This window comes from Eucalyptus grandis, chromosome 2, assembly GCF_016545825.1.
Source record: "Eucalyptus grandis isolate ANBG69807.140 chromosome 2, ASM1654582v1, whole genome shotgun sequence".
NCBI lineage: Eukaryota > Viridiplantae > Streptophyta > Magnoliopsida > Myrtales > Myrtaceae > Eucalyptus > Eucalyptus grandis.
The window spans coordinates 9,448,100-9,520,188 of record NC_052613.1 but is presented as its reverse complement, the minus strand read 5'-3'; the positions used below and the strand labels follow the sequence as shown (position 1 = coordinate 9,520,188).

Genomic DNA, 72,089 nt, shown 5'->3' with positions numbered 1-72,089 from the left:
CTTCTTCCTTGTTGTGGCCACTATCGGCTGCTTGCCAACCGTCGGCCACCTCTTGCTGCCCGCGGCCACCGTTGACAATCGATCGCCGGCGACGGTTGCCTCCGCTCATAGCCCACCAGTCGACGACCGCCACCGTTTGTCGGCAGCTTGCCGTCGCCAACCGCCGCACGACCGCCACTTGTCGCCGCATGACTGCTGACTATCGCCGCTGATCGCCACCGTAGGATCGCCACCCACAGCTCACCAGCCACCGCCCCCTCCTACGGCCGGTGGGCTGTGGTCGGAAATCCTGCGACGGCGGTCGGCAGTCATGTGGCAATCGTGTGGCGGTTGTGCAACGGTCGTGCGGCCATCGTGTGGCCGTCATGTGGCGGCAGGCAACAATTGGTGATCCGTGAGTAAGAAGAAAAAAACAAATCAATACAAAATTTTTTAAATCTTTACTAAACGCATTTATATTCTTTTTATATTCGAAGAATAGAAATTTTGTATAATTACCAAACACTTTATTTTACTTAGAAATTGTTCCCAAAGTAGAAATAGAAAAAAAAAACTATTTCTAAAAAAAAATAGTTCCCCGGAATAGAAACGTTGCCATGCGCACCCTTAGTCTATCAAGCTATATCTGAAGATGCGCAGTACGAGGCCTGCACACCTCGGAACTGCAGATATGGCTCGGATGTCAACTACCCTTTGACAAGATTCTCCTCATTCTTATAGCTGTAATGATGGTAAAGGCCTGGGGGATTCAGTTTTCTGCTTTTGCTTCTTAACTGAGATTTCATATCTACTGCTTTGCTTGATCTTTCATTTCTATATGTGGAGAGAAGGTGTAAATTAGAACTTCACCTCAAACTTCTCTGCCTTGATTGTTTGATCTTGTGGTTGCCATCTAGGTCCCACAAGATCCAATTGTTTTAATGTATTGAGTGAAGATGTGGCAAATTCACGGTAACATTTGGATATGTCAGATTAAAGTGACTTAACTTTCTTTGCGGAATTTTGTTGTGCTCACAACCAAACAGAAAAAAGCTTCCGCCTCCATTAGTGATGCCAAAATCTGACCATGCGTGCAGTTGAAAAAAATAACATTGATAGATTTGAACTCAGCATATAAAACAGTTATTTTAGGGTGGATCCAAGCATGAGCACATGCTTCCATTCAAGATATACGCATGATCTATTGCACTATAGGAAGCACTCTTTTACTAGTTTCATCGCAACTTCATTCAGGGTTTATTTGATAAGCATTTGTGTCCTAGCATGGAACCGTGGCATTTAAGGGACAAAAGCCTTAATAGGTAATCCATTAATTTGTGTTTTTTGTTGTCTATTTTCTATAAAGATTTGCAACTTAGAAGCCTCAATAAAGTGATGAAGTGAGATTGCTGTTATGAAATGTTCCATGTTCTTTCAAGAATAGCAGCATCAGGAGCTGGAATTGGCATCACCCTTATTTTAATGCTTTTCTTAAAGAAGAAACCATTGATTAGAAGAATTATGGCTTTGATCAAGCAAAGGAGTGAACATTTCGATGGCGAAATGAAAATCGAGAGATTGGTCTCTTTGAGTAGATACCCCTACAACGACATTAAGAGGATGACCATCTCTTTTGAAGAAAATTTCGGCCAGGGAGGCTATGGTTATGTGTACAGAGGCAAGCTTGAAAATGGTCAGCTTGTGGCAGTCAAGCTTCTAAAGAAGCTTAAAGGCAATGCCGAAGAATTTTTCAATGAAGTTGTGAGCATAAGCAGGATTTCTCATGTCAATGTCGTCAACCTCTTGGGATTCCATTTCGAAGGAAGCAAAAGAGCTTTGGTTTATGAGTTCATGCCCAATGGATCCCTCAAAAAGCCTATATTTAACAGGAGTAACACACTTGAGTTAGATCAACTATTCAACAGGGACACATTGTACTTGATTTCCCTTCGCATAGCTCACAGGCTAGAGTACTTGCATAGAGGTTGCAACACGAGGATCTTGCACTTTGACATAAAGCCTCACAATATTCTTCTTGACACAAACTATTGTCTTAGGATTTCCAACTTTGGTCTTCCTAAGAAATGACTAAGACAAGAGAGCATTGTGTCAATGTTAGGTGCTCGAGGTACCCCTAGACACATTGCTTCGGAGCTATTTATGAGGAATATTAGAGGGGTTTCACACAAATTGGATGTCTATAGCTACAAGAGGAAAAAAAGTTGAAGTCACAGTAGATCCTACAAGCAAAACACACTTCCCTCATTGGGTCCACCAACGACTGCGACGACGGTCGGCGGTCGTGCGGCATTTGTCTGGCAGTCGTGCGGCAGTCGTGCAGCAATCGTGCAACGGTTATGTGACGGTTGTGCGGCCGTCGTGTGGCGGCGGGCAGCGATTGGTGGTCCGTGAGTAAAAAGAAAAAAAAATAAAAACAATTTTTTTTAATTTTTACCAAACGCTTTTCTATTCTTTTTATATTCCAAGAATAGAAATTTTGTATAATTACCAAACACCTTATTTTAATTAGAAATTGTTCCCAGTAGTAGAAATAGACAAAAACTCTTTTTGAAAAGAAATAGTTCTCCGGAGTAGAAACGTTGTCATGCGCACCCTTAGTCTATCAAGCTATATTTGAAGATGCACAGTACGAGGCCTGCGCACCTCAGAACTACGGATATGGCCCGGAAATCAGCTACCCTTTCGGGATTTCGGGCAAGTAGGACTCCTATTGTGGCTATTCGAATTTCAAGATCACCTGCGTAGGGATATTCCCAGTCCTGAATTTCTCGGTCAGTGAGTTCATCATCAAGGAAATCTTCTACACGAACCATTCTATCCTCCTGGTTGATGCCCTCGTGTACCATGACACTTGTGGTGCTCCACCGCGTAATATTAGCCTCGAAAGCATGCCTTTCATTCCCAGTTCCATTAATCCGATTTCTTCTTCTACTATAACTACACCTCACCGCCGCCAGATTTTACATATCTAGTAGACTGTGCTAGCAACTCCACCCACCACTCTTTTCCTTATTTTCCCGAGGAAGTATCGCAGGAAATATATTTGTATTCTGCTGTCAGCACCAGCGACTCTGTAGTTAGTGTACCTATTTATGTTAATGCAAATATCGATAGCTTGGCGACTATGAATTACAGTGAGATTATGGAGATGGGGTTGCTTTTGAAATAGACCGCATTTAATTACAGCAACTGCGACGGAAGTGAGGGATGGTGTGGATTCGAGAACGATGATTTGTTTGCTTTTGCCAAGATGGTCCTCATCCTCAAAGCTGCAATGATGGTAAGTGGATGCGGGAGTTTTTTCTGTTTTTGCTTCTTGACTAAGTCTTCATATCTACTGTTTTGCTTGATCTTCATTTCGACATGTGGAGGTTAGTATCTGCGTACCACAAGATCCAATGGTTAAAAAGTATTGAGTGAAGTTGCAGCTACACCAAATTCACAGTAAAAATTTCAACCTCAACCTTCTCTGCCTTGATTGTTTGATCTTGAGGTGGTCATCTACGTCCCACAAGATCCGATTGTTTTAATGTATTGAGTGAAGATGCAGCAAATTCACAATAAAATTTGGATATGTCAGATTAAAGAGACTTGACTTTCTTTGCGGAATTTTGTTGTGCTCGCAACCAAACAGAAAAAAGCTTCCGCCTCCATTAGTGATGCCAAAATCTGACCATTCGTGCAGTTGAAAAAAATAACATTGATAGATTTGAACTTTGCATATAAAACAATTTTTTCAGGGTGGATCCAAGCATGAGCACATGCTTCCATTCAAGATATACGCATGATCTATCGCACTATAGGAAGCACTCTTTTACTAGTTTCATCGCAACTTCATTCAGGGTTTATTTGATAAGCATTTGTGTCTTGGCATGGAAACATGGCATTTAAGGGACAAAAGCCTTAATAGGTAATCCGTTAAATTGTGTTTTTCGTTGTCTATTTTCTATAAAGATTCGCAACTTAGAAGCCTTAGTAAAGTGATGAAGTGAGATTGCTATTCTAAAAGGTTCCATGTTTTTTTCAGGAATAGCAGCATCTGGAGCTGGAGTTGGGATCACCCTTATTTTAATGCTTTTCTTAAAGAAGAAACCATTGATAAGAAGAATTATGGCTTTGATCAAGCGAAGCAGTGAACATTTCGATGGTGAAATGAAAATTGAGGGACTTGTCTCTTTGAGACGATATACCTACAACGACATTAAGAGGATGACCATCTCTTTTGAAGAAAATTTAGGCCAGGGAGGCTATGGTTATGTGTACAGAGGCAAGCTTGAAAATGGTTAGCTTGTGGCAGTCAAGCTTCTAAAGAAGCTTAAAGGCAATGCTGAAGATTTTTTCAATGAAGTTGTGAGCATAAGTAGGATTTCTCATGTCAATGTCGTCAACCTCCTGGGATTCCATTTCGAAGGAAGCAAAAGAGCTTTGGTTTATGAGTTCATGCCCAATGGATCCCTCAAAAAGTCTATATTTAGCAAGAGTAACACACTAGAGTTAGATCAACTATTCAACTGGGACACATTGTACCTGATTTCCCTTCGCATAGCTCACGGGCTAGAGTACTTGCATAGTGGTTGCAACACGAGGATCTTGCACTTTGACATAAAGCCTCACAATATTCATCTTGACGCGAACTATTGTCCTAATATTTCCAACTTTGGTCTTGCTAAAATATGCCCAAGACAAGAGAGCATTGTGTCAATGTTAGGAGCTCAAGGTACCCCCGAACACATTGCTCTGGAGCTGTTCATGAGGAATATCGGAACGGTTTCTCACAAATTTGATGTCTATAGCTACAGGAGGAAAAAAATTGAAGTTACAGTAGACCATACAAGCAAAACGTACTTCCCTCATTGGGTCCACCAAAGCCTGGAGCTTCGAAAAGAGCTTGGGCTACACAAGATCACAAATGAAGAGGATGAAGTAATCGCCAAGAAGATGATTGTAATTGGTTTATGGTGTATTCAGATTGATCCAAAAGCTCAACCATGTATGACCCAAGTTGTGGAGATGCTAAAAGGAAGTGATGATGCCTTGCAAATTCCTCCCAAACCATCCTTGTCAGTACTCTCAAGATCACTCGCAGCTTATCCATGTGAAAGTTTGTCTCTACAAGAGAGTAATGACTCAAGTTGGGGTTATTCAATATCAATTATATGAGACCTACATAGTTTGTAACAGACTATTTGAAAAGAAACAAGAACTACAAAACTAATGATTATTGAGCTGCTCATAAATTTGTGATCAAATGTCTAGGTTAAATTTCTACAAGTATGAAGCAAAAAAAAAAAAAAAAAAAAAAAAAGGAAAAGAAGTGAAAAGTGCATTGTTGAAACATAAATTTTTAAATATGGGTCTCCATTGCATTTGATCAAAATTAGGGATCTAATTTATCACATAAGTTGACCCCCTAACTCAAGAAATTTTGACCCCGTAAAATTTAGTATTCACATTGCTTGGTACATCTCATCGTGATTAGGCACATTATGATTTCAGAATTTTCACTATGGTGTGGATAATCCATTTCACAGATAACAACTAAAAAAAAAAAATTGAAAGATAAATATAATAATTTAAAATAAATATAACAAATAAGAAAAAATTAATAATAAAAAAAGGAGACAAGGCTCGCGGATCATTTTATACTTCACAAACACATTAAATGTGTCATACCAATTAACCATGAAGAACGGCTCTCATTTTGAAGCCCATCTAGTGCCCAGCCCATGAGAGAGACCCTTAATTTCGGCCCACGAGAGAGTTTTGGTGGCCGCCCACACACTCTAAAATGGAGGAGCATGCATTGGCCCCTCTTCCTCCAATGTATATGAGGTGTTCCATGGTCACATGTGGCTGTCCATGAGGTCTTGTTTGGTCCTGTTTACCTCAAAAAATGATCTGACTTTATTTATTAGTGACATGTGATAGACTTAGTAGTTGACAACAGGTTTTAGTCATTTATAAGCAAAATTATTGACAACTTAAAAAATCGATAACTTGAAGAATGAACAACTTGAAGAATTGACAAATTGAAGGAATTGACAAAAACTTGAGTCAACAATCTCGGATGCGACCATCAATGTAGTAGAATAAAACAACTGTCAAGATAGCATAGTAAAAAAATCATTAGATCGTTTAGATTGTGTTGTCAATGTAATTGATCGATAACTATTTATAATCTCTACTTGTAACCTCCGTTGGTAACAATTGATAGTAAGTTTTAAATAGCCACACCCTACTCTTCGAAGACCCTCACCCTACACCCAAACAAATAAACATGTTATCTTTCCATTGCTACATTGTAGTTATAGTTTTTAGATTCACATCTTTAATTATATTCCATCGTGTTTCTTAGCTGTAGATTCCAAATTCACATTGTCGATTAAATTTTGACGTTTATCTTTGTTGTTGTCTTTGGGTGCCTCGTCATCAATTAAATCTTGGCATTGAATCTTTATGTTCTTAGGCTTTGTCATCTATTAAATTCTAGCAAAGTTTGCATACTCTTGGTTTAGTTTGAATCAAAGTTATTAGTTTTATTGTGTACCTATGAATATTTCCTATTTGGAATCGCCACAAAACCTATCTTCTTAATAATAATAAAAAAACCAAAGAACAACTTATGGTGAAATGTATCTTGTCACATAGTCATATTTCGATATAACATTTGTTTGGCACGTCCTATGGGACAACTTGTGGTTTGCTTTAGGGAAATTCAATGCCAAGAACAATGAATCATCGGGAGCTTGACAATGTCGTAGGTAACAATCCCATTGGTAGTGATAGGCTTTGCATCTCAAATCTTCAGCCGTTAGCTGAGAGGCAAAAGAAGGCCAACACAAGGTGGCAAATCTTTCTCGACGTCTCACTAAAGAACAATTAAAAAAAGTTGCGCCAAATCATCATATGTTGGCCACCATGAAGAGATTGTTCGAAGAGTAGGGAAACAATATAGCCAATTATATTGTGAGTCACATATAAGATGGGATCAAGCCAATCATCATCAATGACGTGAATGGTATTTTCTTGAGGCTAGGATTGTTCAATCAACTACCATTATCTAATCCGATGGTAGCAAGGTACTTTCACAGTCTGTCATTATTTATTGATGCCAACAATGTTAGTCAGAGTAGTCAATCCCTATAAGAATCATGTAAAGGCCTGAATCTTCTAATCAAGGTTACAATGATGAGAATAATCAGGCTGATGTTGGTCGAAATAATCGAATTAATGACAATAATTTGGTAAATCAAACTGGTCAACAGACTAGTCATTTGCCAAATATTGAAGATGTAAGGCTAGTTCCACCCAATATAAATATTACTATTAGGTATTAACGTTTACAATCTAGCAAGACCAACGTTAACGCCTAGGAGGCAAAACGGCCATCTATATCCAAAGTTGAACATAACACTGTTTGTCGGAGAAGTTTGATGACAATTGGGATTAGACAGGGGTGTTATCATACCTATTTTCAAGAAACCACATTTCTGAATGAATCAATAACCAGCATTTTCCTAGAGGTTTGAAATCTCTAAATTTTCCATGTTTAATAACAAAGATGACCAACCAATCATTGAACGCATTAGTTGATTTATAGGCTAGTGCATAGAAGGAGGGACAAATGAGTTCTTAAGACTTAGAGATTATTTCCTTTATCTTTGTCAAAAAATGCTTTTATCTGGTATACTGATTTACCACCTAATTAATGTGTAATTGGATAGAGATGAAGGGACAATTCTATTATCAATTTTATAAAACAATATTTGATATGTTGATTGTTGACTTGGCCACCCTTTATCAATATAATAACGAGTCAACTGATTAATTTGTCGCTTGATCTAATAAAATTTGAATAGACGTCTTATTTAACTCTCAGAGAAATGATTCGCAAAAGAATGCGAATTAGTCATTTACTAATCCGAAACAGCGTGGTTCCGCCTTGCCCCAAATCGTTTGTTTGCCCTAATCATTTTTGAACCCTCAACTGTTGGCCCAATCATTTCTTTGCCGTGAATCAAAGGTTTATGCCCTAAATCATAGACTTGGAGTTCTCTTTTTCGTTGATTGCAAGTCAGTGCCCTTCCTCTTCTCTTCACATGTCGGTCTTCTTGTGTTGGGGGAGGAGACGATCCAAAACAGCATCAGATCCCTTCTCAATTCATGCAACTCGTCTCGTGGGAGCCTTCGCAGCATTGAGCAATATTGATGGTGTTAGGATTTGGCACACAAACACAAAAACATAGAGAGTAAAAATGAGAAAGAGCAATTCGAAATACAAGGTTTTTACCATGATTCATCCTTAAACTAGGGTTACATCCAGCAAAGGATTTAACAAGCGGGACTCATGTGCCTTCCTGTCGGTAGAGAGTATAAATTATGCTCCAACAGATGGTGGAGAGGACGATAGAGACAATCTCGAAGCCACTCGCCTCCTCATAGTTATCACATCTCTGCACCTGTGCCGATGTTTGCGCCTTTCTTTTTAATTCAACCTAGGGCGTTGATTTGGTATAACGTTCAAGTCCTTTTCTGCGGATTGCTGTAATTTGTATTCTTCCTTCTAGTCCTCTTCTTCGTTTGAAGGAAAAAGACTTTCCAATCCAGATTGCCATCGACGGAGCTTGTAGGCATCGTGGGGTATATACAATTTTCGTTTTCTTTATGTCAGGTTAATCGTTAGTCATTTTTGTGTAATTTTCGGGGAGTTTCGTGATGATCTTTTGTGGCCCGAATGGAACCCTTTAGGGGCATTATGTGTCCGGTCATGTTTCCTTCACTTTTCCGTAAGTTGGTGGCCAATTTAGTTCAATTTCCAACATTGTGTTCAGTTTTAGGGGCATCACATGTAGTCTCGATTTATATTTAACTCATTGTTATTATGTGGGAAAAATCAACAATAAAAGAAAATTAGAGTTGCATTTAGTTAAGAATCACATTTTTAGGACTTGGTTAATTCATGCTTACCCTAGTTTTTATTTGGTTCATCTAGTCTAGGAAATCGAATTCAATAGCTAGGTCAATGGCATGTTTATTTTTATGCATTACTCACGGGGTCCTTCCCTAGGCTTAATAATAAGGTCATAAATTCCTAATACAGCTCGTGTTTATCCTTTATCGTACTTTATCTTACGTAGACGTTATTATGTTTTGTTTGACTTTGTTTTGTTTAAATTTGATTGTATAAACACCCTTTGCTTGATTATATAGAGTGGCACATTTCAATTTTTTAGGAAAATATAAAAGTAAAAGATAAAAAAGATTGCATGATACATTATTTTTAGCAAAAATTGAAGAGAGAGAGAGAGAGAGAGAGAGAGAGAGAGAGAGAGAGAGAGAGAGAGAGAGAGAGAGAGAGAGAGAGAGATACTAATTTAGGGTGTTCAATAAGTATTTGGTGTAATTAAGTCTACAACTTGAATCTTTGGTTGTAAAACAAACTCCCTCATATTACTAGATCTTTAATCTACACATAATAGATTACTAGAAACTTTGAAAAAAAAGCAATTTGCATAGTAAGCACCACCTCAAGAGGAACTATTTGTGCCCACTTGGTTACTTGACAAACCCCTCAAAAATTAAGCCCCTTTGGAATGTCACAACATGCATTATTTCATATTATCTGTAGAGTTTGTCATTTATCCATATAGGATTTAGATTGTGCAATGTTAATCATATGTTAAAACACAATTTACTCAATAATTTTCATTCACATGAGTCCAATTCACATGATCCCTTGAATTGGATTAGTCTATTAGCAAGAAAATTGGTAAGAAAGATGCAAAAATAATTCATCCAAAGAAAAAAGAACCAAGGAAGTTAAAAACTAAGGGCAAACTATTGTTGTACACACTACATCGATTTATAGGTGACACAAACATATGTTGAATGAATACAGCAAAACCCGGTTGTAGCATTGACACTACAACCCGGCAGCAACGTAAGCTTTCCCTATAAACTAGAGACGCGGAGTCTGCCCTCTTTTACATGATGCAACTTGATATTCATGCATCTAGATTTTAACCAGCATAAACTCAAGCCTTAGTTGAACATGTTAAAACATAACACACAAGTTTCCTTCTCGATAATGACAGCAACTTATTTAATGATGCTAATTTCCAAAAGTAAATGATCGTCATAATAGATATTAGATAGACACATATGGTCTATGGTCTTACGGTTTATAAACTTAGGGGTGATCAAGTCAAAGAGTGAGACCTGAGTAAAAGTCTTAAGTTTCATCACACGCGGTTTCTAAATCGTCAAACCAAGCTACATCTCAACAACCATTCTCTCAATTTGGACTTTCTTTTATTCTTTTGTTTTTTCTTTTTTTTTTATTAACTTCTTTTGTGTGTTATTTTCCTTCATAAAGCACCCAATTGTATCATCATCTCTCTCTCTCTTTTTCTTGATTTTTTTTATGAGAAGAATGTCGCGACTTTTACCAAATTCAATGAATCATGAAACTCTGTTTTGATATACATATATTTGCTTGTATGTTGATTTCCGCATGCATGGTAGTTAGTTTATATCCATAAAATCTTGTTTGGTCCCATTCACACCAAAAAAATGATCAACTTGTTTTATTAATTAATACCATGAAAAATATCAAACTGGTGCAGTAAACAAAATTACCCAATTAATTTTTTTGGGAGAATTACCAAAAAGTCCTAAACCTATTGCGATTGTGCCAATTTAGTCCTAAACTTTTTTTTTGGCCAACTTAGTCCTAAACATTTTACAATTGTGCCAGTTCAGTCCATCCGGCCAAAATTGGCTGGCCGGTCTTGCGACGTGGGCGCCGGCCGGCCAGCGAACGATTTTTTAATAAATTTTTTTTTATTTTTTTCGATTTTTAATTTTTTAAATTTTTTTCTTCTTTTTTTTTTTTCTTCCTATCTTCTTCTTCCTCTGGCCGCGCCGACCGCCGGCCGGAGGCGAGGGCCGGGCGGGTCGGCCTCGCCGCCACCGGCGAGGCTCGCCCCGCGCGGCCACCGGCGAAGGCAAGCCTCGCCCGGCGACGGCGAGGCCGCCGTCGCCCGGCCAAGGCGAGGCTCGGCCTCGCCCGGCCATGGCGAGGTCGAGCCTCGCCCGGATGGCGACGGCGGCCTCGCCGTCGGCGGGCGAGGCTCGCCTTCGCTAGTGGCCGGCGGGGCGAGCCTCGCCCGCAAAGAATCGGCAAGGCCGCCGTCGCCCGGCCAAGGCGAGGCTCGGCCTCGCCCGGCCCATGGCGAGTCGAGCCTCGCCGAGATCAGCGACGGCCGGCCTCGCCGGCCCGCGGCGAGGCCGACCCTCGCCTTGGTTGGGAGAGGTCAACCTCGCCAATGGCCGGCGAGGCCGCTCCTTGGGCGAGGCTCACCTCCGCCGGCCACACCGGGCGAAGGCGAGCCTCGCCCGGCGACGGTGAGGCCGCCGTCGCCGCCCGATCTCGGCGAGGCCGCCGTCGCCGGATCTGGCGAGGCCGCCGTCGCCGATCTGGGCGAGGCCATCGCCGCCGATCTCGGCGAGGCCGTCGTCGCCCGATCTAGCGAGGCTCGACCTCGCCATGGCTAGGCGAGACCGAGCCTCGCCTTGGCCGGGCGACGGCGGCCTCACCGTCGCCGGACGAGGCTCGCCTTCGCCGGTGGCCGGCGGGCGAGCCTCGCGGCCCTCACCTCCTGGCCGGCCGGCTGCCGCCCGAGGAAGAAGAAGATAGGAAAAAAAAAAGAAAAAAAAAATCGAAAAAAATCGAAAAAAATAAAAAAAAATTGTTCACGGCACAATTTTGGCCGGATGGACTGAATTGGCACAATTGTAAAAGGTTTAAGACTAAATTGGCCAAAAAAAGTTTAGGACTGAATTAGCACAATTGAAATAGGTTTAGGACTTTTTGGTAATTCTCCCAATTTTTTTTACTATCAAAAATCTCAAACCGGTACACATGTAATAAATTTACCACAAAAAATCCGCAACTGGTACATTTGTGATAAATTTACCTTTCATTACTTTTTGTTAAATTTAATAATATTACCAAAAACATAAATCTGGTACACATGTGACAAATATAGGGTAAAACCCAAAATCGGTACACTCGTAATCGTCACCTATCATTAAACTCAACAATTTGACGGTAAAATATAATGGAAACTAACAGAAGACAAATTTTCCACAAGTTTACTAGTTTGAGATTTTTTATGGTACTAACTAATTATTTATTATTTGTTGATACCTAAATTTTGGCAATCCGTTTAGTCATTTATCGCATTAAAAAATCAGGGATTAATTTTAACCCCTAAAAAAATAATAATTTAATTCCATAACATATGGTCATTAGAAGCATATTTCATTTAATTGCATATTTGTTAGGCCGGCGGTGAATGGATTTTGGTGAATGGCTTTGAATATTGAAGCCAACAAGAGCATTAAACTGTGGATAAGTCGATAATTCCTCCATGGTGATTGATATTACATGGGTGTCCTAAATTGTTAAAAGTCAATTAAGAAATTTCCAGCATATTGGCACCGACATATGTGTGCATTTAAGGGAACGAATGCAAAGGAAGGACAGCGTGTAAGCGGCCACCGATTCGAACATAGAGAAGCCCATCCACGTGAAGGAAAATTATGCGCTTTCCCATAATTCGGTCAATGTGGGGAGCAAGAAATTGACCAGCATTATTTTAAGAGGAAAGATACGAGCATATGCACAAAGGAAATTCGGAAGATCAGCATGAGAGGGGAATGTTGGGCACGTTCTGCATTGCGGGCATGGATTTGCAAAATATATATATATCGGCATTCGATCAATAAAGAGGAAAGGAAAGAAAATATATTTCAACGCATGCACAAAAGAAAACAGAATATGCTTTCTTTCCTCATTGGTTTACACCCTTTCAATATAAATTGACTCATTACAGGACAAAAGCTGGGGGATTCTTCATACGAGAGAGAAAACACGTGAGAATCGAGAGCGGAGAGGAGCTCCTCGAAGCTCTTCACGGCCGTGACTTTGCTGAGTTCGTGGCCGCACCTTGACACCGATCTTGCTGCCGATCGTCTGTTTGCATTGACAACGACCAGCTTTCAGTGATCCTCCCCGATGATAGAGCAACAGCGTTCACTTCCAGTCAAGCCTTGATCAACAACCACGAAGTTTTGGAGGCTACACAATGGAATACAAGGCCACGAAAGAGTGAGAGAGAAGGCTGCTTTCCTCGGTCAAAGACTTCGTTGGATCCAATTTGAATTATTTGCAAACACCTCAGTCCATTCAAGCCATCCCTGACGTTGAAGTTCCACGGCTGAAACAGCCAAATTCGGTCATCGCAAGTCCCTTGCACCAGGCGACTCCGCTGTTGTTGTGGCCTTGCCGCGCAACGGGGCTGCTTTTCTGGTCTTGTCGTGTGGACAACGAAGCTGCTGCTCCCCCATCTCGACGCGCCGCCCCTGCTTCATCCTACCATCGGTGGCGCTGCTGGGCTCGTGCCACATCAAAAGCCTCTTGCGCGCTCTTCGCATTAAATATTTTTTTGGCCTTTGCGGGTTAAGAGGAGAGCTTCAAACGGGGGTCAAAGGAACTGTATTCGGGTTACATTAAAATATAGAAAGGCTCCTAAGAGGAGACGATCGGCAAATAAGAAAGCCCACTTTTGGTTGTGTCCGATAATATTGACGCAACCCTTGCGAGCTGAGAGCCTTCTCCACCGTCGAGTGCCGCGGCGATTCCCAAAACGTTATCGTGAGCCAGCTACCGTGAAGGAAAGTTGATCGTGACTCCTACGATCTGATACCCGTCCAAACTAGGAAACAACAATCAAGGTAGGTAAAATTCTCATCTAAATTAATTATTGAATATTTCGTTTGCTCAATTGAGGTATTGCATTCTTGATTAAACCCCTGATGTTATCTTGTCCCATGTTTCCCGAATAGTCTTTCAAATTGGGAAATCTTCCTAATTTCGCAATGTACATATGATTGACGGTCCGATTTCACGCTCGAAATATGACCCGCAATCGTACGAAAAAATCACCAATCCGATCTCACGCTCAAGATACGATTCGTGATTTTATTTTAAAATTGGCCAATCCGATCTTATGCGTGTCACGACCCGCTCGAGATACGATTCGTGATTTTATTTTAAAATTGGCCAATCCGATCTCATGCGTGTCACGACCCGATCTCGCCGCTCCCTCGAAAAGGTATCCAAGGATGAGAAAGGTCGGATTTAGAGGTACTTGATCACGAAAGTTCCCTCACGGCTTGCATTCCAAAAGACGTCATCACCTCGCCTTTTGGATCAAGCCTCTCATGAGTTCCCTCTACGAGATCGCGAGCTCTCCCAAGCTCGTACCCCGCGTGACAGCGGAATGTCGCGATCCATACCCACATAAGTGACATACCTAAAAAAGGGAGTCGAATGTGGATATCGAATTTAAGGGTACTTTTACCATGGTAGCCCTCTCGATAGTACGCTTCACCCATTAGGATGGCATTACTTCATCCTTTGGGCTACTCTCACATCAAGTATGCTAAACCATAGTGAGTTTCATCGAAACTCATACCCCGCGTGACAACGGATTTATTTATACGATCTACTTATTTATGACAACCTAAAAATAGACGGGAGTCGCCACTAGCCTTAACTTTGGGGGTCGGCTAGAAACCCAATCAATGGTCGGGAGTGTTTCCTCGATTCCTACGCAACCAGATATCTAGATTCGGGGACTTGGGTTACGCTAATATTGCTATTAGCGCCCTTTCGGTACCTAAATAGTATGTTGTGTTTTTCCTAACATGTCCATGCGTTTCTTTTTACATTTTTCAGGATCATCAATTCCTAGACTAAGTGATCATGCGTGGTTGATCATTTTCATTCTATTCTATTCCTAAAAAAAATAAAAAGGAAAACAACCAATGAAATTGAAATTACAAAACATGAAGTAAACAATCAAGAAAAGCAGTTAAACCTATCAGGCAATCCTAAAAAAAAAAAAAACAATTAAAAAGGAAAGAAAGAAAACCCGCAACTCGTCGGTTTTATACAATGCAAGGAACCGACACATATGTCGGGAAAACAAATAGTACATGACAATGGTCGGAATGGACATCGACCTCCACCATCTTCACGCCTTACACCTTCTCCATTTTCGGGGTCCTAATCTAAACCTAGCTTAGAAAACTTCTAGCTAAATGCATACAATGGAAAGAGACGAGCAAACGCATCAAAACAATCAAAAGCAAGACATTTTTTATATTCAAAAAAGAGTGACTAAAGTCACAAGGTCTTTGGATCAAATTCTAGGTGATATCCCAAACAAATTTCATAGAGACACTATCTTCATATCAACACATGAATTTCTAAAAATCTAAAAAAAACAAGTCAATCCAGAATAGAGCATAGTAACATGTCATACCCTCATTCTACAACATAGTGAAAGCAATTGGACAAATCTACTATCTCATCTTAAGATTAACATCAACTAGCCACATAAAAGATAGTATTTCTATAATCAAATCAACTTCAAAAATCAAAGACAGCACTTCATTATATATTGTAACAAAAAAGCACGTGAATTTATAAAATCCTAGAAGAGATCAAGGTCAATCAAAAGTAGAATAGAGCAGCAAGGCAAACATACAACCATTTTTTATGCAGTTTTTATGTGAAGGACAACTTTCATGAAGGACCTAATCCCAAACTCCTCACACAAAAAATTCATACCAAATTCACAAGTATTTGAAGCTATAAAAACAAAGCATGTATTCTAAATCAAGACTATTTCCAAATTTCAATATCAGCAAATTCACACATGAACAGCAAATATCAATTGCAATTAGCCAAATGAGTGCATGACATTCACATCAAACGGGGTTCAAATATGATAATGACTCTCATGAAAGATTCAACTCCAGCAAAGCATCTTTACTAACTCAAATTTGAACACATGCATCAGGTCTCAAACAGGACAGATTCTGGACTGAACTTTGGACATGTGAAGACCATATCAAATGAGATTCAATCAAGGCATTCTACAGCTCATTGGAAAGATATTCGAACCATCTCCGACTTTCATGAAGACTTCGAACACAGAAAACACAATAATCAGCTCATATCAAATTATTTGCACAGAAGGTCAGATCAGCGAAAGAAACAGAACACATCAGCAGATTAGTGCTCTTTGCAAGAAGCATCAGGCAGGGAAAATGATGGCCAAATTGCACATATAATATGTCTATGGAAAGCTTGAGAAGTCTATTACAAATCTCTAGAAGACATTAAAAACTAATAACATCATCTACCAGTTCATTCCAAGGACCGAAGCATATCAGTCAAAACAGGCATACGAATTTCCACATCAGAGTAGAACATAACAATTTTCCAGAATTACTTCCTAACTTTTAAAGAAGATTTCACGTGGCTAATGATGTCGGATCAGGGTGTATTATAGCTCGTTGGAAAGCTAGTCGAACCATATTCAAATCTCATGAAGGCATCAAACACAGAAAACCACAGCAACCAGCTCGTATCGGGTCATTTGCAAAAAAGGTCATCTGAAACAGGGCACAAGTCAGAACGAATTTCCAGAAATTGGTGCTAAATGCCAATACACGCCAAGGAAAACTGACAGCCACATTACAATACAAAAAGCCAGGAAGGAAGGTTTTCATAAACCCACAAAGAATTTAGTACCAAAAAAAAATGAACTCAGCAAGAGTTAATTCAACGCTAGTCTATCAATAATTCGTACATTTCATTAATGGAAATGCAGTACACAACTCCAGCCACTATTCTTTTGCAAACAACGAATGAATGATTACTCTTATCTTTTGCGGACCATGGAAATTGCAGCAGCCACCAGAAACTGTGGTGAGAATTCATCTAATATGTGTTTGAGCCTTATTATCAAATCAAAGATGCCGTAGCATCGAATATGCATGACTGCCACTCTGAGGTACCAAAGAGGAGCATATGATGATGACAAGTCCAGAAACGGATATGGCTACCAAATTGAAAACACGAGCGTGAAAGATCTATTGGAAAGTGACATATAGGCCCGTCCATAGAACGAAATATGCAAAACGAAACATAAGGAACAACAAACAATTCAAAATGGTCACCAAGGAGGAAGAAAGCATTGATTGAGTGCAAACAAACAATCAGAAGATTTAGCCTATAATCTGCTAAGGTCAGAAAGGGATATAGAATAAGCCAAAATACAGCATCTGTAAACATCATCGCACCTGTACTCCTCCGTCAACTCTGTCACCGCCGCTACTGACTATACGAATATGAGCCTCGCAGCCGTGGGAGAGTTACCTGAGAAACGGAACGAAGAAAAGATCAGAAGTCGTTGCTGTTGATTCTCGGAAACCGAATCCCTGTCGAACTCCTCGTCAAGCCATTCCGTCTTTGATCGAGCGAGCGAGAACAATCCGCCGAACTAGAACAGAGAGGTATAGATCGGGAGCGGCTGTCATCACTGGTCGTCGTCGCCGCCGCTTCAATCGATCGAAATCCCCCAAAAACCTTAGACGTCGAGGCACCGATCGGAGAGCCCAATCCGATCGAGAGCCAGATCTCTCCGAGCCTTCTATCAGCACCGCTGTCGTTGTCGTCGTCGTCGTCGCCACCGACGATTGTTCCGATCGACTCGAATCGCACGCGAAGCAGGGGAAGGGAGCGATGGCGATCGAGTGATTTTCCTCTCCTCGATTCCCCTTTCTTCCTCGTGAGCTCTCAGCCGAGCAAGAGATGAAGACAGTCCGTTTTTCTTCCCCCCCCAGAGAGAGAGCGTGAGAGAGCGAAAGAAAACCGTTCAGAGAGAGCCCCCTCTCCCGAGAGAGAATCCCCAAAAATGATCGTCCATACCCCTTTTCTATTTTTTTTTTATTTCTTTTATGTTTTTTTTTTCTTTTTCTCTCATTTTTTCTTTTTGTTTCCTTTTTGTTTTTTTTTTTTTTTTTTCTTGTTTTCATTCTTTTTCTCTTTTCTTTTTTGCTTCGGCTCTTTATTTCTCTCTTTTTTTCTTTTTTTTTTTTTGTTCTTCCTTATTTCTCTTTTTTTTTATCTTTTCACTTCAAACAATTTTTTTTTTTACTTTTTGCAAATTATTGCTTAAAATGTCGACGAAAATTTCGGGTGTCAACAATGCGCGAGATACGATTCGTCAATTTATTTCCCAAAATTAAATGGACATGGATGATATATTGCTTGATTTGTTGCCGTGATTTGATTGCTCCCGTAAAAGAAAACCCCAAAAAATATAAATATTTAGGTTAATTGCATATTAGGATAGATCGCATGCTTATTAGGGAAATAAAAACCATGTGCACGTCATATAGAATCAAGTTCATACAATGCACGTCATTTAGTGATTTTTGTTAGGTTCATTTAATTAGAAATTGCCCGTCATTAGAATTATGCCGTTAGATTAATTTAGATTGCGTATTTAAGTGTTGCATTTATTTAATTTCGAATCTCATGGAAAATACAAAAAAAATATTTTTTAGAATAAATCCATCTCACGCTTAAGGATAGATTACATGCTTATTTATGTCATATAGCTAAGTCATGTTGCCATGTCATATCATTTTATGTTAAATTAGTAGCATGCATTGCATAAAGCATGATTCTCATTAATTAAGTGAAAACAAAAAATGCGTGTTAATTAGAAATCATATCTAGGGTTGTTGATGTGAATTCTAATCTAACATTGCAAATGCTTTCGTTGCTATGAGGTAAGTCTCGCATTTTATTTATTGCTTTACTTTGGTGTTAAATTGGTGCTTTGCGCACCCGCATGACAACCTCACATGTTAGGGAATTAAAATCAATTCAAGTTGCTTGCCAAACATTTTTCAAAATAAAAGAGAAAGGTACCAAAAGGGCATTAGAAAGATCTAGTGTAACCAAGTCCCCGAATTCATAAATCTCTAGTTCGTAGGAGTAAAGTAAATCTCCTATTACTTTACTTGGGTTTCTAATCAACCCACCAAAAATATATTAGTGGCGACTCCTAATTAAAAATCAATTGCATGTTAAGAACTTAAACCTAAGTCGCAAATTGGTATGGGCTTAGGAGAGCCCGAGTTAAGTTTAGGCTTAACAATCCATTAGCCAAACCCTGGGTTGTTCACACCCCGAAAATTTGGTCGCGACATTATTGACATCTGATATAATTAGTCAATAATAATAAAGTTTGGTCATTTATAAAAAAAAAAATATTGACAACTTGAAAATTCAATAACATGAAGAATGAATGGCTTGATGAGTCAATGGCTTGGAGAAATCGACAAAAAGTGGAGTCAATAATCTCATATGCAACCATCAAAGAAGTATCCATCCACATAGTGGAATAAAACAGCTGTCAAGATAGTATAGTTAAATAAATCATCAAGATAGTGTAGTGAATGTAATCGTTCGATAACCATTTATAACCTCTATATGTGATCTCCATTGGTAATTGTTTATAGTAAGCTTTAAATAGCTACATTATACTCGTCGGAACCCTCCCCCATAGACAAACAGACAAACAAACAAACATGTTATCTTTCAATTGCTACATTGTAGTTATAGTTTCCAAATTTGCGTTGTTGATTGCATTCTAACTTGTTTCTTAGTTGTAGATTATAGATTCACATTGTCAATTAAATTTTGATGTGCATCTTTGTTGTTGTCTCTAGGTGCCTCATCATCGAATAAATTTTGGCATTGCATCTTTACGTTCTTGGACTTTGTTGTCCATTAAATTCCAGTAAAGTTTGTGTACTTTTGGTTTAGTTTGAAGGAAGGTTATCAATTTTATCACGTACCTATGATATTTCCTATCTAGGAACTAGACTGGTCCCTATGAGAACCACCGATTTTGGGTGGGTTCAGTTCAATTTTGGGCAATTCGGGCGGTTGCTGGTTCTTTGCACACCCCTAACTCATGGGGTCCTTCTCGGGGCTTAATAATGAGGCCATAAATTCCTAATACGGCTCATATTTATCCATTATCGTATGTTATTTTACATTAACATTATTATGTTTTGGTTTACTATTGTTTTCTTTAAATTTGATTGTAGGAACACCTTCTTTTTTTTGTGGTATTATATAGAGCTGCACATTTCATTTTCTAGGAAAACATAAAAGTAAAAGCTAAAAAAATTGCATGATACGTTATTTTTACAAAAAAATAATAATAAAAGGAAAAAAAAGGAAAAGATACTAATTTAGGGCATGTGATAAGTATTTAGCATGACTTAGCCTTTAGCCTGAATCTTTGATTGTAAAACAAACTCTCTCATATTGCTAGATCTTTAATCCACACATAATAGATCGCTAACGACTTTGCAGAAAAACCAATTCGCATAGTAAAAATGAATAAATCAATGATTCTATCGGTAAGCCTGGAAGAGCCCTTACCAAGCACAAGCGCTACCTAGAGGGGAACTATTTGTGCCCACTTAGTTACTTGATAAACCCCTTGAAAATTAAGCCCCTTTGGAATGTCACCACATGCATTATTTCATATCATCAGTAGCATATATCCTTTATCCATAGAGGCTTTAAATTGTGCAATATTAATGGCATGTTAAACACAATTTACTGAATGAATTTCATTCATGTGAGTCCAACTCACAAGATCTCGACTTTGATTAGTATGTGGGAGAAATAAAATCCCTAAGAGAAGAAGCAAAAATAATTCATACAAAGAAAAAAGACTCAAGGAAGTCAAATAATGAAGAGCAAAGTATTGTTGTGCAAGCAACATCAATTTGTAGGTGGCCTAAATATATGATGGGTGCATATTGCAACACCCAGTCGTAGATTAACACTACAACCCATTAACGACGTAATCTTTCACTAGAAAATAGAGGCATGGAGTCTACCCTCTTTGACATGATTCAACTTGATAGACATACATTTAGATTTTGGCTGGCATGAACTTGGGCCTTAAGTTGAACATGGTCCCCTTTAGAACGTCATGACATGTATTATTTCATAATATCAGTTGAGTCTGTAATTTATCCATATAGGCTTTGAATTGTGCAATATTAATGACATGTTAAACACAATATACTGAATGAACTTCATTCATGTGAGTCCAATTCACATGATCTCTTGACTCGGATTGGTATGTGCAAGAAAGAAAATTGGTAAGAGAAGAAGCAAAAATAATTCATACAAAGAAAAAGGAACCAGGGAAGTTAAACAATTAAGAGCGAACTATGGTTGTGCAGGCAATGGGTGACATAAACATATGATGAATGCTTACTACAACACCCAATCGTACCATTAATATTGCAACTCGGCAACAACGTTGTCTTTCTCTAGAAAATAGAGACGTGGAGTCTTCTCTCTTTGACATGATGCAGCTCGATGTACGTACATATAAACTTGGGCCTTAAGTTGAACATTGTGAAACATAACACACAAATTTCGTTTTGGATGATGACAGCAACTTATTCAATAATACTAATTTCCAAAAGTAAATAATCATCATAATAGACATTAGATAGACACATAGTTTTAGAGTTTTATAAACTTGTGGGTGATCAAGTCAAAAGTGAGACCTGAGTAAAGCAAACCTTGACACCAAAACCATTTGGGAAGAGACCCAGTTGATCTATTTCTATGGGCCAAAGAGAAAAAAAAAAACCTTAGATGGAACTAAAAGTCCTAAGATTCATCACACATGGTTTCTAAATCGTCAAACCAAGCTACATCTCAACAACCATTCTCTCAAGTTGGAATTTGTTTTATTATTTTATTTTTCTTCTTTTGACTTCTTTTGTGTGTGATTTTCTTTCATATCCATAAAACACATGATTGTGTCATCGTCTCTCTCTTTTTTTCCTTAATTTTTTTTTTATGAAAAGGATGTGACGATTTTTACTAAATCTAACGAATCAGGAAACTTTCTCTTGAGGAGTCATGGAAAGAAATTTGTCTTGTTCATCAGAGTGGGAAAGAAGGAAGTGTTCAACGTGCTCATATGTCCGTAATATCCTCGTTGAAAAACACATATCTTATTTAAGACCAAAGGACCTAGTAAATCACTACCCTCTTCTTCAAAAAAAGAAAAAATTAAAAAAAGGAAAAAGGAAAATTACGTCAGGTTGCTAATTGGAAAGTGCTTGTGCACCAATCAATAAGTTCTCCGAGTACACCCTATTTTAAATAAGATTTCAAAATGATCAATTTAGTTTCCAATAAGTCTCGACCTCATTGGCTAGTGACACTCTCATGAGAAAATAGGCTCATTTCAGATTATTTAAACGCTTTTTCCCTTCCAATTATGGTAATCTTATAATTTATGGCAAGCAAAACTTTACATGTCACACAAAAATCTTAATAACCACCTGAAAGTCCACCTGACCCACCAATGAAATTCATCTCTAAACAGAAAGTTTATCGTCCATTGCCATTTTAAGGCGTGATCAAATTGTCTTGTCGTCTAATCAATTATATAAAGATGGACTTTAACACTCTCTCCGAATGTCGTGTTTCGTGGAAATTATTTCAACATAAAGACCAATGTGGAGGAATCTATGCTAAGTTCACCCCTAACTTTGTTTTGTTTTTTTTTTTTTTTTTTTTGTAATTTTAATATCCAAAATGAACGTGGAGGCCATGGGCCCTTCCATTTATTTTAATGCAACTCAGTGGGGAAAGTGTAAAATATGCCCTAAACTTTTTACATTGATATCAATTTAGTCATAAGCTTTTTTTTTGATGCCAATTTAGCTCTAAACAATTTGACTTGATGTCAATCAAGTCCTTTCGGCTAATTTTAGTCGAATTTTGCTAACGTGGATGCCGGTCGACTTACATGACATGGCTAGTACTAACGTAGACAACTTTCAATAAAATTATAATATTTTTTTTCAATTTTTTGTTCTTTCTCTTTTTCTTTTTTCCTTCTCCTCCTCCATCCTCGATCGTGCCGCCAACGGCAACTAGCTAGGGAATGGCTGACGAGGTCAAGGTCGATGTTGCTGGCCACTGGTGAACTCAAGCCCTTGCTAGAGGCTGCGAGGCTCGCCAGCATATGGCAAGTTTGCCTTGAGGCCGCAACGGCTGGACCTTGACGGTCATGGGCGAGGCTCAAACTCGCTAGATCCAATGAGGTGGAGCCTTGCCAGCCTCTGGTGAGTTTGGCTCGAAGCTGCCCAAGTCGCCAAGGTGGTCACACATTAGGCAGGCGAGGGCTTGGGCCCTTGCAAGCACAACGTCGGCCTCTAGCGAGGGCTCGAGCTTTGCTAGCCAACAAGGTCAGACCTTGCTCCTTAGCAGCTAGAGGAAGGAGGAGGAGAAAAGAAAAAATAAAAAGAAAAGGAAAAGGAAAAATAAAATAAAATAATAAAAACCAAAAATTCAAATATACATATATATATATATATATATATATTATTAATAGTTATCCACATTAGCATCGATTGTGTCACATCAGCCAACCGGCATCCACGTCAGCAAAATCCAATCAAAATTAGCCGGAAATACTAACTTAACACCAAGTCAAACGTTTTATTACTAAATTAGTACCAATAAAAGGTTTAGCACTAATTTGATACCAATGTAAAAACGGAAGCCCAAAAAAGAAACTAAATAACATAGAAAAGAAAAAAAATACTTCAAAAGCTAAGCATTTACGCTGATTTGAACTAGCCAAAATGAAAACACTGCAACCATTATAGAGTAAGATATGAGCCATCGTATCACTCTCCATCGAGTTATGATCTTTATAAGATCATAAATTATAAAAGAGAGAATCAAATAGTTGGTTTGAATTGTAGATTTCATTGAATTTTCTGGTAATTTCTCGCATTAGATTCGAATCACAACCACCATTAATTTCCTCATTATTTTTCAACATACCAAAATGCCAATCACCATTACTTTATTTGTCAAAGACTGTATTTCATCATGCGAAATCACACTAGATTAAAGTCCCCTAAATGTTTTATTGAATGTGCAATTGAATTCTGAATGTTTCAAAGACGTGTATCGAACTCTAAATCTTACCCTTCTTTCAAATAAAAGACAAAAACGGCTGTGGTCCAAAGACGTGTCTCACTTCTTTATGGAAGTCCATAGTCATTTTCAAAGTTTCAATCCATTGAAAGCATCCGCACAAGAAAATTACCAATTCTACAACAACCTTAATCGAATTCTCAATCGCTCTCAGTGGCTGTTGTCTGATACTTCATGCATCGAATTATTACTGCACTTTACTTTTAAGACTGATCAATTTCTAACCACGAAATACCTTACTAACTGTGTGCACCATCTAGAAGTAATCCCTGGAGCTATTTTGTGTGCTTGCTTCGTTAGCCTCCACATGCAAAACCAAAAAGGAAGCCCAAACGAAAAGGCAAGAAAAAGATTCTTCAAGAGCAAAGCGTACACGCTGATTTGAACGAGTCAAAATGAAAATACTTACAACGATTATAGTACCTGTTGCATATGAAATTTTACTCACAATGTTTTAAGATCATTTATCGCTTAATCTTGTTGTGGTCGCATATATAATACGAACTATCAAATCAAACTCCGTCGAATTATAAACAAGGCATGACCTCACCAGATTTGGGCGAAACCTCACCGACCATGAGAAATAAGGAAAGGAAAAAAAATAGAGAGAAAAAATGAAAAAAAAAATGAAAAAAGTGTGTGTGTGAAAATGAAAAAAACTATATGTGTCGGAGAAATAAGGAAAGGAAAAAAATAGAGAGAAAAAATGAAAAAACTATATGTGTGTGTGTTTGAAAGAATGAAAAAAACTATGTGTGTGTGTGAAAAAATGAAAAAACTATATGTGTCGGAGAAATAAGGAAAGGAAAAAAAAAATAGAGAGAAAAAATGAAAAAAGTAAGTGTGTGTGTGTGGCTAGATGATTGGTGTCTACATTAGCGCCAACTAGTCAAAATTGATTGGATAAACTAAATTGACACAAATACAAAATGCTTTAGAATTGAATTGACAAAAAAAAAAAGACTTAATTAGAAAAATTATAATAATTTTATGAAAATGTGTATTAAGCTCTAAATCATTCCTTTCTTTTAAAAGAAAAATGGATATTAGAATGATAGATGAAATAGAAAAAGTTATGGTCTAGTGAAGTTTCCAACTTCTTACTTAATTAAGCCAACCATGAGACTGCATACAAAGTACTTGTAAAGACCGACACGTAAAATTTTACACGCTAGAGTACTTTTACATTATTTTTTGGCACTAACTTATGACCACAGCAAATCATTATTAACGTGTTAGAAAATTTCCACGTAGGATTACCCGAACGTTGCCCGCAAAAAATATATCAAAGTCAAATTTGTGTAGCCTTTGACCAGAAAATAAAATAAAATTGTGCAGCCTTCGGTCCCAATGTAAGACTTTGAACGCATTACTATATAGTTATGGGCGGTCCATTCTAAATTGCCAGACGATTATCTTCTTCCTCACCAAGAAAAGAACAAAGCAAATGCCAAGCCGCCACCACCTTCTCTGCATTCTGTCCCCTTCTCTCTCCCTCGTCTTCTTCTTCTTCTTCTTCTTGCTGAGCTTCCATGGCGTCCACTCCGCTTTCCCAACCATTTGCGAATCGCAGTCTCAATGCGGCAACATCTCCATCAAGTATCCATTCTCGACCGTCAGCGACGCCCCCGTATACTGCGGCTACCCACACCTCAGAATCAGTTGCCCGGATGTCGATAATCCCCCGACCATCTCTCTTCCGGGCGACACCTACTTCGTCGCCGAAATCAACTACGTCGAAGAAACCCTGACTCTCGTCGACATCGACGTCGCCGACCGGATATGCCCCAGGGCCAGCCATAACCTCACGATCAACTCGCTCCCGCTCGGTTACAACTCCGCCGATGTCAATCTCACCTTCTTCTTTAACTGCAGCACTCCTCCGTTGGCGCCCAACCCCGCCAGGGCCATCGATTGCTTGCGATCTGGTGATAATCAGTCGTACGTGTTGGTGGACATGAGCCCCGATGAGGCGGCGGCGATTCGTAAGGCGTGGGGCTGCGAGGATGCAGTGGTGGCGGCGGTGAAGCGGACGGAGGTGACGGCGGCGAACGGGGGGGACGAGCTCGCTGGGGCGATGAGCGAGGGGTTCGCGCTTGACTGGGCGGCGGTGAGGGAGTGCGGCGCGTGCGAGCACTCCGGCGGGCGGTGCGCGTTCAACCAGAATGAGCAGTTGCTGTGCTTCTGCGAGGACGGGTCAAATCACACGGACGGCTCGTTTTGCAAAGGTAAGATTGAAGTTTGTGTCTGTCCGTTTCCTCTCTTTCTTCATAATTGGTTTTGCATCTTGTTTGCCAATCGCCATGATTGCCTTTTTCGATGCTTGTCACTTCTTAGTTGCGCGTGATCTGATTTCTGGCATACTTCGATGTTTCAGCAGCTTTTAGAATTAGAAAATTATATACTTAGGTTCGTCAATTTCTTAATCAATACTTTTCAAAATTTGAATGGTAATTACACATACTAGTGTATCCCGTGCAACAGGTCCTATATGAAAGCTTAAATTAATGAATATATATTTAATATGGATTCATAGACAAACAAAACTGTTACTTTAGTATCATTCTCACAACTTGGATTATGGTCTATCATTACAAGGCGGTGGTTTCTTTTAGAAAAATACCTTTTTAATGTTTTTCTTGGTTATTATTGCTTTGATTATAATCATTTTCCTCCCGAGGAATTGATGCCTAGAAAGAGTTTTTATTTTCATTGCTTGAGACTTGAGCGATTAATGGGCCTTAGCAATCTCTGTCAAGAAAAAGATGGCAACCTTTGCTTATTACTTCCTATAGCTAAAGATCCCAATGTGGATCATCATTGTAGATCACAAGAGATGGCCCTAGATCGGCTCAAGTGAGGAGTTGAGGCCCTTTTCAATCTACTGAGTTTACTTATTTTGCAGTTTGGGCTGATGATATGTCAATATTATGTGTCAAATCAGTTCAGAAAAGATGACTAAATAAAATTAGAGATGATTGGTTCCAATCCCATATGTGGAACCAGAAACTGGATAAAGAGGACCGGTCCCCAAAATTGGGGACTGGGGACTAAACTGATTGATCCTAAAATCGGAACCGGACCATACCGGTCCGGTCCGGTCCATGGAAGCGGTCAAATTTTAAAGAAGAGAGTGGCGTCTGCCAAAAAAGGAAAAAGAGCACAGCGTGGTCGTCACTTCCAATCCCAGCTGTCTGATGTCTCTCTATGACATTTATTTTACTTACTAACAAGTCTCTATCACATCAAAGACATTTACTTTTATTCACTCCATCTCCTCTCTCTCTCTCTCTCTCTCTCTCTCTCTCTAAGTCATCGTGACTCAGTCCCTCCTGTACCATCTCCATCTTTCTCTCTTCTCCGCGCAAAACCCACTTCCCCTCCTCCTTCCCCAAAAACCACCGTGACGAGTCCTCCATTTTAGAGAGACGATGAGGACACCTCCAATTCGCTCCGAGCTCGCTCTCGAGCCCTCATGGATCCTCGCGTCTGTGGTGTCTCCCCCCTCCTATCTCCTCCGCATTGCCCCACCGGCCCCCCGCAACTCCATGGGGGTCAGATAAGCTCCAACTCCATCCTCGTCGCTCTCCTCGACTCGACTCCCACCACACCGAGCTCGTCGAGAAGGCCCTCCTCCTCCAGACGTTGGACGACGCTGTCCTCCGCCATATAGAGAGGGAAAGAGGCGTGAGAGCCTAGAGAAGAACGAGCATGAAGGGTTGCTGTTCTCTGAATATTTTTAAGAAATAACCATTCTTAGAACCGGGAACCGGACCAGCCCCTCTGGAAACCGCCCAGAACCAGGCGGTTCCGGTCTGGGCGGTCTTTATGGCTCACCCCTAGGCAAAATTGAGAGTGCAATCCCTTCTTTTTTCTAGTCTAGGCGATGGCCCTGCATCTGTCTGGAACGCTGCTAACTATGTTCTCGAGGTCCTTATTGAAGTGTCCTCGATTGAATTGTCAAGGAGATTGGCCAAGCTCGTTCACTAGTTGAGGGCCGCGTGTACGAATTGTAAAATGGGTAACAATAGTCCAAGTCGTCCTTAAGTCAAGTCTGCAACTAGCCAGCAGCTCAAGCTACTTGGCTTTGTTTCCACGCGCCTTGTGCTTCTTATTTTCTTCTCAGCTTTTGTCTCAATGCGCCAAAGTCATGGTCCTTCGGGAGGCCAAATCAAGTGGCTCTCATTGGTGCAGTGGGTTCAAATCATTCTCAAAGCAGCATTGTTCTTATTCCTCTGCATCCTCTTCCTTTACATTTACCCTTCCCCTTGTTTTGCTCCAACACCATCTCCCTTCGAATGGATCTTACCTTGTCGTGCTTCTCTCTATCCTTGTTCATCTTCTCCCTCCATATTCACTACTTGGTGCCAACTTCCGGCGAATTCCAACAGTTCCGAGAGTGCGCTTCTTTTGTTTGTGGAGATCAAGAAATCAGCTATCCTTTCAGGCATGTTAGGCAACCAAGTTACTGTGGGTATCCAGGCTACGAGCTTGACTGTGATAGAGATAACCTAACCATTCTGTCCATGAAGTCCCTGGAATATCAGGTGATCCACATGGATAGGGGCAAGCAGATCCTTGAGGTGGCGAGGATGGATTTATCAAAAGATATATGTCTTGGAACACATGTCGACACCACCTTAAACCTTAGTCTCTTCAACTACACTTCCAGTTACCTTAATTCTACCTTATTCTACAATTGCAACTCATTGTCAACCCATTCACCTTATCGGTTCTCTTGTCCCGCGTCTGGACATGGCTACTTTGCTCTCGATGCGGACCTTGAAAAGTTGCCACACGAGCGATGCAACTTCAGTGTCTTCGTCCCAATTTTACAAATTGAAGCTCCAAGTCCACCACCAACACCGAAGGCGAAGGACAGCAATGGTGCTAATATTAGTCGTGCTACTATTATTAGAGATATCCTGAAAAAGGGCTTTGAGATCACTTGGATTGCCAACACATTTCTGTGCGAAAATTGCACTAAATCAGGGGGAAGATGCGGGTATGGCTGGACGGGACAAGAATTCAATTGTTTTTGCCGTGACAAAGCCTGTCCAACGACGTGCCCCGGACCTTCAGGTATGTATGCTAAAGTCACGGTTGCTAATTTGTGGTTTTTAATGAGCTCAAGTTGTTCCATGAGGGGGATTAGATTGCCGCGCGTACTATTTCCTTTGCTTGTTAATTGGGAAACGACCCGCTCATGCCTCTAAAAGCCTGACAATCTCATTTTGCTGGGCATGCCCTTCCCTCTAATATAATGAAGTGCAGCCATCTCATCTTCACTATGACATGGTCATGATACAATTTAGAGTCCAAGTCTTAAAACTTTATCACCCCATTCTCAACGATCTTAACGGTTGGATCATTAGGTCGGTATCTGCATACCCTCAAGATCCAACAGTTTAAATACAATGAGCGAGGATGCTCTGAATTTACCGTGAAATTTCACATCAAGAAAAGGTAATTTAAATCAGAATGTATTAGTCGATAAGTCAATTAACCTAAAATAGGTTTTACTTGTTCTTTACTTCTCACATACATGAACTCTTGACCCCTTAAATGGGCTAGACTTTTTCACATTGAAGACCCAAACAAAAATTTCGCCTTTCGATTTCAACAACATGGGAAGAAATCCAGAGGAAATTGCTTTGCATGTCTCCGGGCCACATCTTCCTCTTCACTTTCCAGTTTGAATGTTCGACAGCCATCTTTTTTATTTCCCTCCTTCAAGATATATCAGAAGACTGAAACTGATATCGATCAAAGCCCACAATCAGAATAGCTTCCTCTATTATTCTGAAGAGGAATTAACCACATCCATATCTTTCACTCTTCAGTCCGAAGCAATTGAATAAAATAAGAATTTCTCCATCCTCAGCTTGCCCCTCTGAACATGAACTTGCTCAAATGGGTGACGCAGCCACTCTCCTTCTGTTCTCCACTTCACACTCCATCCTAGTCATCGTCCTCGTCGGCCTCAACGTTCCATAAGTCTTTTATGCGAGGGAGATGATAATGTCCACTATACTCACTGCCACCGCTCTTTTAATTGTGGAATCGTCGCAAATATACCTTATACTTTTTGGGGAGGCGGCCAACCCCAATTCTGTGCAAGGTTGATTGCTATAAGGACGAACTCCCTATCTTCGAGTTCTAATAGCAGAAGTCATGTTTTCAATAATTGAGACCTAAGCTACTTATGGACCTAAGTAAATTTCTGCCATGAAAAAGATGGCAAGCCTATTGCTTCCTAGCTAAAGATCCAATGTGGGTCGTCGTCATCATAAATCACGAGATATGGGCCCGATTCGGCTTGGCAGAGGAATCATGGGCCTTTGGGATCGACTGATGTTAACTAGATTGTTTCTTTGGGCTGATGATGCGTCGATATCATCAGTCAAATCTGTTCAAAAAAGATGACTAGGCAAAGCTTAAGAGAAACTCGTCCACATAATTGTTTAGCTGTCTCAGTTCTGAGGCTCCAATTTCCTTCTTTTTCTAGTCTAGGCGATGGCCCTGCATCTGTCTAGAACGCTGCTAACTATGTTCTTGAGGTCCTTATTGAATTGTCCTCGATTGAATTGTCTACGAGATTGGCAAAGCTCGTTGATTAATTGGGGCTGTGCCTGCGCGTAGGAATTGGGAAATGGGGAATACTATTCCAAGTCCTCCTCAAATTAAGTTCACAATTAGCCAGCAGCTCAAGCTACTTGGCTCTGTTTCCACGTGCCTTGTCCTCCTTCTTTTCTTCTCAGCTTTTGTCTCCCTACGCCAAAGTATTGGTCTTCAGGAGGCCAGATCAAGTGATTCTCGTTAGTGCACTGGGTTCAAGCCGTTCCCGAAAGCAGCATTATTCTTTATCCTCTGCAGCCTCTTCCTTTATATGTACCCCCCTTTTTTGCTCCAACACCATCTCCCTCCAGATGGATCTTACCATGTTGTGTTCCTCTCTCTCCTTGCTCTTCTTCATCATCTCCCTCCATATTCACTTCCCTGTACCAGCTTCCGGCTACTTCAAGCGGTTCCACGAGTACGCTCCTTCTAATTGCGGAGGTAAAAAAATCAGCTATCCTTTCAGGCATAAAGAGCAACAAAGTTACTGTGGATATCCAGGATACGAGCTCGGCCGTGACAAACATTACCTGACCCTGTCCATGGAGTCCCTGGAATATCGGGTAATCCACATGAATATGAGCGCACAGATCCTTGAGATGGCAAGGATGGATTTATGGGAAGACATTTGTCGTCAAACATATAATGAAACCACTTTAGACTTGAATCTCTTCAACTACACTTCCAGTGACCTCAATTTCACCATACTCCATTGCGACTCATGGTCGACCCCTCTACTTTATCAGTTTTCTTGTCCTGGTTCTCAATGTAGCGACTTTTATTTCGGTTTGGACCTTGCAAACCCACTACCTAAGTCATGCAGTTACAATGTTTGTGTCCCGATTTCAAAAAGCGCAGCTTAAGCTCTACCATCACCTTGGGCGGGCAAGGATGATAGGGGTGCTATTAGTGAGGTCCTAAAGAAAGGCTTTGAGATCACCTGGATTGTCAATGCATCATGGTGTGAAAACTCCAATAAATCGGGAAGAAGATGCGGGTATGGCTGGACAAGGCAAAAATTCAATTGTTTTTGCCCTGACGGAGTCCATTCAACAACTTGAGAATGTGTGGTTCTCAATTAGCTAATGTTCTTCCATGGGAGGGATCGCTGGGTTTGCTTGTTATTTGGAAAAAGACCCGCTCATGCCCCTAAAAGCCTGACAATCTCATTTTGCTGGGCACGCCCTTCCCTCTATTATTTAATGAAGTGCAGTCATTTCATCCTCGCTACAGCATGATCATGTTACAATTTAGACTCCCAAGTCCTAAAACTTTATCAGCTCATTCTTAACAACCTTCCTTGCCTCAACTGTTGGATCATTAGGTTGGTATATGCGAACCCACTAGATTCAACGGTTTAAATACAGTGGACGAAGATGCTCCGACCTTAACGTAAAATTTCACGTCATGGACAAGTATTTTAAATCGGACAAGTATTTTAAATCGGACGTTAGCCAATGAGTCAAGTAATGAAAAATTTAAGTTTGACTTGTTCTTTACTTCTCATGACACGAACTCTTGACCCCTCAAAGGGCTAGACTTTTTCAGTGAAAACCTAGAAGAAAGTTTTCACCTTTCGATTATAACAACATGGGGAGAAATCCGGAGAAAATTGCTTTGCATGTTTTTTTTTAGTAAAAGAATTGCTTTGCATGTTCCGTTCCGCTAGACCCAATGTTAACGTTCGATAGCCATATTTTTTCATTTCCCCCCTCCACGTCCCTTCATATGTACCCCTCCTTGTTTTGCTCCAACACCATCTCCCTTCGGATGGATCTTACCACACCATGTTCCTCTCTCTCCTTGCTCTTCTTCATCTCCCTCCAAATTCCCTTCCCCGTGCGAGCTTCCGGCTCCTTCCAGCCATTCTTAGAATGCACTCCTTCTGTTTGTAATAATATACGAATCAGCGATCCTTTCAGGCGTGTAGAGCAACCGAGATACTTTGGGTATCCGGGCTACGAGCTTGATTGTGACGGATTTAACCCAATTCTGTCCATGGTGTCCCAGAAATATCAAGTGATCCACATGGATAGGAGCACGCAGATCCTTGTGGTGGTGAGGTCAGATTTATCAGACAGTATATGTCTTGAAACATATAAGGAAACCACTTTAGACTTGAATCTCTTCAACTACACTTCCAATAACCTCAATTCCACCTTAATCTACAATTGCGACTCATGGCCAACCCTTCCATCTTATCATTGGTTCTCTTGCCCTGATTCTCAATTTGACTACTTTGTTCTCAGTGTAAACCTATCAAACCCACCGCCCAAGACATGCAGTTCCATTGTTCATGTCCCGATTTCAAAAAGTGAACCTATAGGTTTACCACCACCTTCGGCATCGCTGTGCGAATATTGTGTTATATCAGGGGGAATATGCCGGTATGACTGGACAAGGAATGAATTCAATTGTTTTTGCCCTAATGCAGCCTATCCGGCAACCTGCCACAGAACGCCAATACTGGCAAGTGTCCCTTCAATACCGCCGGTACCAGCAATCATCCCTTCAAGTATGTATGCTTACTCTCATCTAACATGTGGTTTTCACTTAGCTATAAGTTGTTCAATGAGAAGAATTGCCGGGCATATCATTTCCTCAAATGAAGTGAAGTCATCCTCGCTATGACATGCATGATTGTATTGCAATTTAGACTTCAAGTCCTGTAACTTTATCACCCCATTCTCAAAAACCTTCCTCGCCTTAATTGTTGGATCATGAGGTCCGTATCTGCAAACCCACGAGATCCGACGGTTTAAATGCGACAAGCGAAGATGCTTTAAGTTTACTGTAAAATCTCACATCATGGCAAGTAATTTAAATCGGAACGTGTTAGCTCATAAGTCAATCAACCTAAAATTTAGGTTTGACTTGTTTTTTACTTTCCACAACATGAACTCTTGACCCCTCAAATGGGCTAGACTTTTTCCACAATGAGAACCTTGAAAAAAGGTTGCACTTCTCAATTTCGACTACATAGGAAGAACTGTGGAAGAAATTGCTTCGCATGTTTCCTGGCCACTGTCTTCTCATCACTTTCACCCCCATACCCAGTTTCAATGTTCAATAGCCATTCTTTTTATTTCCCTCCGTCACAAAATATCATAAGACTGAAACTGATGTCAGTCAAAATCCACGCTCAGAATAGCTTCCTCTATTTTACTGAGGAATTAACCACATCCATCTCTTTCACACTTCAGTCTGGAGAAAGTAAGTAAATAAAAAAAGAATTTCTCCATCCTAAGCTTACCCCTCTAGACTCCAAACCCTCATTCCACATGGTATTCCCCATCCATGAGGCATAAACTTAAATGGGTGACGCAGCCACTCTTATTTTATGCGAGGGAGACGACGTCCACTATACTGACTGCCGCAGCTCAAGTCTTATTTTCAACTTAAGGCCTGAGCAATTTCTGTCGTGAAAAAGATGGCAAGCTATTGCTTCCAAACTAAAGATCCACTGTAGGTCGTCATCATTGTAAATCACAAGAGATGGGCCTGATTCGGCTTGGCCGAGGAGTCAGCCCTTTTGACCTACTGATTTTACCCAAGTTGCAGTTTGGGCTGACGATATCACCAGTCAAATCAGTTCAGAAAACATAACTAAGCAAAGTTCAGAGAAATCGTCCAGATGAAGTTTAGCTGCCTCAGTTCTGAGGCTCCGATCCCTTCTGTTCTCCAGTCCAGGTGATGGCCCTGCTTCTGTCTAGAACACTGCAAACGACGTTCTTGAGGTTCTTATTGGAGTTTCCTCAAAGTGAATCGTGAAGGAGATTGGCAAAGCTCCTTGATTAGTCAGGGGCTGCGGGTAGGAATGGTAAAATGGGAATACTAGTCCAAGTCGTCCCAAGTCAAATTTACAATTAGCCAGCAGCTCAAGCTACTTGGCTTTGTTTCCACGGGCCTTGTTTTCCTTCTTTTCTTGTCAGCTTTTGTCTCACTGCGCCAAAGTCTTGGTCTTTCGAGACATTAAGTCGGGAGGTTCTTGTTAGTGCATTCGGTCAAGTCATTCATTCAAAAAGCAGCATTAGTCTGATCCTCTGCACCCTCTTTCCTTTACATGTAGTACCTTCCTTCTTTTGCTCCAACACCATCTCCCTTCGGATGGATCTTACCATGTCATGCTCCTCTCTCTCCTTGCTCTTCCTCATCTCCCTCCATATTCACTTCTTGGTGTCAGCTTCTGGTGAATTCCCGCCATTCCGAGAGTGCGCTCCTTTTGATTGTGGAGAGCAACAAATCGGCTATCCTTTCAGGTGTAACGAGCAACCAAGTTACTGTGGATATCCAGGCTACGAGCTCCACTGTGATGGAGATAGCCTAACCCTGTCCATGGCATCCCTGAAATATCTGGTGATCCACGTGAACAGGAGTGCGAAGATCCTTGAGGTGCTGAGGACGGATATATCGGAAGATATATGTCTTAGAACCCATGTTGACACCACTTTAGACTTGAATCTTTTCAACTACACTTCTAGTGACCTCAATTCCACCTTATTCTTCGGTTGTGTCCCATTGCCGATCCCTCGTCCTTATCCATTCTTTTGTCCCCCGTTTAGTTTTCACTACTTTGCTCCCAATGTAGACCTTGCAGAAACGCTACACAAGCAATGCATATTCAGTGTCCTTGTCCCAATTTCAAGAGAAGCTCTAGGTCTACTACCACCACATTCGGAGGGTGGCAACCATAGGGCTGTTCTTAGTAAGGTCCTGAACGAAGGTTTCGAGATCACCTGGATTGCTGACACATCGCAGTGTGAAAATTGCAACAAATCAGGGGGAAGATGCGGGTATGGCTGGACAGGGCAAGAATTCAATTGTTTTTGCCCTGATGGAGTCTATTCAACGACTTGTGGCCAATAGGGTATGCATGCTTACTCTCCCCTAACTTGTGGATTTCAATCAGTTAATGTTCTTCCATGGGAGGGATTGCTGGGTTTGACTGTTATTTGGAAAAACGACCTGCTCATGCCCTTTAAAGCGTGACAATCTCATTTGGCTGGGCATGCCCTTCTCTCTGATATGATGAAGTGCAGTAATCGCATTCTCGCTATGACATAATCATGTCAAAATTTAGACTCCCAAGTCCTAAAACTTTATCACCCCATTCTCAACAACCTTCCTTGCCTTAACTGTTGGATCATTAGGTCTGTATCTGCAAACCCACAAGATCCAACGGTTTAAATACGATGAGCGAAGATGCTCTGATTTTAGTGTAATATTTCACATCATGGACCAGTAATTTAAATCGGAATGCATTTAGCTGATAGTCAATTCACCTAAAATTTAGGTTTGACTTGTTCTTTACTTTACACGACATGAACTCTTGACCCCTCAAATGGGCTAGACTTTTTCCACAGTCGGAACCTTAAAAAAGGTTTCACTTTACAATTCAACTACACAGGAAGAACTCCGGAGGAAATTGCTTCGCATGTTTCCTCTGTCTTCCTCATCACTTCCAACCCCAGACCCAATTTCAACGTTCGATAGCCATCACTTTCTTTGATTTCCCTCCTCCATGAAATATCAGAAGACTGAAACTTGTCTCGGACAAAGTCGACGGTCAGAACAGTTTTCTATATTATACTGAGGAATTAATGATGTCCGTCTCTCACACTTGAGTCTGAAGAAAGTGAAAGCAAAAAAAAAATTTCTCCATACTCAGCTTGCCCCTCTGAACTCTAAACCCTCGTTCCACAATTTATTCTCCACCCATAAGAGCATGAACTTACTCAAATGGGTGACACAACCACTAGGGGTGTGCAACGGGAACCAGCCAGACGGGGAATTGGCCAAACCAGACCGAACCAATTGGTTTTGGGCGGTTCCCACGGTCGGCGGTTTGGTTCCCGGCTCCTAATCTTGGAACCGGTGGCCGGTCGATCCGGTTCCCGGTTCAAGGTGGGAACCGACCGACCGGACCAAACCAAACTTTTTATATATAATTTATATACATATAATTAATAAAATATATAAATATGATAACTTATTGTAATCAAAGTTGCAATTTGAGGTAGCAACTTCTTACCTGGCCAAAAGACCATTAAAACTCTTTTTGTTACTCTTTTATTTATAGAAAAAATCTCCTTGTTAGTTTCATCTTTTACTCAATTGTTTATAAAATCTAAGTCAAGCACAACCTTTAGCCAAATTGTTCATGGCCTTCATGGTTTAAGTTGAGTGTGAAACACATGAAGTGTGAATCACACAAATGAAGTTTGAATATTTTACACATGGAAACATGTGAGATTAGTTTTGTTGAATCGCCCGAGAACCGAATGGATTGATTGATCGGAGCGGTCACTCTTTAGTGCAAAAGTAGAGCCAATTTTGTTGGACCGAACCGACCAGATCGGAACCGATGGTCCGGTCCGGTTCTGGTCCTAGGACCAAACAGTCCGGTCCACGGTTCGCAATTTTGGGAACCGGTGCTCCTAGTCCAGTTCTCGGTTCCAAGGTGGAACCAGACCGAACTGAGAACCGATCACCCCTAGCAGCCACTCCCCTTCTCTCCTTCCCTTCACGCTCCATCCTTGTCTTCATCCTCGTTGGCGTCATCATCCCACAAGTTCTTTTATGTGAGGGAGACGATGATGTCCACTATACCGAATGCCACCACTCTTTTAATTGCGGAACCGTCACAAATATTACTTATCCTTTCTGGGGAGGTGGCTGACCCCAATTCTGTGGGCTTCCAGAATTCAGGGTCGAGTGCCATGAGGACGAATACCCCATCTTTGAGTACCAAGAGCAGACGTATCGAGTCCTCAAGATAGATCAACATCTTCGTATGATGACAATCGCAAGGATGGATTTGATGGACGTTTCGTGCTTGGGCGAGTTTAGGAATACTAGCATGATGGATTCCACTCTCTTCCATATGACCCCAGCCGTTAGGAACCTCAGCATCTTCTACGGATGTTTGGCCACGTCAAAGAACATAAGCAATGAGTTCGAGTGCTTCCATTATGACTTCAGGAAGTCGGCTTTCTTCATGGATAACATCTTCTTGGACAGACCGCTCCCGGTTAACCTCACCAGCTGCCTCACGAGCATCAAGGTTCCTGTTCTTCAGAGTGCGCTCGATGAGCTTGGAAGAGGCAATATCAGCTTGCAGAAGCTCTGAAACGAGGGTTCGAGGTTCAGTACAGTGACCAACCTGAGTGCTCAGCGTGCGCCTCTTCTGGCGGCTTTTGCGGGAGCAACTTTTTTTATTCACCATCTAGTTTCACTTGTTATTGCCGCGACAAACCCTGCACTCGTACCTGCAATGAACCTGGTATGTTCTTCTGGTAGCATTCCCAGGTGATTATTCTCAACTCCATTTGGTGGGTTCTAGTTTATATCGGCACATGAGATTCTATTATAGACCACGTAGATTATGCACGGAATCACTAAACCTTGAGCTGCTGCGGAGTTAGTTTAGATTGGTTCCACAGAGATCATATGTGATCCGCCAATGGACCTGAGAATTTGTCCAGAGAAAAATCCAATTCAACCGAATGTGATCCGCTTGTTTCTTTTGTTGGAACTTCAACGGCGCTACTCTTTGTTTCATCTTCCTCCATCTAAGAATAGCATACGATAAGAATTAAGACTTTTCTTTCGTTTTTCTCTTTGGTGGCGCAAAGCAAGAGGAAATTTCAACTTAGCTACTGCTTGACCAGCAATTCTTCGCGAGAGAGAAAGAGAGTCGTTTTCGCTGACTAGTCACGAAGGTCCGTTGCGAGCCAAACACGTCCCAATCTTGAATTGTCAATGGTCAACGGAGGAGGAGCTCCTGAGGAATGCGATTTAGATTGGACTTCCTTTTAGCCCCGATTTGACTCTTGATTCAGGCCCATGAAAGGGAGCCCAAAAATGGGCCCATTGATGTGGATTTGGGCCTACAATTTAGACTATAGGATCATCGAAGTCAACATCCATTGACTAATTCCAAGGCTTAGTTGGGTCTTAAGCTATGCGTAGGGTTGTGGGAACTTCGACGTGAGATAAGAATCCAGGGAAATGTGATTAATTTTTCATTCGCGCCAGCTAAAATTTGGTATCAGAAAATTTAAAAAAAAATAAAAAAATAATAAAAAGATCAACAACCAATAATTAAGTTGCATTGCTTAGTTAGGATATGTTCTTAATGATTAGGTAAGATCATCAAAGTCAACATTTCGGAAAAAACGTTGGTGGTCCTCCAACCTAAGTCCCTTTGACTAGGAAATTTCCTGGTTCGCTCCTCTTAAGGATTTTTTTTTTTTTTTCAGGGGTAAAAAAAATTTGCCCCGCGTAATCCATGGGGCGTTTGACTAATGCGCGCCCGGAGTTACTTTCCGTCTCCGTTCGGTATTCCTCTCTTCAAAGTCGATGAACCAGCCTGGAGTTCTAGGACTAGTTCAGACCAACCCCATTTTGACTTTTCTGCAAATTGCTTTCCACACCCTCTCTGCCTGTTTCTGCAATCCTCTCTGCCTCCTTCCAGTCCCAAATGAATCTCCAAAGCTTCATCTGCGGAGCTTGTTGTCGTTGCTTGGTCCTTGTCGTCGTCCTTGCCAGCATAGTCTATCAGGCTGTAGCGAATGATGCGAAGTATGAGGCCTGCGCACCTTAGAACTGCGGAGACGGCCTCAATATCAGCTACCCTTTTTGGATTTCGGGGGAGCAAGAGTCCTATTGTGGCTATCCGAATTTTGAGATTACCTGTGTAGAGAAATACCCTGTCCTGAATTTCCCAGAGGGTGAGTTCTTCATTAACGAAATCTTCCATGTGAACCATTCTATCCTCGTGGTTGATGCCCTCGTGTACAATGACACCTGTCGTGCTCCGCCGCATAATATCAGCTTCGAAAGGACGCCTTTCAATCTGAGTTCCACTAATGCCGATTTCTTCTTCTATTATAATTGCACCTCGCCGCTGCCGCAAAATTTTGCATATCCAGTGAGCTGTGCTAGCAACTACGCCAACTATTATTTTGCTCTTTTCCCCAAGGAAGCATTGCAAGACCCGGATGTGCATTTTGCCATCCACTCCTGCAGTTCTCCAGTTAGTGTACCTGTTCATGTTAATGCAAATACCACTAGCTTGGCGACTATGGATTACCGTAAGATTATGGAGATGGGGTTCCTTTTGAACTGGACCGCAATTGATTGCAGCGACTGTGAGGAAAGTGAGGGACGGTGTGGATTCGAGAACAATAATTTCGTTTGTTTTTGCCAAGATGGCCCTCATTCTCAAACCTGCAATGATGGTAAATTTATGGGTGATTTGGTTTTTTTTTTTCTTGACTGAGTTTTTCGGGTCCAATGTTCTGCTTGATCTTTCGTTTCTACGTGCTGTGGATAATGTCCTTGAACTTATTCAATTTCTTCGCCTTAGCTTAGATTCTAGACTTGTTTACTGCTGCAAATGAAACTCTCTGATCTCCTGGGTTCCAAGATAACTTATTGGAACCTCGTAGATTTTGATGTTCGCGAACCTGGAGGAATTGAAAGAAAGAGTAATGGAAATGTTTGTGTTTCTTTCTGCAACAAATTACAAGTTATTAATTGGGTGTTCATGATTCAAGAAGCTTGAAAGTTCTTGCCTGAACATGAGCTGCCCACTTCTTTTTATCAGCAGAATGATAGTTCTGCTTAGAAGCCGAAAGTTTTGAGACATGTCTAGAAGCATACTGCCGATTCAATTAGTGGCACAGAAAGTTTTATCTATCTCCGCATCTGATACCACATTGTTGATCATATTGCAGGGTGATTGCTACTTTTATACCAGCAAGAAATTTCATTTTCCTGTCTTCCTGTTCATCCCCTGATAACTCTAGAAATTCAGGACTTTAGCTAATGTCCATACTCGTTAGTCAATCAGCCATATATCCATTTTCATGTGTTTCCAATTTCTTCTGGTAACATGCCACTAATTGATCCGTGAAAAGTTCAATAGGAGGATTGAGCCAAACTGGTGAATTTGTAATCTTTTCACTTGATCATGGCATTTTTTCTTTCTTGAAACTGAATGAGCTATAACCTCATGATGTGCTCTGATCTTTATTTCTCCTAGACACTTTTAAATGACCTGTTTGCACTTCGTTGACAAATTTTTCACTTTTGATGACTACTGTCTCAGGAGAATCAAATAAAGGACGGAAACTAGTAGTAGGTAAATATTTCGAGACTCTCCTCCACTTCTCTACATTCTCCTCTGCAATTCGTTCCGAATTTTTTACAGTAAGCTTGCATCATTGCTCAATGGAATCAATATTTCTAATGATGTGCTCTCTCTCCCTAAAATCAGGTTTTGCTTCAGCAGGTGGAACAGCAGGCGGAATTGCAATCATAGCAATTATTATCTTCATCTATCGATCTCGCCAAAGAAAAAAATATAAGCAGTCATCCTTTGCCTCAAGAAGCACCTCCTCAATTTACTCCTCCAGGACAGATTTTGAGAAGGGCAGTGTCTACCATGGATTGCCCATCTTTGACTACAACGAACTTAAGAATGCTACAAACAATTTCGATCCAGCAGCGGAACTTGGTGATGGAGGCTTTGGCACTGTTTTCAAAGGTAATAGCAACACTAAAGCTGTCCATAGTTAGTGAACCCGTCATCAATGATTTTGCCATAACCTTAACAAGTTTTGCAGGCAAACTTCAAGATGGGCGTGTAGTTGCAGTCAAGAGATTGTATGAAAGCAACTACAAAAGAGTTGAGCAGTTCATGAATGAAGTCGAAATACTTGCTTGCTTACACCACCCAAATCTAGTCTCACTGTATGGCTACACCTCCCGGCACAGCCGTAGACTCCTGCTTGTGTATGAATATGTGCCAAACGGCACAGTGGCTGATCATATTCATGGCGATTTAGCTAAACCCAGCTCGCCCCCATGGTCCACCCGTTTGAAAATAGCCATAGAAACTGCAAACGCATTGGTGTATCTCCACGCATCTGATGTTATCCATCGAGATGTGAAGACCAACAATATCCTGCTGGACGAGAATTTCACTGTCAAGGTTGCGGATTTCGGTTTGTCGCGCCTCTTCCCATTGAATGCCACTCATGTTTCAACTGCTCCTCAAGGGACACCAGGTTATGTCGATCCAGAGTACCACCAATGCTACCAGTTGACTGAGAAGAGCGATGTATATAGCTTTGGAGTAGTGTTAATGGAGCTCATATCTTCCTTGCCAGCCGTTGATATCATGAGGAGTCACCACGAGATAAATCTATCCGCCCTGGCCATTAACAAGATCCAAAGCGATGCGTTGCACGAGCTTGTAGATCAAAATCTTGGGTTTGATACAGTCAATAGGACTAGAGAAATGATTACTGCGGTGGCAGAGTTGGGGTTCCGGTGCTTGGAAGAAGTCCACGACATGAGGCCATCCATGGAAGAGGTATTGGATACACTAAAGGAAATACAAAACCGTGGAGACAACATGGAGAAGTCAGACCAAACGGATAATATATCAGATGATGCTGTTCTGTTGAAGAACAATCCATTAACATTTTCGCCGGTTTCGGTCGGCGAAATGGGTTAGCAATGATTCAACACCCAATGCCAGTGGTTAGGTTGCTGTTAAAAGAATGATCCATTTTTGGAAAGATTTAAACTACACCAGACTTAATGGAGAAAGAAAAAATGGCGGCAACAATTTGTCCAAAGTTGAAGATTCTCGTACGTTGGAGAAACTTCTAGTAACATGCATGCAAGAAAATGCAAGAAGACTCAGAGAAAATATTAGGTGCGCCCGGCGCTCCACGTCACCGTGCGCCCCGCCCAATCAGGATGCGACACGTGTCGCCACGTGGAGCCGGGTCCCGCCTTTTCTTTTAGCCAAATTTTTGCCGCGTCCTTCTCTCTCTTCATTAATGACTGCGTCCTTTTCTCCTATTTGCACGCAAGCCGTCCCTTCCCCTTCCCCTCGCGTTCTCTTTCAAAATTTTTTGTTCTGCATTTTTCTACATGAAACCTGCAACCTCATCTCTCTCGACCAAAAGTTCGCCAGTTGCCTCCAAGGTTGGTCGCCTCTACCGTCGCCGTCGGGAACCACTCGCTCCGAAGAACTCTTCCGGTCGTGGCTGGGTCCCGAACTCTAACCATCTTTGCCTCGGCCTCTAAGGTGAGCGCGGACACCCAAAAAGCCCGCTGGTCGCCTCCGAGCTCGGCCGCCTCCGCCATCGTCGCCAGGAACCACTCGCTCAGAAGAGCCTCGCCAGTCGTGTTTGGGTCCCAAGCTTTGACCATTTCTGCCTCGGCCTCTTTGACGATCGCGTACGCTCAAAATCCAGCCGGTCGCCTTCGAGCTTGGCCACCTCTGCCGGTCGCCTCCTAGCTTGGCCACCTCTGCCGTTGCCGTCAAGAGCCATTCACTCCCAAGAACCCCGCCGATCGTGGTTGGGTCCCGACCATCTCTGCCTTGGCCTCTTCGGTGAGCGTGGACACCCAAAAGTCCGCTGCTTGCCTCCAAGCTCGATCGCCTCCGCTGTCACCACCAGGTGCTACTCGGTCCGAAGAGCCCCGCCGGTCGTGGCTGCGTCCCAAGCTCTAACCTTCTCTGCGTGTGCCTCCTCGGTGATCGCCGACACCCAAAAGCTCACCGGGCGCGTCCAGCAAGGATTGAGGATTGGTTTTCAAAGCATTGGGGAGGTGGAACCAACAGTTCTATAAGAAGAAGCAGCAGCAGCAGCCGGCATTGATGCAGCGAGCCCTTCTCTAGCAATTTTGCAGTGTGTAGTAGGAGGACAAAACTTGAGTTTCACAATCGATTCAAAGCCTCGGTTCTAGTGGCTATCTGAATTGGGCAATGTGTTCTTCAAATTGGATGCTGCGCCATTTGCCTTTTCCTGTTCTGCTTCCACTCAACTTTAGATGTCCAGGCCAGAAGTTTGAGAACTTCTCACATAGCTGCATAGACCGCATTTGTGTCGCCTTAATTTTGCTTCTCATCAATTTTAATTTTCCATTTCTTGTTCTCCTACTCCTACCTTTCTCTCTTGTTTTCCTTTCATTCTTAAGAATTCAGTTTCTCCGTTGCGCTTACACATTGATTATTCGACTGCTCATGGATCCATTGAAAACCAATACGCTTCATGGAGTTTTTATCCAGCATTTGTGCTTATGCGTCCATCTTGATCTCGGCAAACATCTCTTTCTTTAATTTTATGATCCCTTAAAACTGTAATGCTTCACATGGAATCGACAACTTAGGCCGATGAAAACAAAAGTACAAGGACATAAAATACATTGCATATTCCGACTCAAGAGCGCTGCGCGCTGAAATCGTGTAGCGCATGATCTCGTTTCGCCACTTTCAACGTGGGCTCTCCAAGTTCAGCTCAAGAAGACGGCTCTGGACCTCTTGCGCTCTCAATCACGGCGGCACCCACGAAGCCAATGCGTCTTCCGTCGCTTCCCTCCTCGCGCAATCTCGACAGCAGCCCGATTCGCCGAGCTCGACCCAAGCCCACGCCAAGATGGTGGCGACCCTCTTGTCCGAATGTGGTGACAAGCGAGGGTTGATCCTGATACACGCCCACGTGATCCGCTCCCGCTTGTTGGACTCGAATCCCGTCGCGTTCCACTGGAACATCATAAGAGCGTACGCGAGGCTATACGCCCCGAGAAAGGCGCTGCTCGTGTACGCGTTCATGGCGAGGGCAGGCGTTCCGCCGGATTCTTACACTCTTCCGATTGTCTCGAAGGCGGTGTGCCGATCTTTTGATTTTGAAGCCTGCAGGCTGCATGTCCCCGCAGGCTGAGGAGCCGTGCCTGCTCTTCTCCGGCCTCCACCCGGACCAGCAACCACTGTCCCCCTACGACGAGCAGCAGAACCCCGACTCGAAGCTCTTCTTCGAGGAGGACGAGAACTGGCTTCTCAAGTCCCTCTCCAAGCTCACCAACCCCTCGCTGTTCCCCACCTCAGACCCTCCGAACCTCGACCGAAGAGCTGGAGTTAGGACCGGAGGCGACCACGACCAAGACGCGGAGGCGGTCAGAGGTCGAGGTCGGGACTCGGCAACTACGACTGGCGCGGCTCTTAGGAGCGAAAGAGATCGTTCACAACAGCGGCCGCGGTGTCGTCGCAGCTCGCTTCCATACCAAGGACGACCAAATCATCGCCGTCCGTGCCCGCCGTTCCTCCACATGAAACCGAGCAGCTGGAGTTAGGACCGCAAGGCAACCGCGACGAACTCAAGACCTAGCTACGACCGGCGGGGCTCTTAGGAGAGAGAGAGGGAGCGAGTGGCTCCTGGCGGCGACGGCGAAGGCGGCCAAGCTCGGAGGCGACGGGCGGGCTTTTGGAAGGGAGAGATTTTTGAAAAAGAGAGAGGGCGGGCGTCATGCGGCTTTGATGGAGAAATATGCAGAACAGAGAGAAATTTTTGAAAGAGAGGGGAAGGGGCGCTCTTCGTGCGAGCGGGAGAAGAAGTGTGCAGAGAACGATAAAGCATTTAATGAAGAGAGAGATGGGGGACGCAAAACCTTCTCTCAAAAGTGATGGTGGGCTCGGCAGAAGACCGAAGCATTTAATGAAGAGTGGGAAGGGGTGCAAAAATTTGACGGAAAATAATGGTGGGCCCGCCTCCACGTGGAGCCATGTGTCGCCTCTTCATTGGGCGGGCGCACGCTGACGTGGAGCGCCGGGCGCACCTAATATTTTCTCGAAGACTCAAATATTGAAGAACTTTCTAGTACGTGGGCAGCAAACCACGTGGGCAGCAAATGGACAAAAGAAAAAGTAAACAAGTCAACAAAAGCTGTAAAGCTGACAGTAGAAAAATACAGAAAAATGGAGAAGCAACTGGAAGTCCTCAAAGTCGGTCGTGTACGGTGGTGACACGCCTATAAATAGGGGTTGGGGTGTCTGTTTTAAGTTGTAGAAAAAACTACACACACTCCTTGCTTTGTAATAAAAACTTTCATAATAAAAGCTCTGTTTTTTTTACCCATTCTCCCTTTGCCATTGTAGTACATTTATATCCATCCATATTTCACACATAACACTTGCCCACACACACTTCCGCAAAAACATCCAACAATTGCCATTGTAGGAGACGAGATCTTTTGAAGATTGCCGATTTGTACATTAATGAGGTAATGTGCATGAGTGAGGTAAAGAGGACAGCCACATGGTATTTTTCCTTTGTTTGTTATCATATTCTTCCATACCGGGCATCTTTACTGAGATGGGAATATTATGTGGATGAGATATAGCAGTTGGCACATTTTCGTCTTTGTTTTCTCTTCTGAATTGAGCATGAGAGCTTAGCCTCTCTTTTTGGGTAGGTACGTGACCACGAAACAGTTCAACATCGACTTCTGTAGTGTGCTGAATGTCTCATTCATACCATCCACTGCATTGCCCGAAAAGCTTTGTTTGGATTTCTGCCTAAAATGATACATGAACCGAGAGCGATCTGATAGAATAGCCATGGCTTCTGTGCTTCCTAGTTTTTCCATGGAAGCAATTGCAGGAAATGGATTACTATTCTACCACCAGCTCCTGCTACTCTGCAGCTAGCATACCTATTTACGTAAATGCCAATTTCCCTAGCGCTAATGGCTATGGATTTTCTTTCATGAAATGGAATGTGCTATAACCTCATCATGTACCCTGATCTTTATATATCTTAGACACTTTGAAATCATCTATTTGCAATTCGTTGACACATTTTTCACTTTTGATGACAACGGTCCTAGGAAACAAAAAGATTGGTCTTAAAGTTGGAATAGGTAATTAATTCAAGACTCTCTCTTCCACTTCTCGACGCTACCCTATGCAATTTGTTCTGATTTTTTATAGTATGCTTCCCTCATTGTTATATCAAGTGAGACTGCTGTTCAAAAACACACTTCATTTTCTTAGGAATGGCTGCATTAGGAGCTGGAATTGTGGTCACCCTTATCTTAATACAAGCTTTGAAGAAGCAGAGGAGCAAATATCACGATGGTGAAACGAAAATCAAGGGACTCATCTCTTCCAGAAGATACACCTATAAGGACGTCAAGACGATAACTAACTCTTTGAAAGAAAAGTTAGGCCAGGGAGGCTATGGCTCCATGTACAAAGGCAAGCTTCAAGATGGTCAACTTGTGGTAGTGAAGTTGCTAAAGAAGCTGAAAGGTGATGCATAAGAATTTTTCAATGAAGTTGCAAGCATAAGCAAGACTTCTTTTGTCAATGTTGTCACCCTCCTGGGGTTCTATTTTGAAGGAAGCAAAAAAGCTTTGATTTATGAGTTCATGCCCAATGGATCACTTGAGAAGTTCATATTCAACAAGACTAACACTTTGGAGCTAGATCGACAATTGAGTTGGGACACATTGTACCAGATTTCGCTTGGCATAGCTCACGAGCTAGAGTACTTGCATAGAGGATGCAAAACGAGGATCTTGCACTTCAACATAAAGCCTCATAACATTCTCCTTGACACAAACTATTGTCCCAAGATTTCTGACTTTGGTCTTGCCAAAATATGCCCAAGAGAAGAGAGCATCGTGTCATTGCTTTGTGCTAGGGGCACTATAGGATACATTGCTCCAGAGCTGATCATAAGGAACATAAAAGGGGTTGCAATACCAAACCAAATACAATGAGTAGTGGGGTCCTAAGCTAAGCCTTGGCTAAACCTTGGAAATCTTAATGCCATAATGCCTTTCAAATCCTCCTAGCCATTATCCTACTGCAATAATTCTTGCTAAGAAGAACACCTATGTTGTGGCAATTCCACCCAGAAGGTAATGGGTTACTCCTACAGCACGTCCTTGTATAATGCTCAAGGCTCTAGGCTAAGTAGCAGGAGCAACTTTTAATTTATTATGAGCCCAAACGATAGATTCAATTTTCTCACAAATCAGATGTCTATAGCTATGGTATGATGGTTCTAGAGATGGTCGGCAAGAGAAAAAAAATATTGAAGTCACAATAGATTCAACTAGTGAAGCATACTTCCCTCACTGGGTCTACCGATGCCTAGAGCTTCAACAAGAGCTTGGACTGCTTGGGATCACAAATGAGGAGGATGAAACAATCATGAAGAAGATGATTATAATAGGCCTATGGTGCATTCAAATCGATCCAAGAGCTTGACCATGTATGACCCAAGTTGTGGAGATGCTAAAAAAGGAAGTGTTGAGGCCTTGCAAATTCCTCCCAAACCCATTTTTCATCACCACGAGGATCGCTTACGGCTTGTCCGTGTGAAAGTTCGTATCTACAAGAGAGTAATGACTCAAGTTGGAATTGTTCATTATCAATTATACAAGACCAACACAGTTTGTAATAGACTAAGCAACTACAAAATTAATGATTATTGAGCTTTTCATAAATTTGTGATTAGATGTTTAGGTTGAATTTCTACAAGTATGACTCAAAAATAAGTGAAAAGTGTATTGTTGACACCGAAATTTTCATATATGGGTCTCTATTTCATTTTTATCAATATTAGGGATCTAATTTATGACATAAATTGCCCCCCCCCAACCCAAAAATGGATCCCGTATTATTTAGTATGCACATTGCTCGCTACATCCCATCACGATTAGGGACATTGTGATGTTAAAATTTTCACTACGGCATGGCATAGGCATAACTGAAATAAAAATAATAACAAATAAGAATAATAACTTAGAACAAATAAAAAAAATAAAAAATATATACAATGAAAAAAGGGAAAGGTCGCTGATTATTTAATATTTCACAGACACATTAAGTTTGTCACACCAATTCACCATGAAGAACGGGCCTCATTTTGAAGCCCATCCGTTGGATTCGTGCATCAGCCTAGGAGAGAGCTTTGGTGGCCACCCACACGGCAAGGCACGTATTGGCCGCTGCTCTCTCTCTCTCTCTCTCTCTCTCTCTTTCAGCCACATCCGTGTAGGTTAGACGATATTTTTCCTTGATTTTCCATCTCTTATAATAATACATATATCTAAGAGCTTCTACGTATCTTTATCTGATTATGTAAATCTGATATATTATCTTAGATAGTTATCTCATAAAACCTATCAACAGACTGCATACTTCATTATAATTCATCAAATAATAGAAATTCCACAATTTTCTACTCTGCATATTTCTAATCTGCTATTGTGATTCGAAGGAGCTTGTCTTGGCGGAAGTATTAATTGTAAGATTGATGTACTTATTTTGTATCAATCTTTATTTCCTCAATTCATCCTCATTAGAGATTAAACTACAGAGTTCAAATTCAAATATGAGCAAAATGTCACGGTCTTACAAAGTAATAAGCTCCTTTTTGATAAGATGTATGCGTTTTAACGTCAAGCAGCAATATCTTTGGTAGAATCAGTCTTTTATAATTTTATGTTGGTTAAAAAAAAAAAAAAACTACGTTTCGGCTTGTATCAAGGTTAATGGCTGTCGGAATTTTAAATCCTAATGTATACCATTGCAAAGCCATGAGTTCCTCATCATCTTTGTTGATGAATCTTCATGTTCCCTCATGTCATTTCAGCTCATTTAGCGATTATTTATCTTTAAAGATAGCATACGACAGCTCCATTTTTTATTTCGTGCTATTTATGTCCAATTTTGTGTTTAAATCCATCTCATTTGCTCGTATTTAAATTCTGTCATCATTTTTTTTCTTACTTATTATGGTTTTGGATCTCATTTTGATAGCATTTATATCACATTTGCCTGTATGTTGGTGTATGCATGCACAGTAGCTAGTTTACTTCGATTTCTAGACGTTCGGGCTTGATTTTTTGCTTGTTTATGAGGTGTTACATGGTCACATTTCGCTGTCCATGAGGTCTTGTTTGGTCCATAAGGCAAGCTCCAAAGCCAACCCTCACAAATCTCCATGGTCTGGGGTCGTGTCGGGTTAATCGTTAGTCCCTTTCGTGTAATTTTCGGACTACAAGCAAACCTTAATTCTTGCTGTCCATCTTCGGGGATTTCGTGCTAATCATTGCCGGTACTCGATTGTTCCCTAATTTACCTCGTGCCCGTCCTTAACCCAAGACAATATTTTAAATTGGCTTCCAAACTTGTCTCGAGAAAATAACCGACAATCTGAAACCAAATTATCTAATTCTTTCTCTCTCTCTTTTTTTTGTGTAAATAAATATGATAGAAATTATAATAACGTAGTGTGTATTTCAGAAAAATAATTTTTTTTTTTTGGAAATAAGCAAGTCGAGATCAAGAAGGTACATGTTGATTGCATCCTCAACAATTTGAGAGAAAAGGGTACATTTCAAACGCATCTTAATTCCTATAGGGCTTTCTAAACGGGATCATAATCTTGTTCTAGCTCAAAACTCAATTACACACCTTCACAAGAATTTTCAACAAATTAAGAGTCCAAGTTAATCCCATTCAACGCTTCCCTTGGAAATCAAAGACTCTAAAGACAACTTTTTTGTGTATATGCTTCAAGGTTTCGATTGCCATATAATGCTACCCAAACACCGGGCGTGCATTTATGTATGTTTTTGTCACCTATGAGGTAGGCCTTATCTATGGTCTAAGAGTGCAATTTAGTTTACCTAGAAAACACCACAAGATATGACTTTTTGATGGATGTGCATCAAGATTTCAATTGTCATATACTCGAAAGTTTCAATTTAACAAGCTGAAACGTTACAAAGATGTCAATTTTGAGCGGTAACGTTTTCCTGAATCCAGTTGCTGCACCCCACCGCTCCTCTTCTCCCCAACTTCCGATTTGTTGCAACGGGATATGGCCCTTCCATAGGCACAATGATTGTGTTGTACTTGACATTCTTCTTTCACATGGATCACTCTAAATAATACCGACATTGATGCACAATGCGTGACACGACACGCCACAACACGCCAACTAAATATATTATTATTATTAAAATTATTATTATTATTATTATTATTATTATTATTATTATTATTATTATTATTATTATTATTATTATTATTATTATTATTATTATTTTTTATTATTATTATTATTCCAATCAAATTAATTTGATTTAAATTCATAAACAAACAAATAAATAAAAGCCTGGAATGAATTTACAATAAAAACATTAATCCATAATTTATTAATATCATTAATTGTTTCAATTTGACAAATTCAACTCCATTCCAATAATTTATAAAACTTGGAGAAAAAAACAAACAATGCACATTCTAGATTCGTGTGTTGGACATGTTAAAAGAGTAGGCATGTCGGAAGAGGAGAAAAAAAAAAAAAAAGGGATAAATTATATATCACAAGAAGTAAAAATCAAAAGATGAGAGGATTAGGTTTTTTTTTTTTTTTCCATTTATTATATATATATATATATATATATATATATATTTTAACCTCTCATTTATTGAATTTTTTTTTTAAATTGATCCACGTATTGAAATCACGTGTTAGAAACTTACATATCAAGATTCCTATTTGAGTGTCGGAAAAATTGATTAGTTATCGAATTTTCCAACACATATTGATCGAGTGTCAGAGAGTATCCAAGAATGTTGAATACGTATCAGAATGTCCGACACAACACGAACGCTTTTGAAAAGTGTGGATGCTTCTTAGGGGTCATTTTTTTTCCCTTTTTTGGGTGACTATACCCTGCCTTTCTCCACTTTCAACTACCTTAATATAATATGTGCGCCAGAAGGGAAACACGTTTGTTTTATTAAATAATTATGTACAAGACTGAGATATTCCTTCCCAGGCAAACATGTTTCCCGCGTTGCGCAGTAAGTCATATGAATGAAGTCAAAAGTGGACGAGAGTCCCCACGTCTTGCAGATAAATATGAATTCTTCGTGCTTGACGTCACTGCGGACCAACGCCACAGTATGACTCGTTCTCATCAAATCGGTGATTAATTCCGTCCATGATAGACAAAATTATCAGGGGCTCGATTCTATTTACAAGACGAACAGCATTTGATAACTCAAATACTCGATCTTTTATGAATTAATTTTGGACGAAATCTCCCCATTATATATGTATTAATATTATTCTTAGCAGTATATATCATTAGAAAAAACCCCCAGGAAATATGCTATATAAAAAGATAATTATCGAATCGGTCATAAACTTATTGTACGAATATCAATTTAGTCGTAAGTTTTTCAATTTTGCCAATATAATGGTAAATATTTACGTGAAATTTCAATATAATCATTATGATCAATTGATACTAGAAATTGTTGGCGTGATGTACAATTATCGCCGATCATCTTAAGTGGCAAGTTGACATTGACAACTTAAGGATCGCCATATCAGCAATTTTCGATCGCAATTTTTCGGAAAAAGTGTATTGGAATTTCTAGCAAAGATTAAAGAGTATATTAATGAATTTGAAAATTTTAGGACTGAATTGACACTCATATATTAAATTTAAAACTCAATTGGTAATTTTCCCAGGATTTGTAAAACGTGAGATTTTGCTCGGAAGTTTCATGGTTTGTTCCTAATGGTTAGGCAGATCATCATCAATGTCAACATTTCAACACCTTGGCGGGCCCTCCGGCCTAACTGTAATTAAGAGGTCCTTTTGACTGAAGTTTCATGGTTTGTTCCCCAAGATTTTCTGGGGCAGATTTTCCGATGCGAACAATGATGCATTTACATTGGGTGCTTGAATAATGCACGCATAGGACCACTTCCTGCCTCGCTTCGCTTGCCATTTGAGCTAGGGCCAATTCAAACCAACTCCATTTGAATTCTCACCCATCCTGCTCTGCCTCCTTCTTCCAGTCCCAAATGAATCTCCAAAGCTTCATCTGCGGAGCTAGTTGTCGCCGCTTAGTCCTCGTTGTCGTCTTCGCCAAATTAGTCTATCAGGCTGTAGCAGAGGATGCACAGTATGAGGCCTGCGTGCCTCTGAACTGCAGATATGGCACAAACATCAGCTACCCTTTTTGGATTTCCGGCAAGCAGGAGTCCTATTGTGGCTATCCGAATTTCCAGATTACCTCAAAGATACATACCCTAGCCTACTTTCTCGGACAGTGAGTTCATGATTGAGGATATCTTCTATGCGAACCATTCGTTCCTTCTGGTTAATGCCCTCGTGTACCTGGACTCCTGTGGTGCTCTGCTGCGTAATATCAGCATTGAAAGGACGTCTTTCAATCTTAGTTCCGCAAATGCCGATTTATTCTTCAACTACAATTGCACCTAGCAGCCCATAGGTTTTACATATCCCGTGGACTGTGCTAGCAACTCCACCCACCACTCTTTTGCTTTTTTTCTCGAGGAAGGATCGCAGGAAATGGATTTGTATTCTGCGGTCAGCTCCTGCTACTCTGCAGTTAGTGTACCTGTTGACGTCAATCCAAATATCGCTAGCATGAGGACTATGAATTACAGTGAGATTACGGAGATGGGGTTCCTTTTGAACTGGACTGCAATTAATTGCAGCAACTGCGAGGGAAGTGAGGGACGGTGCGGGTTCGAGAACAATAATTTTGTTTGCTTTTGCTCAAACGGTCCTCATCATGTTGAGTGCATGGGGGAGTTTTTTCTTCTCGACTAAGTTTTCAAATCTACTATTTTGCTTGATCTTTCATTTCTATGTGTGGAGGTTGGTATCTGCGTCCCACAAGATCCAATGGTTAAAATGTATTGAGTGAGGCTGAAGCTACACCATATTCACAGTAAAAATTTTCAAATGCTAGACCAAAACAACTTGCTTTTCTTTGTGGGATTTTCTTGTGCACAGGATCAAACAACAAAAGAAAGAAAGATAGCTTCTGTGAATAGTGGTGCTAAAATCTGATGGAGTGTTGAGTTGAAATATGTAACATTCATATATTTGAATTGTAAATATAATTAACTCCATCATGCTATAGGTTTTCATCATGACATGACCTTATTTATTATTAGTATAAGCACTATAATGAGTGTGGATCCAAGCATGGCCATATATGCTTCGATTCAATACATATGCACGCTTTTTTGCCTCACTTGATATTGGCTTTGAAGTTGAGACCACTTTTTGCCTTTTGAACTTGGTATTGGCTTTGAAGTTGAAGAACTAGCACACAATAGTGATAGGAGTTAGGACCAAGACCCCATTTGATTTTTTTTGCAAATGCTTTCCACGCTCTCTCCTACCTATTTCTTCTGTCCTCCGCAATACTCTGCCTCCTTCCGGTCCAGATGAATCACAAAACTTCATGTGAGTAGCTAATTGTCACCAATCGATCATCATCATCATCTTCACCAACTTAGTCTATTTGGCTCTATCGGATGATGCACAATATGAGGCCTGCATGCCTCGGAATTGTAGATATGGGCTGAACATCAGCTACCCTTTTAGGATTTATGGTGAACAAGAGTCCTATTGGGGCTATCTAAATTTCAAAATTACCTGCAAGGAGATATATCATGTCCTGACTTTCTCAGACAGGGAATTCACTATCAAGGATATCTTTTATGTGAATAATTGGTTCCTCCTGGCTAATGCCCCTGTGTAGCAGGAATCCTGTGATGCTCTGCCCCATAATATCAACCTCGAGAGGATGACTTTCAATCTCAGTTCCACTAATGCTGATCTGTTCTTCTACTATAGTTGCACCTTGTAGCCAACATGTTTTTACAAGTCCTCCATGCGCCATTCTTTTGCTTTTCTTTTTCTTTTTTTTTTTTTTCCGAGGAAGCATTGCAGGAAATGGATTACTATTCTGTCGTCCGCTCCTGCTATTCCACAGTTAGCACTCCTGTTTCTGTTAATGCCGATTTCACTAGCTTGAATCACTAGCTTGAAGAAGGGGTTCCTATTGAACTGGACTGCAATTAACAGTTAGATCTTTAGGTCGGCATCTGCTACCCATAACATCAAAAGGTATAAATAAATTGAGTGAAGATGCTCCAACTTCACTGTAAAATTCTGCAAGGGTTGGGCTAAAACTACTGGTTTCTTCTTGGGCTTTTATTATGAACACAACCAAATGAAAAGGAAAACTACGTCTCCACAAATGGTGCTAAAATCTGATCGCTCGGATAGTTGAAATATATTATTGATAGAGGTGAACTGCGCACTTAATTCTATCTTTGCACAATCAATGAAAATTTTGTTCATGATGATAGTGGAGAAATAAATACTGAAAATGTTTTCACTGTTATTTAATTACTCTTTATACGTGCCGTGGATAATGTCCTCAAGCTTTTCCAATTTCTTCGCCCTAGCTTAGACTGTGGACTCGCTTACCGCTGCAAACAAAACTCTCCGATCTGTTGGGTCCCAAGACATCTTATGGGAACCTCATATTTTGATGTTTCTATCTTTCTATGTTTGTATCTTTCTGCAATAGTTAGCTAGTCATCAATTGGGTGTACACGATTCAAGAAGCTTCAAAATTCTTGCCTGAACATGAGCTGCCCACTTGTTTTATTCGCGGGACGACTTCTAATCAATCCTATAGGTCCGCTTAGAGGCTAAAAGAGTTGAGACTTGTCCATAATATACCGCCCATTCAATACACAGAAATTTTTATCTGTCTCCACGTCTGACACCACATTGTCGATCACATTGCAGCGTGTTTGCTACTTCTAGACCAGCTAATATTTTTTGCTGTCTTCCTGTTCATTCCCTGATAGCTCTAGAATTAAGGATTTTAGCTAATGTCTATACTTGTTAGTCAATCAGGCACAGATCCATTTGCATGTGTTTCCAATTACTCTGGTAAAAATGTCACTAATCGATCCAAACTGGTGAATCTGTAATATTTTCACTCGATTGGGGGAGGGGGGGGGGGGGTTTACTTCCTTGAAACAGAATGATCTATTACCTCATGATGTGCATGATCTTTATATCTCTTAGACACTTTGAAGTTATCAGTTTGCAATTCGTTGACACATTTTTCACACTTGATGACTATTGTCTCAGGAAAACAAAGGGTTGGACCGAAAATTGGAATAGGTAATTATTTCAAGACTTTCTCTTCCGCTTCTCTACATTCTCCTCTACAATTTGTTGTGACTTTTTGGCAGTAATCTTGCATCGTTGCTCAATGGAATCAATATTTCCAAAATATCCTAGAAGCCTTGAAGAAGTGAGATTGCTGTTCAAAAATATTCTCCATTTTTTTCAGGAATGGCTGCATCGGGAGCCGGAATTGGGATCACCCTTATTTTAATGCTTCCCTTCAGGAAGAAACCAGTGATCAGAATTATTATGGATTTGATAAAGCATAGGAGCGAACATTTCAATGGAGAAATGAAGATTGAAGGACTCGCCCGAGAAGATACACCTATAAAGACATCAAGAGGATGACCAACTCTTTCAAAGAAAAATTAGGTGAGGGAGGCTATGGCTGCATGTATAAAGGCAAGCTTCGAGATGATCAATTTGGGGTAGTAAAGCTTCTAAAGAAGCTGAAAGGCAATGCTGAAGATTTTTTCAATGAAGTTGTGAGCATAAGTAGGATTTCTCATGTCAATGTTCTTAACCTTTTGGGTTTTGTTTTGAAGGAAGCAAAAGAGCTTTGGTTTATGAGTTCATGCCCAGTGGATCCCTCGAATAATTCATATTCAACAGGAGTAACACTTTGGAGGTAGATCAGCAATTGAGTTGGGACATACTGTACCAGATTTCGCTCGGCATAGCTCACGGGCTAGAGTACTTGCATAGAGGATGTAATACAAGGATCTTGCACTTCCACATAAAACCTCACAACATTCTTCTTGATGCAAACTATCATCCCAAAATTTCCAACTTTGGTCTTTCCAAAATATGCCCAAGAGAAGAGAGCATCATGTCATTGCTTGGTGCCCGAGGCACCGCTGGATACATTGCTCCGGAGCTAATCATAAGGAACGTCGGAGGGGTTTCTCACAAATCGGATGTCTATAGTTATGGCATGATATTTCTAGAAATGGTCAGCAAGAGGAAAAACATTGAAGTCACGGTAGATCATACAAGTGAAATATACTTTCCTCATTGGGTCCACCGACGCTTGGAGCTCCGAGAAGAGCTTGGCCCACATGGGATCACAAATGAGGAGGACGAAGGAATTGCAAAGAAGATGATTGTAATAGGCTTATGGTGCATTCAGATCGATCCGAGAGCTCGACCATCGATGACCGGAGTTGTGGAGATGCTAAAAAGTAGTGTTGAGACCTTACAAATTCCTCCCAAACCATCCTTGTCATCACTCTCAAGATCACCCGAGGCTTGTCAATGTGAAAGTTTGTCTATGCCAGAGAGAAATGACTCGGCTTGGGACAATTCAATATCAATTACATTAGACTAACATTTTTTGTGATAGAATATTTACAGGGGTCAACATATCTACTGCTTCTGACCTGGACCCGCATATACTTCTAGTGCCATTTAGCAGAGACGTCCACGACTTCTTTTAGAGAATATATTTGAGCCCTTCCTTTTGCATATATTCATAAGAAGCGCCTTCTCATCGTGTACGTAATATAATGAAGATACAAGAAGTCAAATCGGTCAAAGATGTCCTTCTCCAACAGAAAAGAAAATCAACATCCACCACCCCAAGAACCAGATATGATTCGGATTAAAAAAAATGCACATTTAGATTTTGAAAAAAAATCAATAAATCCTCCAAATGGATCAGATTTCGTACATGACTTAAATTGTAGACATAATTTATTGCATCAATGCACGGTGCCGGCAGTCCAAATTTCAAAATTCAATGCTTTCATGTATATCATATGTATATATGCATTTGGTATGATGTTTAGACATTTTTTCTCTATCAGTTTCCCAGGATTATTGTTCTGTAAAGTATTGTAATCGAGAATTTTAGAAAATGAAAATACTACAACCTTATAGCTCTTGATTACGTATTAAATTTTGTTCGCAATGATTTGAGATCATTAATCTCTTAATCGTAGCCACATATATAATATGAGCCACCGAGTTATATAATTACTGGTTATAAAAGTGTAAGAGAGAACATAAAAAATGTCAATTCTTGCAACTTTCCGTAGACGCTGTATTCTATAAAATTTAATCACGAAAATTTCGCTACCTTAAAACTTACTAATAATAACTGAGATTTAAGACACTCAAACGCAGGTGTTTACTAACACCATGACAGCATTGGGTCATAGGCTACACTAAAGGGAGTTGCAACTCCAATGTGGGACAAAACTCCCAAGGAAATATGCAACATAAATTATTTAATTTTTTTTTTTTGCAAGCACTAAAATTTGTATGATGGATGAAATGATAAAAAAAATGAACAATTTTTTGCGTTGCTTAGTAAGAATTGTGGGATAATTACCTAGTTAGTCCCAAATTTATTGTGTAAATGCTAATTTTGTCATACATTTATCAATTTTATCAATGTAGTCCTAAACATTTACTCAAAATTTCAAAGTAGTTCTTCCGAAAAACTGATGCTGGAAATTGCTAATATGGTGTCCAATCATCGCCGATCATACTATATGTGGATTCTCACATCAAGGATTTCCGACAGCAATTGGTCGAAAAAACTACGTAAGAATATCTTGTCAAACTTATAATTATCTTAATAAATTTGAAAAAATTATGACTGAATTGACATTCATATAATAGGTATAGAACTGAATTGATGCTTTTTTCTAAATATTTTTGTAACGGGAACTTTGTTCCCGAGTGTAATTTAGAAGTCCCTTTGGCTCAGATGGTTCAAGGTTTGTTCCTAATGATTTGGTAGATCATCATCAATTTCAACACTTCAACACGTAGGCGGGCCCTCCAATGTAATCGTTATTAAGAGGTCCCTTTGACTAGGAAGTATCATGGTCGGTTCCTCTAGACTTTCTAGTGCAGATTTTCCATGTAGGACAACAATGCATTTACATTGGGTGCTTGAATAATGCACGCATGGGACCAATTTCTGCCTCGCTTGGCATTTGCTTCAAAGTCGATGAACTAGCGCACGACAGTTATCGGAGCTAGGACCAATTCAAACTAACTCCATTTGATTTCTCTTCTATCATGCTCTACCTCCTTCCAGTCCAAATGAATCTCCAGAGCTTCAACTGTGGAGCTAATTGTTGCCGATTGGCCCTTGTCGTTGTCTTCGCCAGCTTAGTCTATTAGGCTGTATCTGAAGATGCGCAGTATGAGGCCTGCACACCTCGGAACTGCGAATATGGCCCGGACATCGGCTACCCTTTCTAGATTTCGGGCAAGTAGGACTCCTATTATGGCTATCCGAATTTCAAGATCACCTGCGTAGGGATATTCCCAGTCCTGAATTTCTCGAAAATTCATCATCAAGGAAATCTCCTACTTCTATCCTCCTGGTTGATGCCCTCATGTACCATGACACTTGTGGTGCTCCACCACGTAATATCAATCTCGAAAGCGCGCCTCTCATTCTCAGTTCCACTAATGCTGATTTCTTCTTCAATTATAATTGCACCTCACCGCTGCCAGATTTTAAAAATCTTTTGCTTATTTTCCTAAGGAAGTATCACAGGAAATATATTTGTAAAATACAAAATGTTAATACAAATATTGATAGCTTGGCAACTATGACTTATAGTGAGATTATGGAGATGGGATTCCTTTCGAGGCATTTAATTGTAGCGGATGAGGGATGGTGTGGATTTGAGAACAATGATTTTGTTTGCTTTTGCCAAGATGGTCCTCATCCTCAAAGCTGCAATGATGGTAAGTGGATGGGGGAGTTTTTTTCTGTTTTTGCTTCTTGACTGAGTTTCATATCTACTATTTTGCTTGATCTTCCTTTCGACGTTTCAAATGTTGGACCAAAATAACTTGCTTTTTTTGTGGGATTTTCTTGTGCATACGACCAAACAAGAAAGAAAGAAAGAAAGAAAGAAAGAAAGAAAGAAGGAAGGAAGGAAGGAAGGAAGGAAGGAAGGAAGGAAGGAAAGAGAGATTGCTCCCGTCTATTCTAGTGGTGCTAAAATCTGACGAGGTGTTCAATCGAAATAGGTAACATTGATCGATTTGACATGACCTTATTTATAATTAGCATAAGCACTATAATGAGTGTGGATCCAAGCATGGGCCATACATGCTTTGATTCGATACATATGCATGCTTCAAACCACTTTCTGCCTCGCTTGGTGTTGGCTTCAAGTTGAAGAACTAGCACACAACAGTGATAGGAGTTAGAACCAATTCAAACCAACTCCATTTGATTTTTTACAAATGGGCACTCTCTCCTACCTCTTTCTCTTATCCTCTCCAATTGTTGTTTTGAAAGAATAGAGGAGTTGATAGCAAAAGCTGTATATATTATTCAGAAAACTAAAAAATGCTTAAATGCATACTAAAACTTAACCATAAACCCATGTTGCCCACTTACAACTTGCCTTGTCCACAAAACTAGCAACAAACTAACATAATAGCTAAAAAAGTATCAAAGTCAGCAAACCATCGAAGATGGGCTTCTCAAAATTGGACTACTCGGCCGTGAAGAAGATTATTATAATTGGCTCATTTTCAATCTAAGAGCTCCCCAAGTTGTGCAAATGCTAAAAGAGATGCCTTGTAAATTCCTCCCAAACCCATTTTGTCATCGCCCTCAAAATTGCTTGCAGCTTGTCCATGTGTAAGTTCGTCTCTACAAGAGAGTAATAACTCAAGTCGGGGTTATTCAATATTAATTTTATGAGACCAACATAGTTTGTAACATACTATCTGGAAAAAAAAAGCGATTGCAAAATTTATGATAATTGGGCTGTTTATAAATTTGTGATGAGATGTCTAGGTTGAATTCTACAAGTGTGACTAAAAAAAGAGTGAAAAGAGTATTGTTGACATATAAATTTTCACATTTGGATCTCCGTAGCATTTCTATCAATATTACGGATCTAATTTATGACATAAATTGGCCCTTAACCCAAAAAATTGCATGTATCATTTAGTAATCGCATTGCTTGCTACTTCTCATCACGATTAGGGACATTTTGATTTTAAAATTTTCGCATAGGCATAACTATAATAAAAATAATAGTTAAAATACAAAAAAATTATATTATAAAAATAAAAGGGAACGAGGCTTACGGATCATTTTATATTTCACAAACACGTTAAGCTTGTCATACCAATTAAGGCCCTTTCGAGTGGGCCGGGGCACGAACCCAGCGGATGGGCTTCAAAATGAGGCCCGTTTTTAGCCCACGAGAGAGCTTTGGTAGCTACCTACACGCTCTCAAACGGAGGTGAATGCATTGGCCATCCGTCTGAACTTTTGTCGACTCGAACAAGGAGTTCATTTCCTTATTTGTTTCTTCTCTTTCTCTGACCCAATCAACAAGTCCGAACTATTCCTTTTCTTTATTGCTTTCTTTTCACGGTCAAAGTCCTATTCCACTTTGACTCCAACGTGAAAAATGTTGAAGTGGACTTTAGCGCTGAAGCAATTTCCGAACATGTAAGATTCGGCTTTCAACTTTGAAGCTGGTAGACGACCTGGGAAACACGGTTGTCTGCGATGACCAAGACCAAGACATTCCTTCACCGCCAGACATTTTTTCCCATTCGGTGCATATTACATATACAAAGTTGAAAGGGAAAGAAATAGGTCGAAGAATAACGCTAAGTATGCTAGATGACTAAAAAAATTACTTATGTAGTTTGGGACATCACTTAGTAATTAATTTAATGGACCGAATTTAATTTACCTAACGTCACCTCATCATCTGAATATTCACATAGGCTAGCTACCATATACAAGAATACTAACATCCTCTATTATATCATGGCTGTTAATTGCATTGATGCATGGTGCTGACGATGATGGATTTCGAGCTTCCATACTTTCATATGCTGTGGTATTAATGCTCTTCATCTATAGTGTTCTATGTGTTTGGCAAGACGATTGGACCTTTGCTCTGTAATAGTTTTTCAATATTTTTGTATTATACTCGAGAAGTCTAGAAAATGAAGAATCCTCCACTGCCGCTCTTTTCCTCAGCTTTTTCCACATTCAAATCCATTCGTATAATTCACGCGCAACTTGGGAAACACGGTTGTTTGCGACGACCAAGACCAAGACATTCCTTCACAGCCAAACATTTTTCCCAATGCGGTGCATATTACATACACAAAGTTGAAAGTGAAAGCAATAGGTTGAAGAATAACGCTAAGTATACTAGATAAATAAAAATAGTACTTATGTAGTTTGAGACATCACTCAGTAATTAATTTAATGGACTGAATTTAATTTACCTAACGTTAAAGAAAAGTGTTGAAAAAGTCATAAACATTTTGCATTTGTGTCAATTTAGTCATAAACCTTTTTTTTTGCCAATTAATTCCTAAATTTTTTTATGTTGTGTCAATTGAGTCATTTCCGACCAATTTTGGCCGGATTTTGCTGACTAGATGTAGGCCGGTGACGTGGCCAAATCGGCACTAACATGAACAACTTTTAATAATATTTTAATATTTTTGAATTTTTGAATTTTTATTTTTGAATTTTTTATTTTTGAATTTTTATTTTTGATTTTTTTATTTTGAATTTTATTTTTTTTTTTTTTCTTTTTCTTTTTCCTTCTTCTCCTTCTTCCTCCAGCCGGTCACTAGACCTCAGCAACCAGCCAAAGGCGATGGCTAGTGAGGTCAAGGTTGACCTCACCAGCCACCTCGCCCGGTGGCCACAAGGGCGGCAAGTCTCGGGCCTCAAGTTGGCCTCACGCCAAGCTGGCGAAGCTCGCCCTCCCGGCCATGGGCGAGACTCAACCCTCGCCAAATCCGGTGAGGGCGAGCCTCGCCCGCTTGACGCGAGGCCACCCTCGCAGCCACTAGCGAGGTGGCCGGCAAGGTGGACCTCAACCTCGCCGGCTGCCGCCTCGGCCAATCGGCGAGGTCCGGCGATCGGCTAGAGGAAGAAGGAGAAGAAGGAAAAAAAGAAAAAAATAAAAATAAAAATATTCAAAAATATTAAAATATTTTTAAAAGTTGTCAATGTCAGCACCGATTATACCATGTCAGCCGGCTAGTATCTAGTCAGCAAAATCCAGCCAAAATTGGCCGGAAATGACTCAATTGGTACAACGTAAAAATGTTTAGGACTTAATTGGCACCAAAAAAATGTTTATGATTAAATTGGCACAAATGCAAAAAGTTTAGGACTTTTTAACACTTTTCCCCCTAACGTCACATCCTCATCTAAATATTCACGTAGGTTAGCTACCATATACAAGAATACTAACATCCTCTATTATATTATGGCTGTTAATTGCATCAATGCTTGGTGACGATCATTGATTTCGAGCTTCAATACTTTCACATATATGCTATGGTAATAATGCTCTTCATATACATTGTTTATGTGTTTGGCACTACAATTGGACCTTTGCTCTGTAATAGTTTTTCAATATTATTGTATTATACTCAAGAATTGTAGAAAATGAAAAATCCTTGATATTGTAGTACTCAATTGCACATGAATTTATTTGTCCAAGATTTAAGATGATTAATCCCTTAATCTCACTATAGCCACATGTATGATACAAGATATCAATCTCACTCCATCGAGTTATTATCTTTTTTGGTGTAAATATGTGAATATCATTAATTAGATGAGGTACAAAAACTTAGGGGAATCCCCTAGCATTCCACAAAAACTAATTATGCAAGAAGATAGAGGAAGGAAGCCTCCATATAGTAGCCAATAAAACATTTGCCGGGAAGTCCTACACTTTTGGTAAAGTGACACCCTATCTCTTACAATCTTTTGAATCCTTGCTAACAAAAGATGAGGTTCAATCGACATGTTTTGAAATCATTTGCGGTTACATTCCATCCAAATGCAATAGATTGTCACTAAGAAAGACAACTTGAGGAATCTCACCTCCAAGTTTTTGCCCTTAGTGGCCCCAATCATCTATTGAAGTTCTAAGTTCCAACCTCCTACATAATGCCAAAATACTATGCCATACACTATTTGTCTAGGTGCACTCAAAAAATAAGTGGTTTCTATCTTCTGTACCAGTCATGCAAAATTTACACTTAGTATCTACTAAAGACAACCAACCATGATATGGCTATTGTTGTCAATAGTCTATCTTTGCAAAGAAGCTAACCAATAAAAGTGTGCTTGCTAATACCATTGGTCCAAATTAATTGATACCATTCCACGGTTAATCCCTCTTGTCTAAATTCCTCGTATAACTCTTTGCAACAATATGTTTTGCTAGAGATAATAGGCATTAGAGCATGTCTTAGCTTGAGAATGCATTGTCAATTTCAAGCCATATTGCCCTTTATGTTGAGTTGCATAATGGGAGTACCTATGCATTTGATATGTGAACCTAAGTACTCCACATGGATGAGGATTGAAGATTGATGAGGCTTCAAAGCATGCCATCAATACTTTATTCCAGAGTTTCAGATCGAGTAGGCCTAGACCTCCCTCCTTTTTTCGTGAGCATACTACATTCCATGCAACTTTGTGGGATTTGTGAGTTTCTGAATTGATATCGAGTTATTATCTTATTGAAGACTAAAAGTATAAAAGAGCTGGCTCGGGCTCTCTCCCCCTCACGAAGGGAAGAAGTTCAAGTCCCAGAGACGTCGTTAGGGATTCTTACCTGGAGTACTATGGTGGTGGGTCCTGCAGTCACTCTCCCAGGGTTTGCTCGCCGGCTATCGGCTTACAAGGTTCCCTAGGTTACCAAAAAAAAATGTATAAAAGAGAATGTATTAAAATTACACAACGAAAATTTTTGTTACCGCATAAAAAACTAATAAACACTGTGATTCAAGAAACTTGCCGCTGGTGTTTACTAACTCATAACTACATTTGGTTATAACTTACATTAAAGGGAGCAGCAACTCCAAAACGGGACAAGAATTTCAATTTTAATGTGTAATATAATATAAACAATTAATTTTTGTTAGCACTAAAGTTTTGTCTATTGGAAGAAAAGAAAAAGAAAATTTCTACAATTGATTTGCACTGCTTAGTCGGAATTGTATAACGGGAGATTTGTTCCTAAGAGTAAACATCATTGTCTCCTTTCAATATTGATGTCAAATCGAACCTTTTGAGGTCAAAGCCAGGACAAGCTTGGTCGTTTACTTTCCATTATGATGTTAGAATGAACTTAGTTTGGGAAAATTGTCCAAAAAGTTTTGAACCTATTGTACTTTTACCAATTCAGTCCTAAACATTTTCACGTCTTGTCAATTAAGTCCATTCGTACAATATTGGCCGGAAAATGTTGACGTGGATGCCAACGGTGCCACGTAGGACCGCCAGTGATGACGTGGACAATTTTAATAATATTAAAATATGTTTTTGAATTTTTTGAATTTTTTTCCCTTTTTTTTATTTCTTTTCTTTTTGGCTTTCTTCTTGGCCTTTTCCAATGGTCAGCTGGCCATAGAGGATGGCTGGCTAGCTAGCCTCGCTCACCATAGGCGAGGCCCGACTAGGCCAGGGTGAGCCCCGGTGAGGGAAGCCCTCGCCCAGGCTTGGCCCAACAAGGGTTGCCTGAGCGAGGCTGACCCTCCCCTAGGCCAGGTGAGGTTGACCTATGCCCAAGCTAGGGCAACCTTGCTAGGTGTCAGCCGAGCGACAACGACATCGAGTGAGGCCACCTTGGCTTGGGTGAGGGCCAGCCTCGCCAAATTTGGCTAGGGGAGTCCTCCCGGCAGTCACCCTTGCCTAGGCGAGTGTTGGCCTCAAGGCGACCTCGCTAGGCATCGGCCAAGCAAGGCCACCTTGGTTGGGCGAGGGCCGGCCTCACCAAATCTAGTCTAGGCAACAGCTCCCCTCACTAGATATGGCGAGGCCGGCCCTTGCCCAAGCCAAGGCGGCCTCGCTCAGCATCACCGTCACCCAGCCGACATCTAATGAGGCCACCTTGGCCTGGGAGCAACGCGACCCTTCCCGGGCCGTGCTTGGGTTAGGGCTACCCTCACCAGGGCTTGCCCTAGCCCGATCAAGCCTCGCCTGTTGCGAGCAAGGCTAACTAGCTAGCTATGGCCGATGGCCGGCCGATCGTCGGAAAAGGCAAAAAAAAAAAAAAGCAAAAAGAAAAAAAAGGAAAATAATAAAATTCAAAAAATATTAAAATATTATTAAAAACTATCCACGTCAGTGTTGGCGTCCATGTCACCATTTTCCAATCAAAATTGGCAAGAAGTGAAAATGTTTAGAACTAAATTGGTAAAGTTAAAAGGTTTATGACGGAATTGACAAAAGTGCAATAAATTTAGGACTTTTTGGATAATTTTCCCTGTCATGGTCAAAGCCTAGTCAAGCCTTAGATCGAATACCAAATACGTTAGCACTGTGCATTTATATAATGATTGGTCCATTATTTTAATTTATAAAGTAATGTCCGGAACAATATTAGTGACCTTCAATTGCCTAGTATACTATTTCTTCCCTTTTATTTACCTTGCGGGAAAGAAGAGAAAACGATCCAGCATCTAATTTTTCCTAGAAAAGAAGATACAAGTAAAGTTAACAATTCATGTTTCAATGATTTATAAATTAGTAAATATGCTACAAAGATATATAGTGTACTATGTTTCGTTTAAGTCCGATATCACCAGTCTCATGTATAGAGACATCTTGGGAGTAACTCAACCTGGCTGGAAAAAAAAAAAAACTTCGATTTTTGACTCCTTCAAATCAGCGTAAACGCTGAACAATTAAAGTGTATTTTTCTGGTCTTCCTTCGTTTCTTCTTTCTGGCTGCCTTTCCGGTTTTGCATGTGTACGCCAGCGAAGCAAGCGCGAAAGGAGCATTGACTCTCTCACTTTTGTCTTTCCATCGAGATATTTTCCACGAAACATGACATTTGCAGAGAGTGATATAGTCGAACTTTAAACCATTGATTGGACTTTAAAAGCTTTGGTTTATTTCACAAAAAATGAATAAATTGAAATATAGTTTTATAAAAATAATTACTTATATTGTTGCAAAAATAAATAAATGAAAAATATTTATACTGTCTATAAAAGTATTTAGATATAAATTATTATTGATAATAAAATTATTTTTCATTAAATAATTATTTCAAATGATATGAACGATTACTTATCAGTTGTCGATGTATGATAACAAATGAATAGGTGATAGTCGATAAGGGTATTGATTAAAAGGAGCTACGGATTACCAATTAAGGTATCAAAAGAAAGTAGTTATGAGCTTGAAATCATTGGTGAGTGAGGCAATAGGGTTCAGGAAGTCGTGGCGTGACCAAAATGCAATTTTAAGGGATTAATCACTTGAAGACTAAATCACAGCATCACGAGAGAATGAGCCCAAGATTTTCAGAGACGAGGGAACATGGCTATAACCGTAGGAGAACTAGTTAGAGATGGTTATGACACAACCACTAGAAACACCATTGTTCATCTGTGAAGGCCCCCCGACACACAAATAAATCAATCTACTATTCTTTAGTTATCTTTACTTTTCCACGTTGTAGTTTTATTTTCTAGACTCGCATTGTCAATTAAATTTCAGCGTATTTCTTAGATGTAGTTTCTAAATCCACATCATCAATTAAATTTTGGTCTGTACCTATATCCCAATTGTCACATCATCAGTTAAATTCTATTGTAGCATCTCTGCATTCTCAAGATTTATTGTTGATTAAATTTCGGCACAATTTTTGTACGTACAATTGAAGTGAACTTCGGGTTTTTCTTGTTGACTAATGATATTTTCTATCTGGAGTTGCCACAATACCTATCTCCTTTAATAAAAATTGAAGAACAACTTTCGATGAAAAATATTTCATTGCAAGATCCAATTTGTGAGGAACACTAACCCAATACATGGATCAAACAAAATATGAGTCAAATTCTTGTGAACGGCTGATGATAATTTGTAGAGACCGACGTAGAGACTGACATAGAATTCTATATGCTCGCACATTTATATGCTATTTTTGCATTAGCGATCTATGATTATAGTATGTCGTTATTACTGTATTGGAACTTTTTATACACATAGGACTGCTCGAACATGCAAAATAATTCCTCAAAAATCTTTGATTCAAGGTGCATTTACTTAAAGCAAATACCGTTTGGTTAAGTGAATTTTGATGTATTTTTGCAAAATAGTTTTTAAGCTAAAAGAAAAAAATAGATGAAACTGAGCACACAACTACTGCTCATTATCTCCATCTTGCAAACAAATCAATCATCGATGAGGATCGAACTATCTAAGGGGCTAGACGAGATGATGCCAAGGTCATGCGATCTCAGGCAAGGTGACACCAAGGGTCACATGACCTTGCCAATCCCAACCCGCATGAACCCAGACCCCGTTGAGATGATGTGATCATCTCTTTTGTTATCGTTAATTTTTTTTTTTTTTTTAGAAATATGTTTGGCCACTTCTTCTAAATTCGATGAATTGAACATTCTCTTAAGAGTCATGGAAAGAAATTTCGCCTGGCTTACCAAATTGAGAAAGAAGGAAAGTGTTGCACATGCTTATATGTCTATAATAACCACTGAAATTCACATATCTCAATGTCCCACGGACGTGATTTATTCCGATTGTCGATTATGTCTTGATACACAACAATATAATGCTTTGATTATTTGCTGTGTTTTCTCTAATTCATCAGCATGATGTGGAATTTTGTATCTCCTAGAGACATAATTCTTTGAGAGGGAGAACTACCTGATCAATCATAAATTTATTGTGTGAATGTCAATTCAATTCTAAACTTTCTAATTTTATATCTTCATGGGAAATTCCAATGTAGTCTTTTCAATCTATTTTCGCTTGAAATTGTTGACATAGCAAAGTGCCACATAAGACGGCTGGCGATAAATGGGCCACCACATCAATAATTTCTCGCATAAAACCGGAAATACTACATTGGAATTGTGTGCAAAAGTTTATGACTAATTTAGTAAAATTGAAAATTTTAAGATCAATTTGTTTTCGTACAATAATTTGAAGATTAATTAGGTAATTTTTCTTTACTTGAGAAACCCACCAAAGAGATTCACCTCTAAATAGAAGGGCAATTGTGCATTGGCATTTTGAGGCATAATTAATTGTTTAAAGTCGGACTTAACGACTATCTCCAAATGTCATATTTCCTGGAAACTATGACTTGACGACTATCTCCAAATGTCATGTTTCCTGGAAACTATCTCAACGAAAGGGACAAAAGTGAGAATCTACGCCAAGTTCACACCTATATTTGATTTTCTAGCTTTAATATCCAAAATGAATGTGAGGATGGAACTGGGAACCAGACTGCCTCTTTCCGGAAACCGTCCCAGAACCGGGCGGTCTGGTCCGGTCTGGGCGGTCTTTGTGGCTCACCCCCTAGGCAAAATTGAGAGAAACTCGTCCAGATGACAGTTTCGTCGTTTAGTTCTGAAGCTGCAATCCCTTCTTTTTTCTAGTCTAGGCGATGGCCCTGCATCTGTCTGGAAAGCTGCTAACTATGTTCTCGAGGTCCTTATTGAAGTGTCCTCGACTGAATTGTCAAGGAGAATGGCCAAGCTCATTGAGCAGTTGAGGGCCGCGTGTACGAATTGTAAAGTGGGTAATAATAGTCCAAGTCGTCCTTAAGTCTCAAGTCTGCAACTAGCCAGCAGCTCAAGCTACTTGGCTTTGTTTCCACGCGCCTTGTGCTTCTTATTTTCTTCTCAGCTTTTGTCTCAATGCACCAAAGTCATGGTCTTTCGGGAGGCCAAATCAAGTGGCTCTCGTTGGTGCATTGGGTTCAAATAATTCTCAAAGCAGCATTGTTCTTATCCTCTGCATCCTCTTCAGTTACATTTACCCTCTTCCTTGTTTTGCTCCAACACCATCTCCCTTCGAATGGATCTTACCATGTCATATTCCTCTCTCTCCTTGCTCTTCATCTTTTCCCTCCATATTCACTTCCTGGTGCCAGCTTCCAGCTACTTCAAGCCGTTCCAAGAGTGTGTTCCCTATCCTTGTGGAGATCAAGAAATCAGCTATCCTTTCAGGCATAATGAGCGATCGAGTTACTGTGGGTATCCAGGCTACGAGCTTGAGTGCGATGGAGGTAACCTGACCCTTCTGTCCATGGAGTCCCTGGAGTATCAGGTGATCCACATGGATAGGAGCGAGCAGATCCTTAAGGTGGCGAGGATGGATTTATTGAAAGATATATGTTTTGCAGCACATGTCAACACCACTTTAAACTGCAATCTCTTCAAGTACACTTCCGATTACCTCAATTCTGCCTTATTCTACAATTGCAACTCACCGTCAACCCCTCAACCTAATCGGTTCTCCTGTCCTGCGTCTGGAGATGGCTACTTTGCTTTCAAAGTGGACCCCGCAAGCAAACTACACGAGCTATGCAACTTCAGTGTCTTCGTCCCATTTATACCAATATTGGAGGGCAGCAAGAGCGCTAACATTAGTCGTGCTACTGTTAGAGACATCCTGAAAAATGGCTTTGAGATTACTTGGATTGCCAACACATCTCTGTGCGAAAATTGCACTAAATCAGGGGGAAGATGCGGGTATGGCTGGCCAAGGCAAGAATTCAATTGTTTTTGTCCCAATGGAGCCTCTACGACAATCTGCCATAAATCGCCAACACCGGCAAGCGTCCCTTCGCCAGCACCAACAATCGTCCCTTCAAGTATGTATGCTTACTCTCTCACCCAATATGTGGTTTTCAAATAGCTGAACTTGTTCGATGAGAAGGATTGTTGGGTTATTCTTCCCTTTGCTTGTTCATTGGAAAAAGATCCGCCCATGCCCCCACAGTCTCATTTTGCTGTGCATACCCTTCCCTCAAACGAGGTGCAGCCATCCACGCTATGGCATACACGATCGTGTTACAATTTACACTCCGAGTTTTGAAAACTTTATCGTCCCATCCTCTGCAACCTTCCTTGCCTTGAATGCTCGATCATTTTGTCGGTATATGTGATCCCCCAAGATCCTACGGTTCAAATACAGTGAGCGAAGATGCTCGGACTTTATTGTAAAATTTCACATCACGGATTAGTAATTCAAAGCATAACGAGTTAGTCAGTAAGTTAATTAACCTAAAATTTAGGTTTGACTTGTTCTTTACTTTCCACAACATCAACTCCTGACCCTTCAAATGGGCTAGACTTTTTCCATAGTGAGAACCTTAAAAAAGGTTTCACTTTACAATTTCAACAACATAGGCACAACTCCACAGGAAATTACTTCGCTTGTTTCCTCTGTCTTCCTCATCACTTCCTCCCCAGACCCAATTTCAACGCTTGATAGCCATCCCTTTAATTTCCCTCCTCCACAAAATATCAGAAGACTAAAACTGGTCTTGGTCAAAGTCGACGGTAGTTTTCTATATTATACTGAGGAAGAATTAACAACATCCATCTCTTTCATACTTCAGTCCAAAGAAAGTGAATACAAAAAGAATTTCTCCATCCTCAGCTTGCCCCTATGATCTCTAAACCCTCGTTTCACAATTTATTATCCACCCATGAGAGCCTGAACTTATTCAAATGGGTGACGCAGCCCCTCTCCTTCTCTCCTCCACTTCATACTCCATCCTAGTTTTCCTCCTCATCGGCCTCGTTGTTCTACAAGTTCTTTTATGCAAGGGAGACGACAATGTCCACTATCCTTTCTGGGGAGAGTGCTATGAGGACGAATCCCCTATCTTTGAGTACCAATAACAGAAGTCTTATTTTCAATACTCGAGGACTAAGCTATTTATGGACCTAAGCAATTTCTGCCATGAAAAAAGATGGCAAGCCTATTGTTTCCTATTCAATGCGGGTGGTCATCATCGTAAATCACAGATGGGCCCGATTCAGCTCAGCCGAGGAATCATGGGCCTTGGGATTGACTAATGTTAACCAGATTGCTTTGGGCTGATGATGCGTAGACATCATCAGTCAAATCAGTTCGAAAAAGATGACTAGGCAAAGCTTAACAGAAACTCGTCCACATAGTTGTTTAGCCGCCTCGGTTCTGGGGCTCCAATCGCCTTCTGTTTTCTAGTCTAGGCGATGGCCCTGCATCTGTCTAGAACGCTGCTATGTTGTTGAGGTCCTTATTGAATTGTCCTCGATTGAATTGTCTATGAGATTGGCAAAGCTCGTTGATTAGTTGGGGCTGCGCCTGCATGTAGGAATTGGGAAGTGGGGAATACTATTCCAAGTCCTCCTCAAGTCAGGTTCACAATTAGCCAGCAGCTCAAGCTACTTGGCTTTGTTTCCACGTGCCTTGTTCTCCTTCTTTTCTTCTCAGCTTTTGTCTCCCCGCGCCAAAGTCTTGGTCTTCGGGAGGCCAAATCAAGTTATTCTCGTTAGTGCACAGGGGTCAAGCCGTTCTTAAAAGCAGCATTATTCTTAATCCTCTGCATCCTCTTCCTTTATATGTACCCTCCTTTTTTGGCTCCAACACACATCTCCCTCCAGATGGATCTTATCATGTTGTGTTCCTCTCTCTCCTTGCTCTTCTTCATCATCGCCCTCCATTTTCACTTCCCTGTACCAGCCTCCGGCTACTTCAAGCGGTTCCACGAGTACGCTCCTTCTAATTGCGGAGGTCAAAAAATCAGCTATCCTTTCAGGCATAAAGAGCAACAAAGT

At 40.5% G+C, this 72,089-nt stretch overlaps 1 protein-coding gene and 3 pseudogenes across 1 annotated transcript; all 4 read left to right on the top strand.

Moving 5' to 3' along the window:
- The first annotated feature begins 1,500 nt into the window (after positions 1 to 1,500).
- Positions 1,501 to 5,160, top strand: LOC120290472 (annotated as a pseudogene).
- A 20,238-nt stretch (positions 5,161 to 25,398) lies between these two features.
- Positions 25,399 to 42,335, top strand: LOC104421788 (LEAF RUST 10 DISEASE-RESISTANCE LOCUS RECEPTOR-LIKE PROTEIN KINASE-like 1.2). The gene is given in 5 exon segments (XM_039307791.1): positions 25,399 to 26,229; positions 40,734 to 40,766; positions 40,902 to 41,171; positions 41,251 to 42,130; positions 42,132 to 42,335. Coding segments are annotated over 5 exon segments (2,010 nt in total). The 5' UTR covers positions 25,399 to 25,448; the 3' UTR covers positions 42,178 to 42,335.
- A 3,392-nt stretch (positions 42,336 to 45,727) lies between these two features.
- LOC104434432 lies at positions 45,728 to 47,721 on the top strand (annotated as a pseudogene).
- Positions 47,722 to 52,329: 4,608 nt separating this feature from the next.
- On the top strand, positions 52,330 to 56,825 carry LOC108956806 (annotated as a pseudogene).
- The last annotated feature ends 15,264 nt before the right edge of the window (positions 56,826 to 72,089 follow it).